The sequence below is a fragment of the Wolffia australiana genome, chromosome 9 (assembly GCF_029677425.1).
Source record: "Wolffia australiana isolate 7733 chromosome 9, ASM2967742v1".
NCBI lineage: Eukaryota > Viridiplantae > Streptophyta > Magnoliopsida > Alismatales > Araceae > Wolffia > Wolffia australiana.
In genome coordinates, this window is record NC_135843.1 from 17,939,194 (window position 1) to 18,011,282 (window position 72,089).

The 72,089-nt window shown below is 38.7% G+C and overlaps 2 protein-coding genes across 5 annotated transcripts; one reads left to right on the forward strand and one right to left on the reverse strand.

Moving 5' to 3' along the window:
* Positions 1-2,570: 2,570 nt before the first annotated feature.
* Positions 2,571-34,876, forward strand: LOC144707564 (zinc ion binding protein). 4 transcript variants are annotated; one of them, XR_013582487.1, is made up of 26 exons: positions 2,571-2,727; positions 3,206-3,389; positions 8,500-8,712; positions 8,811-8,950; positions 8,995-9,111; positions 10,633-10,700; positions 12,337-12,438; positions 12,525-12,669; positions 12,834-12,977; positions 13,048-13,167; positions 13,243-13,299; positions 13,534-13,593; positions 13,705-13,812; positions 15,624-15,784; positions 21,731-21,809; positions 21,914-21,976; positions 22,071-22,201; positions 22,699-22,804; positions 29,010-29,198; positions 29,420-29,647; positions 30,143-30,298; positions 30,434-30,595; positions 32,331-32,447; positions 33,292-33,480; positions 34,637-34,692; positions 34,805-34,876. XR_013582487.1 is itself a non-coding variant. In XM_078580742.1 (25 exons), exons 2-24 carry the CDS (start codon positions 3,227-3,229, stop codon positions 33,466-33,468), a joined length of 3,006 nt encoding a protein of 1,001 aa, XP_078436868.1. In that variant the 5' UTR covers positions 2,571-2,727; positions 3,206-3,226; the 3' UTR covers positions 33,469-33,480; positions 34,637-34,876. The 4 variants fall into 4 exon arrangements, 3 of the variants coding, with proteins under 3 accessions (XP_078436868.1, XP_078436870.1, XP_078436869.1); XM_078580742.1 differs by having other exon boundaries at positions 34,637-34,876; XM_078580744.1 differs by having other exon boundaries at positions 9,016-9,111; positions 34,637-34,876.
* Positions 34,877-47,995: 13,119 nt separating this feature from the next.
* On the reverse strand, positions 47,996-53,676 carry LOC144707730 (peroxisomal membrane protein 11C-like). The gene is made up of 8 exons (XM_078580963.1): positions 53,539-53,676; positions 51,529-51,738; positions 51,373-51,447; positions 50,491-50,565; positions 50,303-50,383; positions 49,241-49,315; positions 48,408-48,581; positions 47,996-48,242 (listed from the first exon to the last, which is right to left on the reverse strand). The coding sequence occupies exons 2-8, from the start codon at positions 51,718-51,720 to the stop codon at positions 48,207-48,209; spliced, it is 708 nt and encodes a 235-aa protein (XP_078437089.1). The 5' UTR covers positions 51,721-51,738; positions 53,539-53,676; the 3' UTR covers positions 47,996-48,206.
* Between the last annotated feature and the right edge of the window lie 18,413 nt (positions 53,677-72,089).

The window sequence follows — 72,089 nt, forward strand, 5'->3', positions numbered from 1 at the left end:
CTAAGTGAATCTCTCTTGAGGTAAAAATGATCATATTTTTAATTCTTAAGCACAGAATCACCTTTCCTTGAACCACCTTGAAATACCCTTTTGAAACCTATATGTGTATCATCTTCACCTACTTTTCCTAGCTTACCCCTTACCATTAACCATATTTCTCTCATTCTTATAGGTGCCCATCTATTCCCCGCTTGTCCTAGATGCTTATGATATGCTATCTCCCAAGTTTCTTCTCCTCTTAGCTTTTTGATATCACCCTATGATGATATCTTTTACTTTGTATATCTCTCTATGTTAATGTCTATGCCCTCTCATCTGAGTTCATCTTCCTTGTACAAGCATGGGATGCATATAATGATGTGCATTTTATCAATCATTATCTATTATCATATTAAGCTTACATTTATGTTCACCCCTGTTGAAAAAAATGAAAATAAAAAAAAGAAGAAAATAAAAAATAAAAAAATAAAAAATAAAATAAAAAAAGAAAAAAATAATATGTGGGGTTTCTTATGATTATGGAAGCATTTATTTTTGCTCTTTATAAACGTTGATCAATTTAGTCGATGTATTCCATCTCCACTTATTTTTGTTATTATTTTGTGGGGTTTCTTATTATTTTGCTTAGTCGATGTATTCCATCTCCACTTATTTTTCTTATTATTTTGCGGGGTTTCTTATTATTTTGCTTAGTCGATGTATTCCATCTCCACTTATTTTCTCATACCATTGAGGTGTCATCTACTCTTTTCGTCTATCATGTGAGTAAGCTATCCAGGTATTCTAAGCCCACCATTCATCCTTAACATACCTTTCACCCATTCTTTTGAGCCATCCCTCATTCTATTATCTCTTTACACATAATTAGATAGGAGCCTCGTCACACGTTATTACTTGATACACAATTGATATTCTGTGTTTATATGAGAAGTGAATAATGACTATCTCATACTCTTAGCAGGGAGCAAACTTAGTGGGGAGCCATCATATGTGAGTGAGTGATGAGAGAAAGTGAGGGAAAGTATTACCTAGACTATAATATCATATCCGGCGAGAAGTAGGCTTCACTCCTCATGGCCACCAGCACTTTCCAAAATCACAAGGGAGTCTCTCATATGCATTCTAGCATTACATGGGTATAATCATACTTCGAGGTGTGGTTGATATCATAATTACTTCAAGCTCATGTTGTTAAGACTATAAGGTGAATGGATCAACCAAGAGATTTTAAATGCCATTGCTACAGAACTAGCAATGATTTAGGTTGGAGGTTCTGATAACATGCATGTTTAGTGCTTTAATATGATCACATTTACATGTATATTTGCATTAAATCACTCATATTTTCATGTTAATCAAGCTTAAAATGATTAAATCTATTTTTAGAGTGTTTTTATGAATTTTCTGCATTTTTGGAATTTTTCTAAAGATAGATTCTAAAAGAATATATTTTTCGAGACATAATATGATTTTTCTGAAATTTTTTGATGTTTCCTTCAATTTCTATGCCAATCTCTCTGTGTGTAAGTTACTAGCTGAGATACTGAATCAAAGTTTGAAATATGTAAGTTTCACCCTTTTCTGTTTAATTTGTGCATTGGTGTGGCTTTGTTGAATTCAGCCTGCATTTGGCTGAGATATATTTGTTTTATTTTTTGTGAGTTGTGTAAGTTTTATCCTTTGCTTTGTCAACTCCCAAATTTTCAATTAAATAAGAGAGTCAAAAATTAAAAAACAAGAATATCTTGAACTAATGAGTCAGAACAAACAAGACATAAAACAAATGCCAAATCAAAGTGATATTGGATCAGATACACAACAAGGCATATAAAAATAAAACAACAGGTGTTGAAAATAATTACATAGAACAACCATTATAAATTTTCAAAATAAAAATTATAAAAGTCACAGAATTTACTACATTTACTACATCATCAATTAAAACATGAGAGATGCATTGTCATGTCCAAGGTAATGATGGGGCATTGTATAACATCTATAGTTCCGGATCATTCGGGACATGGATGATGGATGGGACAGGACAAAGATAGTCCCGTCCGACATCCGGAATCAGTGCAGGGACGCGGATGGGACAATTTTTTCGTCCCACGACGAAAAAATCGTCCCGTTGGTGTCCCCAGTTTACCAGTTTCTTCCCGTTCCGAGAAAAACCGTACCATCCCTGTCTCAGATGAAATATCCAATAAAAATAGTTCCAAGGTCTGATTGAATTAATATGGATTTTTCTAAGTTTTTTTAGGGAAATATGGAGAGAGAAAGCAGAGGGACATATGTACAATTATTTTTGGGCCGGGTCAGTTTATGCGCAAAAATAAAGCAGGGACTTTGATGCAAAATATCAAGAAATCGATATAGTGATGCCACGTGGCAAGATCTCAACCGTCGGAAGCAAATCCGACGGATTTTCGCCCATCCCTTATTGTCCATAGTTGAATTATTGTAACATCAACCCGTCATCCAATTCGTCCCGTCATCCGTCAAAAGGTAGCTTATTGGGCCTAAAAGTCTAAGATATCTGGTCAGTGTCTAGTAATTTACATAGCCGAAGATTTCTGTTCAAATTATAGACAAAGTTCATCAATTTTTCCGAAGTTGGGAATTTAAGACTCGACAGAAGAACTCGTTCCGGCGAACGATGGATTCTAGAAAGTAGGTGGAAATCGGGCGTCTACGGTCATTGAGGCCTCATTTGGACGAGACTGAGCGGTGATTTTCGTTATTCTTGTCCTCTTTGTAGTGATTGAACCTCACGTTTTCGTTTTGTCTTGTTTCCTCTCTGAATAATCTTCAATTTCCTACTTTTATTTTCTGATCGATGATAGAATTCTGCTTTGGGGCCGCATCTGATTTCCCTTCTCCTAAAATTTCGTTTTCTGATGATTGAACCTCTCTTAGCTGCATTTTTTCGCTTTGTCTTGTATTCTCTCCGAATAATCCTACATTTTCTTGTTTTTCTTCTGATTTGATGATTGAAGTCTGTTTCGGAGTTGCATCTGATTTCCCTTGTTCCAAAAATCTCTTTATGATGATTGAACCTCACCCTGCCCGCCTTTTTCGTTTAGTCTTGTTTTCTCTCCAAATAGACTTAAATTTCCTAGTTCTTTTTCTGATTTGATGATTGAATTCTGTTTTAGAATTTCATCAGATTTCCCTTGTTCAAACGGATTCATATGTTCTTGAGCAGCCCAAAACTCCGGAGAGTGTAATGGATTCTGGAGGACACATCTTCACTGTCGATCCCCTCGAGAGGAACGCGGCGAGGGGACATGGTGTTATCACCTGCATGAGTTCAGGGAATGACGTCATTGTTCTTGGCACCAGCAAGGGTTGGATCATCCGGCATGACTTCGGTGTTGGGGAATCATCCGGTAATACTGCAAACCCCTCTTTTATGCGTCTGTTCATCAGAATTTCTCATCAGTTGCCATTCGATCTAACCTTGAGGTTTTAATAATTATACTCTTTTCTTTCATTTAATATGGCGTATTTCACTTCATTACAATTATAAGGAGTCCCATCAGAGTCAAACTATCCTAGGATAATCAATTATTGTCGTTTGTTGGGTTAAAATTCAAGTTTTGATGCAGTATGTGATTGATTAGTTTACACAGTTTGATCCGGGGAATCATCCGTTAATACTGTTAACCCTTCTATATGTCTATACCTCGAAATTTCTCATCATTGGCTATTTGATTGAAGCTTTAGGCTGCAATACTCTCATCTTTCCATGAAGATGGAGTATTTCACTTTGTAATAGTTATGTGATAATCCCAAGAAAATCAAATTATCCTCAGAGAATCCATTGTTAGGGTTTAGTGGTTAGAATTCCACGTTGTGTCCCTTGTAATTGGTGTAAGGCTTTCCAAAATGAACTGATAAACACGCTGCCTCTGTCTGAAATAATGGAGCGTGGAATTCCATGCAGTCTGACTATTTCTTTCATAAAAATGGTGGCGATATCTTTTGCTGAAAAAGGGTGTTTAACGGCTATAAAATGTGCATACTTACTGAGGCGATCAATAACGACCAACACTGTAGTGTAACCAGTAGAATTTGGTAGCCCTTCAATGAAATCTAAAGAAATATCTTCCCACATTTTTTCCGGAATGGGGAGTGGCTGTAGAAGACCCGCAGGAGATAGTGTTGACGATTTGTGAGTCTGACAAATATGACAAGCTGAGACGTGTTTTTTTATGTCTTGCTTCATGCCCTGCTAGTGGAACTGTTGTGATATTCGTTTGTATGTTTTGAGGAAACCCCCATGGCCACCCACCTTGGCATCATGTAGTTCCCTTAAGAGCAGTTGAACTAAAAGTGAATATCTTGGTAGGACCAATCTCCCCTTATAAAATAATAAATATTGATGGAGAGAATATGAGGGGTGCTGACCATCTTGTGAGGCAACAGATTTATGAAGAGCAGTCAATTTGGCGTCATTGGCAAGTTCATGTTCTAGTTGAAATCTGTCCTGCAGTGCATTACGGAGATTTGGTGCAGAGTGATATCATTCAAAGTTCTTGAACGAGCGTCGGCAACCGCATTGGTTTTACCAGCCTTGTATTTGATTTCAAAATCAAAACCCAATTGCTTTGATATCCATTTGTGAAACTGTTGAGGTATTTATTTTTGATTGTTGAGAAATTTCAGAGTAACTTGGTCCGTATGGACATATAATTTTTTGAAAAGCAGGTAATGTTTCCATTTATGTACGGCCCATATCACAGCCATAAGTTCACGTTCATAAGCAGATTTGGACTGAGGTGTAGGAGAGTGAGCCTTGCTGAAGTATGCGATGGGATGCGATTTTTGAATGAGTATGGGATCCACACCATAACCAGATGCATCTGTCTTGACTATAAAAGGCTTGAGAAATCTGGAAGACTGAGGACTGGTGTTGAAACCATAGCAAGTTTGAGGATCTGAAAAGCTGATTCGGCTTCTGGTGACCATAGGAATGAATTCTTCTTAAGAGTTTAGTCAGCGGCTGAGCTTTGGAAGCATAATGCAGTACGAAATGCCTGTAATAGATGGTGAGACCAAGAAGTCCATTCAACTGCTTCAAATTTTTAGGAGATGGCCAATTCTGTGTACCATTAATTTGTTCTGCATCAGTAGAGACCCCCTGTGTGGATACCCGGTGCCCCAGAAATTATATTTACTTTTGGAGGAAATGACACGTGTTGATGTTGATTTTCAACTGGTTCTTTCGAAGTAGATCCAGAACAAGTTCTAGGTGCTGCTCGTGGACTTTGTGAGTTTTGCTGAATATTAATTTACCATCAAAGAAACCAAAGACGAACTTACGAAGAAATGGACTGAAAATAGAATTCATCAAGGCCTGAAAAAGTAGCTGGTGCAGTTGAAAGTCCGAATGGCATGACTGTAAATTCATAATGTCCCAAATGAGTTCTAAAGGCTGTTTTGTGAATGTCTTCTTCATACATGTGGATTTGGTTGTAACCAAATTTTAGGTCCAATTTGGTGAAAATACTGGCTCCATGTAGTTCCTCTAACAATTCATCAACAACAGGAATTGGGAATCTATTAGGGACAGTAATCTGATTCAGGGCACGGTAGTCAATACATATGCGCCAACCACGTCCCTTTTCTTTATCAATAATGCTGGACTGGAGTTGGGGCTAGAGGAATGCCGGATAACTTTAGAATCCAGGAGTTCCTTTTTCAGCAGTTCTTTTTATGCAAGTGAGAGTATCGATAGGGTCGGATATTGACAGGTTCAGAACCAGGAATTAGATGTATTTATTCTACGATCACATGAACGTCTGGGTGGATAACATAGTGACTCATCATATATTTTTGGGTACGAATTCTTAAGGTTATCAGCATCAGAGGATAGTTCAAGAGATAGTACCGAGGTTTTGTATGGATCACATTTTGCATGAAGCCGCCAAAATTGCCGTTTATTTCTCAAAGCAGCTTGGGCATTTTGGGATGATGGAAAGTCAACTGGCCTGAGTTCTTCATCGGTTTGGAGAGTATATATGCACTCATTCCATAGTATTTTTAGAGTCAGCAGATTATATTTGGAAATAAACCAGTTGAGTGATTTTAGCCACTGGACTCATAGGATCACACCCGCTTCACCAATGGGTAGTGGTTGGAAGTCCTGTTCAATATTCAGCCCTTGTATATAGATCAGAATACTGAAACAGATTCCCTGCGATGACCTGACGTAGTCGTCTCCCAACATTACATCAAATCTTGGTCCTTCAAATATGGGAATGTCCAATACAGACAGAATGGTAGGATTAATAAAGTTGTGGGTGGCTCTGTTACGACCTCAGCAATTGATGTCAATCCGAGCCCGATCTTCCCAGAATACCGAAGCAATACACGGAAAAAGGAAGAGTACCAAATGGAAATATGCTGATCCAAACAAGGAAGAAGTTCACAATACAATGCACTTCCAGTTGAAGGGAATAATAGGCAAGAACGAAAGATCCAAAGAGGGAAGAGAACGGAATCGCGACGAGGTGGTTCGCTCTCGTCGCTCCCTGATGTCGCTAACTGACTTCTTGCTTTTTGAACTTCTTCTCCTTCGTATTTATCGGCGGGGTCCCCCGTCTATGGGGTTGCTTGGGAATGATCCGACGTGGCAGCCCCGCTTCTTCTTTTCTTTCTTCTTTTTTCCAGATATGTACGAGGGGTACTCGTATCCGGCTCCTCCATCGATGTGAATTAATACTTGAAGTCCACAAATGCTCCCCCATATTTTAAGTGAACCTGAAGAAGAAGATCTATTAGCTGGTCTGATGTTGACCCTTGCTAGAAATATTCCCTTTCAGTGATGGGCTCTTCATCTGTCTGCATGGGATCATCCAGTTCTTCCGAGTCACCATATTGCACATCTCCTTCTTGGACTAGAACCAGATTCAAAGTTTTTTTACATCAGTGGCCTGCGGTAAAGCGATCATTGCAGTAATATAATAGGCCCTTGTCTTTTCTTTGTTGTAGTTCTGTGTCAGTAATTCTTAAATTCGGTCTTCGTGCACTTGCACTTCAGTCATATTGTTGTTGAAATGTTGGGACGTGTACAGCATTAGAAGAACTGACGCCTCCCTCCCGTCTGATATGTTGCCTATGAGCTGTGTTAATCGACGTACGAGTAGCCTGTACAGTGTGGTTTAGATACGTGTGACGCTTGAATCTGTAAGTCAGCATAAGGGGGTGGGGTCTTCCAGGCTCGATATAATACCCCTAGATCCGCATCGGCTCTTATAGATAAGTCCATCATCTCCTTGAGATTGTAAGGTCTACCCGTCAGAACTTCGTGCCTAATCTCAGGTAGGAGGCCCCTGAGATATGTACTCTCTTTTATCTGGGAGCAACTAATGGTGATTGAGAGACGATGGTCTCTAATTCTGTTCGATACTCGCTGACGGCAGCAGTTTGTTTGACTTCGAATAAGCTTTGATGTAGAGAGTGAGTAGACATACTATATCTTTCGATGAATTGAGCCTTGAAATCTGACCATGTAATCATGGCGAACTCCACCTCTGCATAAAGAAACCAAGTCAATGCGGGCTCGTCCAAGTTGAGTGCTATGAGATTCATTTTACCCTTGTCCGATAGTGAATGGAGGCGAAAGAAGCATTCAACACTCGTCAGCCAAGAAAAAAAAACACTCATCAGCCAAGATTCTGGTTGATATCCTTCGAATATTGGCAGATCACCACGTTTGAAATGGTGTTCAACCCCAAACCTTCTGTCTTGAACTGCTTGTGGTATTAGCTGCCTTGGAACGTCCAGATCAGCATCATTGGTACCCTGATTGGCTGACACAGATGCCTTGTTCTTCATACTAGCGGAGATCGCCGCCACTTCTTGCATCAAATGATCCAGTTTATTTATCACTCACTTTTGATCTGCAGTAACTCGATTTGCAAGATCTTCGATTCTCATTTCTAGATCAGACATGGTAATCCGATGATTGACTCACTCTAATACCAAAATGATAAGGCACCGATGTACGATGAAAGAAAAAGTCTTAAACCACAGAATAATGCTAGACTTTACAAGTTGTTGTCCACATTTTCAATGTACAAACTGAGAGAATACTGAGGTCTCTTATCCAGTGAGACAAGTAGTAGGAATGATAGAGGGGATATAGAGAGCAACTGTTGAAAGAAAGAAAGAAAGATCCGCGGAAGATTGTCCGTATCAGGCGCAGCTCCTTCCCCTTGAGCAGGAGGATCTCTGCTCCCGCCGCAGCGTCAACACTTGAAATCTTCTTCGTGTTTCCCAGTGATCGGCTGCTGCTTTATTTAAAGAAACCCCACAGAAGATGTTAGTATGGCGACGCACGAACGACTTCCGCGACACGTGTGGCGTCATTAGACCAACAGATTCTCTTCATCCATTGATAGGTCCGCATGGGGACCCTATCAGTTTGTAGGATTAAAATTGAAGTTTTGATGCAGTATGGTTATTTCACTTTGTGATTGGTTTTTTCTGCAGAGTATGATCTCACTGGTGGTCGAAGTGGGGATCAACCTGTGCACAGAGTTGCTGTTGACCCTGGGGGGAGTCACTGCATAGCCACTGTTCTTTGCAATAATGGTGCTGAAACGTATTATTTGCATGCAAAGTGGGCTAGGCCACGTGTTTTGAGCAGATTAAAAGGCATTGTTATCAACGCCATTTCTTGGAATAGACAGCATATAACTGAAGGTACACTTTGGTGGACGAGTTAAAATGATTCTTTTTGTGTTGATCCGTATAAAAGTCTATTCTAGCTTTGTTAATGGCTTATTTGTTTCTTATTCTAGTCTCAACAAAGGACATCATCCTGGGAACTGATACTGGCCAGCTTTATGAGCTTTATATTGACGAAAAGGATAAAAAAGAGAAGTATTTGAAACTGCTATTTGAATTGAAGGAACTCCCTGAGGCTATCACGGGTCTGCAGGTACATCTTTGTTGTTCATTTCTTGACTCTCTGGTGTTGAAAAGTGTTTCTCTTCATTAATTCAGATGGAAACTGTAAACGCCGGCAGTACGATGCGGTACTATGTGATGGCTGTTACCCCTACTCGGCTATATTCTTTCTGCGGCGTTGGATCGTTAGAAGTAAGTTGACTTGATTTTTTATTTTTTTCATTTTTTTTGGTTACTCTGTGATTAAGAAAAAATTCGTTTCAAGGCTTAGTAGATTCATTTTTGTATCCAGATTTCCATGTCTTCTTTATCTTTCCAGGGGTTTTTTAGGGTTAGTCAGTTTTTATCGTATACTCTGACAAATGAGCTACAGAAAGGATGTTGATGAAATGGAAGTAAACTTTTATCAAATTTTTATGTTTAAAAGGATACAGAGGAGCGAACCATCCTATAGGAAAACTATTCATATCTTTTCTAGTAGGGAGAACCCTTGTTGAAAAGAACCTCTGCAGCCCAATCTAGAGCATAGTTACATACTTGGCTTGGACTTTTGAACAGTAACCATTATGCATGCTAATATGATCCTATACCCTCAGGCTAGCATTGCCGATTAATCATATTGGAAGCATTTAATCATTTATATCTTAGGGTAATTTCCTTCAAATAAATGTAGTGAAGAAGTGTTATTCACTCGACCTCTTGTCTGTCCAAGTCTCACAATCCCTTCTCTTCCCCCTACGATCACTTGTCATACTGATCATCTCTAGTCCACCAAATCTTTAGTTCGCTCAGTTCTGGTCGATCCCTGCCTCTTTCCATTAACTCCTCATCTCCCTTCCCCAATACAAGCGAAAACAAGGCTCCTATCATTGGTATATCTGGTCCTATCTTTCTTTCTTTGAGGTATCTCTATTGTCTCTTTTCCTTTCCCTGGATGTTTTACCTCAAATGACTCTCTATTCACACTTCCCTCATTTTTGTTGATTGGGTTGAAAGGTTGATGGAAGACCTGTAATCTTCAATGGATGAGATGTAATTCTAAATCCATTTCAGTTGCAGTTCAGGTAGCAAGTCCAATGGAGATCAACTAGAAAATTTAGAGATTCGGAAGGCAATTGATGGATGTATCAAAGGAAGAAAGAGCTGTGGTACAATTAACTGCAGGTTTTTCTGCTGCATGGTGTAAATCCCAGGGCCAAGGCCCCGGTCGGCCTTTTAGGGCGTATGTGTTCTTAACAATCTTATATTTTTATCTCATCAGGAGGGTCACCGACTTTGTGTGATCTCACCCATCTTTAGTTCCGAAAAAATCAAAGGAAGAAAGAGGAGAATAGAAGGCAAGCAACCGCCTAGGCTACAGAGAAGTTCCCTAGCAGCTGTGGTAATCTGAGGGAGAGAGATATTGGTGATGGTGGGAAGAGGAAGAGAATAAGGATAATATAGAGAGGGAGATAATTCAGTTCTTGGTGAAGTGGTGTGCCTCCGCTACTCCATGGTGAGGCCCTAAATACCAATGTCAGTAGCTGGAATCGGCCTGGTGGATGGGGATTTTGGGCCTATGCAGATGGATGTAGATAGGAAGTTCATCAGCGACTTGGTAGTGTGCAGACCTTCATGGAGATTCAGCAGAAATAGACAGCTTTCTAATCCAGCAATTTAAATTCCAGATGATAGAACAATTATTAATTATCCACCTCCATTTTGTTCATCCAGGCCACGTTTACAAGTTATGCTGATCGGGAAGCACACTTTATGGAACTTCCAGGAGAAATACCCAACAGGTAACACAATACAGCACACTCTTACCTGGACATACAAAACATGAGTATTCACTGGTCGTTGACTTCGAGATTTCTCAGTTCCTGACCATTCCCTCATCATTCAATATGGTCGCTTTCCCTCAGTTTTGGTGTAGCAACCTAAATCAATTATATTTTCTTGTTGTTGTACTTTATATAAAAGAGATGGTTTTGCACATCCTCCAAGGAACTCTTTTCATGACATTATGTGTATTTACTTCTGGTTTGGTTCTGATTAACAAATTACCCTTTCCAATTGGATGTTTTATTTGTTGGGTGTTACTACATTCGCCTCTATAAGTGCCCTTTTAGAGGCTATAATCAGACATTCTTTCAAAGATCCGTGTGCAAGTTTAGGCAGGAGTCATTGAACTGATGAAATGTTGTAGAAATTCTGTAGCAACGAGTTTTGTTCTTTCTTGTAATTATCCTCAATAATATTCACCTTAGAACTGATGTACTTCTGGTCATAGTTGGGTACCTGTTTCTGCACTTGAGTGGTGAGAAAGTTAGTAAGTCCACCTAAAGATTACTAAGAGTCTACAAATAATATCGAGGAAACTGATATGATTCCTGATACAATACCCTAATCTCCTCTTAGGGGCAATCGTGTCTTTTCCCTTGTGTATGTTTCCCTTTTTTTGAACAAAATACATGCTTCCTTTTGAATAGGGCAGCCAGAGAACTATCTAATTATCAGAAGCTCTTGCCCTGCTCTCTTCTACATCTGAACCTCATCTCTTCCTCTGGGATCCCTGTCCCCTCGTGATTGTTTCCTCTTCATTGTATTGTCAGGCCGCTTGTCCCTGGTCAATCCCTTTCCCTGTTGCTCTCCCTTCACCATTCCTGTTCTTTCCTCTCCACCCCGGGAACTTCTCCCTCGTCTTTCCGTCTCTCATCTCTCTGTGAACAACATTTGACGCATCTTTGGTCATTGGAATATCATTTTTGTTGGAAACTCGTTACAAGGGCGGATCGATCACGTTCCGGAGTTGGGAACATATCAATCCCGTTCTCTCCTTGGCATGGTCCATTCCTCCAAGTCCATTCTGTCTCCCTTATCTTGGCGGCAATCTTACAGAGGCTAGAAAACTGGGAATGGTCAATTGTCACTCCTTTCTTTCAAAAAATAGATAGTCACATCCTACTTTGAGGGGAGGGGGTGGAATGAATGTAGAACATTCTTCGTTCCCTTTAATTTAGTCATATCCTTTCAATCAGTGGGGGATGATTAGTGGGCTTAATCCTATATTATAGATGTAATCCGACATTAGCTATGATAATTATAAGGGGGATTTAGACTCCAATGGGATTTATGATTCTTTTTCTTCTTACATCTAAGATTTAAACTTCTGCACTCCTGCCATTGCAAGGCGACGACCCTCATCTGCGCCCATCAGACTTGTTCAGTCAGTGATTTCCACGTTTTATGAAACTTTTTAGATCTAAAGACTGTTTTATTTAAAGTCGCTTTGTGTGATGAATTCATATTTTAATGCCGTATATTTTATGTTTTAGCATTTAATATTGCCGTTGAGTTTCTTCTTGGAAAGACGGAGTCAGAATTTCATAGAAAGTATGGTTTTTACACCTTTATATTTATCTTGATTTCTTTCAGTGAACTTCACTTCTTCATCAAGCAGAAGAAAGCTGTTCATTTTTCCTGGCTTTCTGGGTCTGGAATTTATCATGGTGAACTTAACTTTGGGGCGCAGCATAGGTAATCTTTCTTTTTTGTATTTCTTTTGGTTCTGAGAATGAGCTTAAATTCCTCATTAATTCTGGCGCTTACCTTCCATATGATAGTTCTACAAATGGAGATGAAAACTTCGTTGAGAACAAAGGTCTACTGGACTACTCAAATTTGAATGGGCTAGGCGAGGCAGTCAAACCATCTTCGCTTTCTCTCTCCGATTTTCATTTTTTACTCCTCATTGACGATAAGGTTAAGGTATGCAAATTCCAAGTGATGTTCTGTTTATGCTAATGGAGTAGGATGGCTTAAACTAATTTTCTTGTTAAAAACCATATTTATGCTTAAAGATAACCTTTATTCAAATACTGCTCATGATGAATCATTGGTTTCATCCCCAATATCTTATTTCTTCTTGCTAGGTTGTCAACAGGGTTAGCCAAAAAATTGTTGAGGAGTTGAAGTTTGACTACTCGCCAGAATCAGCTTTGAAACGGATTATTGGGTTATGCACTGATGCCGCTGCAGGACTGTTCTATGCGTATGATGAGAACTCCATTTTCCAGGTTAGTGTGGTTGACGGTCGCTTTGACATTTAATTATACCCGATTGATCCATTCTTGAAGAGTGCTGCAGGTGTCTACGAGTGATGAAGGCCAGGACATGTGGAAAGTTTATCTAGAGAAAAAGGATTATGCTACTGCATTAGCTATTTCCCGTAATTCCTTTCAGCGGGATCAAATATATCAATCTGAGGTGAGCAGATATTTACGTACTTAATATTAGATCATTCAAAACTCCAGTATGTTTCTTCATTTCTCTTTTTATTAGGCGGATTCTGCCTTCTCTGTCAAAGATTATTTCAGGGCAGCTTCGTTTTATGCTAAGGTGAGTTTTAGTGTTCCTTTTTTTCTGTTGCATTTATAATTATATTTTATTTGTGGAATTTTTTTGTGAAATAGTAGAAACAATTCCAATTGGATGAAAACTGTCTGCAAGGTACAAGAATTGTGTGTTGAATATCAAACTGAATTGTGCACTTAAAGATCGAACTGAATTGTGCATATACTTTATATTCAAATTCATTTATGTTTGAATAATGTAATGCATGTCTTTCATCAGATAAACCATATTCTATCGTTCGAGGAGATCAGTCTGAAATTTATAGCCATCGGTGAGCAGGTACTGTATATGCGATTTGCACTTTCTTCTGTGTGTTAACGTTTGTTTTGGTTTTCGGTTGATATTTATTCAGAATGATTGCTTCCTTGATTTGTTTGTCATGTGGCAAAGGACGCCCTGCGGATTTTCCTGTTGCGGAGACTTGATTGCCTTTCAAAGGATGATAAGTGCCAGATAACTATGATTTCAACTTGGATTACGGAGCTTTATTTAGATAAGGTTGCCGAAAGCATGACTCATATTTTTTGCAAATCTTCTTTTAATATTTTGCTTTTATGGCCATGATGTCATATATTTGTTTGGAAACAAAGATTTGATATTTCACTTACATGAAAAAGTCGTCAGTTTAATCTTTTCCCTCTGTTTCTCAGTTATGTCCTGTTAGAATAACGACGAATTTCCTTGAGTATCGTGTAGCGACCAGACTAGAGAAATGTAATTCGTTCCAATATAGCATTCAAACTGAGAATATCCACATATAGTCTCTAGATCTCCAATACAAGAATACGGTTGAAAGGGTTCCCGATCGTAGGTATGAATAACCTCGGCCGTATAACAGTGTAAGAAAACAAGGAACGAAGGGAAAAACTGAGGGAGAGGTGATAGATCTCCCGTGACGAGATGGATTGTGCTGACCGGATCGGCTCAGCACCCGCGCGATGGAGAATCTCCGTCGACGAAGTCCGGTACCAATTTCTTGATATCTTGAGCTTGAATGCTCGGCCTCTTTATAGCCTTGTGACCTCCTCTTTTGAGTTGCCCATCTTCCCGCCTTATTTCAAACCATCCCGCACGTGGGATTAGTTCGCACGTGCTAGAGTCACGACCTTTCTCTTCTTTTGGTAGGTTTTCAATGAACGTTTATCATGTCCATGTAGATTTGTAAAATAGAGCTCAAACGCATTTTCTCCAGTGATTCAAATATCGCCGAAAGATATAAACGTAGTTGTTTATGAAATGGAAGGATATTTTTTATGAAAATTTTTTCTGCTAGTTCTATGTTATGTATGAGAGCTAGACATGGATTCCCACGCGCATTTTGTTTCATATATATCTATTTCTGTTTCATTAAACTTAAAGAACACTGGCATATGAGTATGAAAGTAGTTGTTTCCATCATGTTTGGCTAGTGTAGTAAAAGATTCTGAAGGATCTCGTCGTTTTGTTTTGAGTTCTTGACTTTTGTGTTCCCAATTAAACTGATATTAACCACAAGCTTCTATCAAGAAAATGAAGATGGTCAAGCAAATGAATGAGAGAGAGAGAGAGAGAGAGAGAGAGAGAGAGAGAGAGAGAGAGAGAGAGAGAGAGAGAGAGAGAGAGAGAGAGAGAGAGAGAGAGAGAGAGAGAGAGAGAGAGAGAGAGAGAGAGAGAGAGAGAGAGAGAGAGAGAGAGAGAGAGAGAAACTTAACTATGCGATACTCCAACATATGCCAGCATACTTTTACATCATTTGCTGCCCTCCTTAAGGGATGGCTGCTCTAGTCAGAAAACGACGTATGTGTGAAATGGACATAATTCCCTGACTGGCCTTACAGAGCCGATGGGTTATAGAATTGCATGGAAACAGTCTTGTAAATTTCCATCTTTATTTATGATCTTTTAGTTACATTGACAATGAATCATAACTTTATGTTGAAGTACATCAAATTTCTTACTTTTACGTTCTTGCCGTCAGTATCTTTTTAATGATTTATCGTACGGATTTAGAAATATTAGTATGTCAGGTTTTCGGCACAGACTGCTGCATTCTAGTACACAAATTTCCAACGTCGCCCTCAACCTTTTGCTGTTGATACTTTGCCGAGTCAAATATCTCTTGCGGAGACAACAGTTTTTTTGGTCATATATATATTTTTGGAAAATATTAGGCACTTCAGGAACTAGGACAAGTACTTTACCCGTGTTTCACGAAAAAATTTGTGGCTCATTGATGTGGTTTTCCCTGATCTCCTCTTTCTCTGTTCTGTTAAACTCATTGATTATCTTCTTGAATTATTCCTGAAGAATTCCGGTATTTATGTTTCCAGATTAACAGACTATTATTGGACGAAGATGTTGAGAGAGCTAATCATACACCTGTAGAAAAATATAGTCCGCAGTACTTTGAGATTATACAAGAATTTCGCACCTTTCTTTTGGACTGTAAAGATGTACTTGATGAGATGACAACGCTGAAGCTGTTAGAGAGGTATCCTAAGTTGATGATTTTGCTTGCCTGTTTTCTTATGTTGTAGGTTCGGCTGTTTAAGATTTGTAGAATCTTCTCTTTACGCAATACCTTTAACCCTCTACTCTTGCAATGCTCTGCGTGCTTCTGTTTGAAGTAGGGTTCGGATAATTCCAACGAGATTGGCGTGACATTGACATTGGTTGATGATTTGCCGATGGCATGGTCAAAGTCAGCCCATGTCATCATCCTCGTTACTGTCAACTGTCCATCTTTGAAGAAAAAAATTCATCTATGTCATTATTGTTGACAACTACATCTGTTGACAATGGCTCAGATGATGATGTTAGTTGGGTTTGATATTATTTAACTAGAATTTGGCTTAGTTGACAGCCAGTGTTGATTGACTGCGTCAATGTCAACAGTGACCATAATTTTAGTCAATGTCCATGAGTGTCGGGGGCACTGATGAGTACTAAATCCTAGTTTAAAGCATAGTTGAATTATAGTTTGTTGAAATATTATTGTGTAATGGGCTCATTAAGGTTCCACTGTCTCATAGGCCCTTATTCTGACCCATTAGACATGTCTCCTTTCTCTCCCCTCTATAAGAAGTGTTGAACCAAGAAAGAGGTTTGAAAAAGAGAAAACCAACTTGATTAAAAAGATAAGAGGGAATTAGAAGTGTTTATATAGGGGAGCCCTAATGGGCTAGTTAAGAATGTCCCATATGGGACTATTAGTTACAAAAGAGCTTAAGTGTCAACACTCCCCCTCAAGCTGGAGTGTGGATGTTTTCCACACCCAGCTTGCCAAAAGCTCCTCAAACCTAGGGGCATGGAGCCCTTTGGTGAAGATGTCTGCGATCTGATCTGCTGAAGGCACATACGGCAGGCAGAATTTTCCCGACTCCAGTTTCTCTTTAATGAAGTGTCGATCAATCTCTATGTGCTTCGTGCGGTCATGCTGGACTGGATCATGGGCAATGCTGATGGCCGACTTGTTGACGCAGTACAGTTGGACAGGAGAGGAAACCGGACAACGTAGCTAACGTAGGATCTTTGTGATCCAAAATGCCTCACAGAGACCATGTGCAAGCGCACGAAACTCCGCTTCGGCACTGGATCGAGACACCACCTTCTGCTTCTTACTCCCACGTAATAAGATTGCCACCCAAGAATGTGCAATATCCTGAGGTAGACCGACGATCAACAATGGACCCTGCATAATCCGCATCGGTATATACCTCTAGGTGAAGACCACTGTGGCGGCGGAACAAAAGTCCACGACCAACTGTGCCCTTTAAGAACCAAAGAAGTCGATGAGCAGCGTGAAGATGACTCATGCGAGGAGTCTGCATGAACTGACTGAGGACCCCCACGGAATATGCAATATCAGGTCGCGTGTGGGTGAGGTAGATTAGCTTGCCCACAAGTTGTCGGTACTGTCCAGGCTCTGCAGGATCTTCATTCTTGTCGGCGCCAAGGCGGTGATTAGCGTCAATAGGTGTAGTAATGGGCCTGGAATCCTCCTTTCCAAGCTCATGAAGAAGATCCACTGTGTACTTCTGCTGACAAATGAAAATCCCGACAGAAGAGTATGCAACTTTAATGCCAAGGAAATACCTCAACGGGCCAAGGTGGCGAATAGCAAATTCCGACGATAGATAGGCTGCCAGTTGTGTAATAGCCTCCGTAGCATCACCCGTAATAATGATGTCATCCACGTAGACCAGAAGGATAGCAACTCCCCCTGACGTGGAATGATGGTAGAAGAGGGTGTGGTCCCCATTGCACTGGCGATATCGAAGATGCTTCATGGCCGTAGTGAAACGGCCAAACCAAGCGCGAGGAGATTGTTTCAAGCCATATAGTGCCTTCTTCAAGTGGCAAACAACCGAGGAAGGAGTAGAGGGGACCAAGGAGGCATACCCAGGAGGAAGAGCCATATAAATTTCCTCAGTCAAGTCGCCATGAAGAAATGCATTCTTGACGTCATATTGCTGCAGTACCCAGCCACGGTCTGCAGCAAGAGCTAGGAGAATGCGGACAGTGTTCAACTTGGCCACTGGAGCAAATGTCTCCTGATAATCGACGCCATATTTTTGCGTAAAGCCTTTTGCAACAACGCGTGCCTTATGCCTCTCAATCGTGCCATCGGAGTTTTGCTTTTCAGTATAGACCCAACGGCTATCAACCAAGTGCTTGCCCAGTGGGAGAGGAACAAGATCCCACGTATCATTTAGGGCAAGAGCTTGAAGCTCCTCCTCCATAGTCCGACGCCAATGAGGCAAGGATAAGGCAACGTCCACCGTCTTCGGAAGGGAGATGGAGTCAATGGAGGTAAGCAGTGCATGGTATGGTTTGGAGAGACGATGGGAGGAAACGTAATTATTTAAAGGATATAAAGGAGGAGAGCGGGAAGGAGGCATAAGGGCCAAGGAAGATTCTGGTGGAGTGTCTTGGGAGGTAGAGGATGAGGCATCCAAAGGAGGAGAAGAGGAGGGGGTGCGGCGAGAGATATAGGTGAGGCCATAGCGTTTTTCCGGAGGGCAGCGTGGTAGATTCGTAGGAACACCCGGAGGAGCAAGAGGAGGAAGTGGATGAGGAGCAGAAGAAGGTGGTTGGGGAGAAGAGGGTTGTGGAGAAAGATCCACGGTTGTTGCATGAGAATCCGGAGAAGATTCGGATGGCTCTCCAATGGGAATCGACGCGGTGCTGGGGAAGGCGGAGACGATGGTGCGGCTGGAGGTGAAGGGGCTGGGGAGGATGACGGGACTGTCGTAGAAGTGACTGAGGAGGAAAGAGGAGGGAGGATAAGGAACTCGAGCGGGTCCGGCTGAGGAGGGAAAGAAGGTGGTACCGTGGAGGAGGGATAGTAAGGAGTAAACTCATCAAAGGTAGCATCTTTGGTGACAAAGAAGCGACGGGAAGGCGGATGGTAGCACCGATAACCCTTTTGGGTAACGGAATATCCAATGAAAATGTACTGAATGGCGCGAGGGTCAAGCTTGTCCCGACCAAGCTGATTGTTGGGGACAAAGCAGACACACCCAAAGACACGTGGAGTGAGGTTTGTTTTGAGGGAAGTGGTGGGAAAGAAGCGCTGGAGACAGTCAATAGGAGGGGAATGGTGGAGGGCACGAGAGGGAAGGCGGTTGAGAAGATGGATGGCGGTGAGAACGGCTTCACCCCAGAAATACTAGGGAACATGCATATGGAATAGGAGGCTCCGGGTCGTATCAAAGATGGAGCGAAATTTCTATTCTGCAACACCATTCTGCTGAGGCATGTAGGGACAAGATGTTTAGTGAACAATGCCGTTTTGTTGGAAGAAATGGGTGAGGGTAGAATTGACATAGTCTTTGGCGTTGTCAGAGCGGAAGCGACGGATGGGGGTGGAGAATTGGGTTTGGATAAGGGAGTAAAACTGGGGAATGATGGTGGAAAGTTGGGATTTGTGTTTTAAAAGGTAAGCCCACGTGAAACGGGTAGCGTCGTCAACGAAAATAACAAGCCATCGAGCGCCAGAAGTGCTGTGAAGGGGGGCCGGACCCCAAACATCGGTATGAACAAGAGAAAAAGGCGTGGATGCACTGGATGAAGATAAAGGATATGTAGTGTGATGATGTTTAGCATTCGACATGCGTCACAAACAAAATGGTCAACAGCATGACCCTGGAAAAGTTTAGGAAATAGACGATAAAAGGGTATCAAAAGAGGGATGTCCGAGGCGTCGATGAAGAAGCCACAATTGGTCATGAGACGCCGAGAGGGAAGCAGCAGCAGCAACAGCAAGAGAAGAAGAAGAAAGTCGAACAAGATAGAGCCCCTCACGTTCCTCAGCAAGTGAAATCGTCTCCCCCGACTCCTTGTCACGATAAAAACAGGAATTTGGGGAAAAAGGGAGATCATGGTTTAAATCACGAACAAGTCGGGATAGAGATAGGAGATGATGAGCAAGACGAGGAACATGAAGAACGCGCGAAAGTTTCATAGAAGGGGAAAGAATAACATGGCCAACACCCGCGACGGTGAGAAGATCTCCAGAGGCGGTTTTGACTTTGGAATGACTAGAAACGGGTTCATAGGTTGAAAAAGCTCGAGGATTAGGAGTCATATGAGCGGTGGCACCAGAATCAAGAAGCCAAGTGGAAGATGGCGAAGGAAAATTTCCGGAAGTCAAGGTTGGAGAGGCAAGAGCGGTGGACGTACCTGCGTGGGCTAAAGAACACGAGCTCACGACGGGAGGATCAAGTAGACGTCGAAGACGCTCCATTTCCTCAGGAGTGAAGCTAGGAGATGAGGAGGCATTGGCCGGAAGCGGAGTATACGGCATAGGCACTTGTCCTGGACTCGGCACGCTCGGTGAGCTGGCAGGAGGGGCGGCGGCAGCAAGGTGACTCTGTTGAGTCCGCTTCCGTTGGAGCTTGAAGCAGGTTTCCTTTGAGTGACCCCTCTTCTTGCAATAATTGCAGAAGAGTGTGGGATCGCCCTTGGGAGACTCCTCCGAGCGAGATGAAGTCCCTCGGGCGGAAGAATTCGGCGATGAAGCACGAGTAGCCGCGGCCGGTGTAGCCGCAAACGCCGAGGTGAGGGAAGGTGCCTGCTGAAACTGAGACTCCTCAATCCGTACACTCCGGAGTGCATCTTGGTAGGTGAGCATCTTCTCCCGATGAATAAGCTGGCCACGTAGTGGTTCATATTCCGGGTTGAGACCCATCAGGAATTGAAACACACGAAGCTGTAGCACATACCCCACTCCACCGAATTCACTTGCGGTGGCATGTAATGGTCGATCTCATTCCACAAAGAGGTGAGTTCGTTACTGTACTCCAATACCGTCCGATCCCCTTGACGAAGATTAGCGGCCCGATGCACTAATTCGTACAAAATGGCAATGTTGTTCCTCTTGGAGTGGCTGTTGAGGGCGGCTTCCCAGACGGCTCGAGCACTCGCCAAAGACAGAAACTCCCCCTTAATATTAGGGGCGATACCGTCAAGTAGCCAGCGCTGAACGACTCCTTCAACGTCGAGCCAATCATAGTATGCTGGGTTCGTCACCGGTGGTCCGTCTCCCGTTAAATGACGCATTAGTCGTCCTTCTAGAGTGATCTGCACGTACTGTCGCCATTGAAGGAGGTTGAAGCCGGTGAAAATTCCATTGGGCGGCATCTAGGGCAAAGTAAATGGTGCTGGACCGGTGAGGCGAGTTGATGCAGCCGCTGTCGGGGCCACAGGAGAATGCACCGGAGTCATTCCAGATGTCTGAGAGGCAGAGGTCTGTTCTTCAGACATCGGACAGCACGGATCGAGGTGCAGGAGAACCCGGATGAAGCAGGTCACCCGCGGGACGCGCACAGGGAACCCGGATGGAGCAGGTCACCTGCGGATGCGCGCAGAGAGGCAACCGTGCGAGGAGAGGCGGCTGTGCGCAGAGCGGAGACGGCCACGCGCAGAGAGGCTACTCCGCACGAAGAAAGACGGCCGCGCGAAGGAGAGGGTCCGTGCGTGGAGAGAGAGAGAGCCGGTCGGTTGGTCAATCGCGGTCGGTCAATCGCGGTCGGTCGGTCGATTGAGCAGAGGACGCACGACGACGGCAGGAGCCGGTGAGTCGGAGCGATGATGAGTCCGAAATTTAGGGTTTCGGCTCTGATACCATGTTGAACCAAGAAAGAGGTTTGAGAAAGAGAAAACCAACTTGATTAAAAAGATAAGAGGGGATTACAAGTGTTTATATAGGGGAGCCCTAATGGGCTAGTTAAGAATGTCCCATATGGGACTATTAGTTACAAAAGAGCTTTAGTGTCAACAAGAAGATTTATCAAACCCTAAGTGGGGGGACATGTTTCCATTTTTCAACTCTTATTTTCTTTGTACGATTTCCACATAGTCAATGGGAATATCCACTCCCTTTAAGTTTTGAATGTTACAGGAACCTTAATTTTTTACAGTTTTACTCATGCAGCTATGGAAGAATCGATGAGCTAGTATATTTTGCAGCTATGAAGGAACAATACGAGATCGTTGTCCTTCACTACGTTCAGGTATGGATTCTAATACCTTCGTGTCACAATTTTTGGAAAATGATTAATTAATTGTTTGTGTCTGAAGGATAGACAGTACATAAATTTTCATTTATCGCTTTCAGCAAAGTGAAACAAAGAAAGCACTAGAGGTGCTTAAGAAGCCCAACGTTCCTGTTGATCTCCAGGTATGGCATTGAGGTATTTATTGACCATATTTTTGCATAAAATAGCTTTCAACTGAATGGGATGAATGATCTAAGGAAGATGCTTCTATCTCAGTATAAATTTGCTCCAGACCTTATCATGTTGGATGCTTATGAGACAATTGAAGCATGGATGACAACTGCCAATCTTAACCCTCGGAGGCTGATTCCTGCAATGATGCGATACTCAAACGAGCCGCATGCAAAGTAAAATATTTTAAACTCTATTATAATATTCCATTCAGCATGTTAACTCCCATTTTCACTCATCTTCATATTGAATTGCTGCTGTGATGTCAGCCAATTGATCCACTTTACGTTCTGACAAATTAAGGGCAGCAATCTTAGAAAAATTGAGATAGGCAGTGAATATTTAAAACTGGTATTGGCTGAAACGAATATAATCGCAAATTTTTGAAGCAGTCTTTGTATTGACACCTTACTGATTATTTGAAAAGTTTTTACAAGGCATCTTTTATCATGAGTAATTCATTGTGCCCTCTTTTATTTAATATCTTTGCCTAACTCTTCCTTTTTTATTTACCTAACTCTTCCTTTTTTATTTGCCTAACTCTTCTCTTTTTATTTGATATCTTTTTAGTTTCTTTTTTTTGATAAAGATATCTTTTAAGTTTACATACCATAAAGCATGCTAGGCTTAGCTACACGCCTAACAAATGAGAACTCTCTCATGTCGGCTACAGGAACGAAACACACGAAGTGATTAAGTACCTAGAATTTTGTGTGCATCGATTACATGAGGAAGATCCGGGTATTCACAACCTATTACTTTCTCTGTATGCAAAGCAGGTATTACCTTTCCTCTCTTTCAGTGTGGAAAAATTTTCATTTCTCTTTTTATTTATTTATGGCATGACCAAATATGAATCTGGATGAGTGATTGGGTTTTGGTAATATTTTCTACTAGTTGTCTCATTAAATGATTTGGGCTTCCGACAGGGAAAACGATAGAATGTTTCATTCAAGAAGAAGAATGTGTCTGGAAGGAGCCAACAGCAAAACTCAGACTCAGGGCCAGGACAGAAAGGAGTCCCAGATCTTAGCTGTGTAGGCTGATCCTTGCTACTTCTTTCCTTTCCGCTCCTTACCCTTTCCCTTCCTTTTTCCGTGCCATTTCCCCCTGTGCAGATTAGTATTGGGTCATCATTTGGTTTGAGAGCTGGGCATTGTGACTTTAAACCAAAACCAGATCAGGGTTATGATACGATTCCTTTGAGAGTTTACGAAAGAAGAAAGAAGAAAGGAATATTGAGCAGTGAGCCAGCTGGCACTAATGTGCCAAAATAACTATCTATCTTTCAAGATAGTTAGTTAGGAAATAAAGGCGAGGATATAAATAAAAGGGAGAAGGGGACAGAAGGGGGAGGTCTTCGAGGTTTCTTGGAGCGGGATTTCCGAGAGGAGCAGGGGCTGCATTCAGCTGAAGACTCGTCGGGACTTCTCGGTTGCTGAGGAGCACGGAGTATACTTCTAAGGGAGCGGAGAGACGGGAGCTACGGAGGAAGTAAGATCCAAGCTGTAAGTCGGCCACCTACATTGATTTTACGTTTTCTTTTACCAATTCGATACCAGTAGCGTATCAGGTTAGTAGAAGATGACGATTTCATCAGGATCATACTCATCTTCACCATCATACTCAACATAGTAGCTGAAGACGATGGGTAGACAAGTGAAGAAAGGGATACGTCCAGGGAAAGAATTCTGTATAAGTTATATTTGTCATCCATCATCATACTTTGCTCATTCTTCTATGGCCTAGACGACGAGTGACTTATCACTTGGATCAAGAGCTAGGCTAAGTAACCTCCAATGATTTTTTTTTTTGAAATAAGGGTGGGGGAGATCACACAAAGTTGGTGGCTTTCCCAGTGAGATGAAAATATAAACGATAAGTACATGAAGGGCCTAAAAGGCCGCCCAGGGCCTTGGCCTTGGGATTTTACACCATTCAACCGTAAAACCCGCAGCTGCTTGTATCACCGCATCCGTCGATGCTTCCCGTTTGTTGAAGATGACTTCGTTCTTGTGCAGCCATAGTGCCCATAGCACTGCAAAGGGCCGAACCTGTCCCTCTCACCCCCTAGGTGCTCCATTTTGTATTGACTCCCAAAATGCCACCTCTGATGAGATATCCACCCCCTTGAGTGGCTCACAGGTCCATATCGTTCGGGCAAAGGAACAATCAAAACAGAGGTGAGCGCAATCCTCATCACTGTTTGTACACATAGCACACAATGCCGAAGCTTCTGGGAGCCATTTCCTCTGAAAAACCTTCGTCACTATTCGTTGGAGGAGCAGCCAACATAATATTTTCACCTTAAGGGGAAACTTTTGTCTCCATTTGGTGTGACACGCGTAAAGGATCCTCGGTTCCTTCCCTGTCTGTCCGCGGCTAAGCTTTGCATAGGTATCTCGAACAGAAAAGGATGCGCCTATCCACTTCCACCCATCCTGTGTCCCTCCTCGCGGGTGTAGGTGGATTAGTGTTTGCTGCAACCTTGTATAGTCTTCTTCCAGTCTTTGGTTGGATAAGGTGTCGCCTAGGCATGGGGTTCATGTGCCATCCTAACACTCGCTCACTATGGCATGGGGGGTCCTTGCAAGGGCATACAAGCGTGGGAATTTTGTCTTCAATGTGCCCCGGGGGGAGCCATGTGTCTAGCCAAAACCGGAATAACGTGCCATCTCCTAGCTTGGCTTCGAAGAAATCACCGACTTGAGGAAACACATACCTCAACCCTTGCCAGAATGCAGAGGCTGCTCACTGGATATCCACGAACTTCCCAGTTCAAACTCGAGCCATACGTGTCTTTCAAAACTAGTGTAGCCATCGATGTATCCTGTCCCATAAGTCTGTACACCCACTTGGCCAGTAGTGCTAGGTTGTGATCTTGCAATTTAAGAACTCCTAGTCCCCCCCAAGCGAACTGGTCTGCACACTATATCCCACGATACGAGGGATATCCCCCTCCCTTCATCTGATCCTGAACTTTTCCATAGAAATCTTCGTATCATACTTTCTAGACGCTTCTTGGTCCCCATTGGTAGTTTCAACACTGAGAGGTAGAAAATAGGTATCGCTGACAGCACGTGGCATAGAAGCACCAATCGTCCCCCCCTCGATAACACTCTGCTTTGACATCCCTCCAACTTCCGCTCTATCTTCTCCAATACTGGATGCCAGTCTATAGATTTGATACGACCCCCTGTCATGGGAAGTGTACCACTAGGTGTCCCCAAGGCTCTAGAACAGAGAGCTTCCTCCTCTTGCGATAATCCGAACCCAACAAAGGCTGATTTGGCACGTTTAATGTGTAGTCCCGAACAGTCTGCGAAAAGGTCAAGTAGGATGGATACGTTTTTGGCCTCCTCCTCAGCACCCTCCATGAAAAAGGTGGTATCGTCCGCATATTGTAGAAGAGGAATACCTGCCGGGAAACTTGGTGTCCGAAAACCATTTAGCAGACCATTGGAGCAAGCCTCCATTGTGTTTATGGAAAGGGCATCCACGGCCAAGACAAAAAGTAGCGGGGCTAGAGGGCATCCTTGTCTAACCCCTCGTTGCGGTTAAATCCAACCTCCGGGGCGTCCATTCACCAGCACCGCGAAAGAGTGGGATGTAATACATCTTTTCATCCACCCTACCCATTCGGCTGGAAAACCACGACGCCTTAGAGAGGCCCATAAGAATTCCCAGTCACGGCAGTCGTATGCCTTTGCAAAATCCTCTTTCCACATGAACCCTCTAACTTTCAATCTTTTCCATGCGGTCAAGATTTCTGATGCAACGACTGCGCCATCAATCAGTTGTCTCCCAGGAATAAAGGCAGATTGAAAAGGACCTACCAGGTCGCCAATCACTTCCCTGAGCCGATTGGCCAAGACCTTGGCTATGATAAGATATATGGAATTGGATAGCACTATAGGTCGAAAATCTCCCACTCTAGTAGCTCCTTGACATTTTGGGAGGAGAACCAAATAAGCACGGTTGATTTTTTCCAACAATTCTTCCACCGTAGCCATTACCTCTGCCTTGATTGTCTCCCAAAAGACATTATTAAAGAAGACTGGGAGGCCATCAGGCCGCGGAGCTCCTTCCCCATTTAGTCCCTTGATTGCGGTTAGGACTTCTGTTTCTGAGAAAGGATGCACCAGGTCTCTCTGTTGTGTCGCATTTAGTCTAGTTGTTCCTCTTCCACTCCACCTCCATTGGTGTCTAGGCCCTCGTCTTGAGAAGCTCCTAAAGTGATCTGTTAGTGCTCTGCCAACAGCTCGGGCACCGACGTACTCTTGGTTTCCTGCTTGCACCCTTAATATCTCATGTGGCTTTTTGAGCCATGTTGTTGATCATATGTTCTTTAATCATGAGGAGACGCTCTTGTGTTATCTTATGTGGCTTACTCAGCAGGAGACACCATTCATTCTTATGTCATTTATCTTATCCAATGCTCATGTGGCATTTTGAGTCATGTTGAACTGATCTTTCCAACAGTCTCTAGCAAATATTGTGGTAAGCGTCACACCTTTGGTGGTGCATGATCAAGAAAGAGAGGCTCACGATTGTCATTGTCTCCTCCTTAAAAGATCATTGACATGACATTCTGTTACGCCCCTCATGTACTCAAAAGAACCTTGCTGAACTTGTAACAATGTCTTGACGTTGCAACACGAGGGAGAGTGAAGAGAGAGAGAGAGAGGGAGAGAGAGAGAGAGAGAGAGAGAGAGAGAGAGAGAGAGAGAGAGAGAGAGAGAGAGAGAGAGAGAGAGAGAGAGAGAGAGAGGTTGGATTGACCACCAAGTTCAGGTGGACTTCCCTCTTTTCATTCAAAAAGAGAGAGAGAGATAGGTAGAGAAGGGAAGTAGAGAGGAGAGGAGGAAGGTTCGGCGGCCTGGACGACGCCGTTGAGTAGGCGGGATGGACAACACCTGAGCTTGGGGTGCTCCGAGCTCTGTCACAGGTCTGGATGTCTGCGAAGGTAATCAGTTAGGAGAGGAAGGGATTATGATAGGATCCTTGAGAGGATCCTAAACCTATCTAGGGGCACTTTCATCATTTAGCCCTTAGGGGGTATTTTAGTCATTTCATGTTATGTATTTCCCTTTAAATAGGGATTCCCTCCCTTTAGGAGGGCAACGAAGAAGAAAGAACCAGTTCCTTGTCTCCCCTCTCCTCCCCTACCTCCCTCTCTGGGTTTTCTCATCCTCTCCTCGTCCTCTACCCTCATCCCGGTACGAACCTAGATCAAGGTTCCTATCAGATTAATACAAGAAGTGTCCAAGCACTTTCTAGGTCAAAAGTCAGCTTCTCTATTCTGATAGCCGGCTTAAGTAAGCCAGGCTATTGGGCCTTCGTCTTGGGCTGGGGGCATTGCGCATAGATGCGATGATGGATCGCATCACATTCCTGAAAGACAACTCAAGAACAAGTAACCAGTTGTGAAAGAACAGGAAACTGAATCAGGATCTCATTCCTCTTAAAATTTAACTGATGGACTGGTGGGACCATCCTTTTAGTTAAACCAAGCACATGTGCTTTGCCTGTGACTTATTCTCTGTTACATTTAACTCAACTGCAAAATCAAACGAACTGCTTCAGCGGAGGATTGAACAATTATGGACGGATATTATTCAAACTGTACTAGTTTGTAAGTGAATCCATGAACAAGAATGAGACCAAAGGTAGAGAACAGGAAATAGAGTTTGAAGGATGGGGTACAAACACCAGGAGGAGTTGGCATACTCTTCCCCTTCTGGTTTCTGCACTCTCCCCCTTCCCAGCCTTGAGCCTCTTGTGGTTTGCGAGGTCCAGTAACAACTCCTTGAAAATGATTTGATGATCTGGCGCTTATGGGTCCCCCTTTATTTAAATAAAGCATGCACACATGCTATCTTCTCAGCATGTGCTTCAAACTGATGGGCTCTTTCTTTCATGCTTCTTCGTTATTCTCTTTTTAGGGCTTGATCTATTTTTGTGTTTTCTCATCTCTCTTTTCCCTTCGGTTTTTCCATTGGCGTCTCTCTCCTCTAAGGCGACTGGGCTCCTGTTGCCCTATCTTCATCTCTGTTCTTCCTCTACTCGTGCTTTGACATGGTTCCTCACACTAAGCACCTAAATTGAATGTGAAGCTGCGGCCGTCGTACCTATGGAGGAACTGCAGAATATGTTGTGGGTCTACTCTCTGCACTGTATTTTCCATGTCTTCCATGTTGTCCCCATCCTTGGACCTCTTAGGTGTCCACTGTAATTAGTTTACCTTTCTATCAATGTGCAGAAGTTGGGATACTCCCGTTATGGACTAAAAGTCTGTAATAGATTTCCAGTAGGTCTCCATGGAAAATGATAGTTGAAGGACATAGAGATAGAGAGAAAGATGGACAAAACCAAATGACTGAAGGCCTATAACACTGCATGTTTCCCCTTGGGAAGAATCTCTCAGTCGATATGATACCCAACTTATTAACTGTTCTCCTGAGGAGAGGGCTACAATGTATTTAAAAGGACCTACAGTATGCGAATATTCCAGAAGTACCCCTGATAGTGGTTGGGGGTCCTAACAAAGTCACTTACGGCTACTTTGCAAAAGTATGCTGGGAAACCTGACTGCTTGAAGTCAAGATAAATCTTTTGGTGTTATGGAGGTTTTATTTTCTCCTGAAGCAGAAAATAAACTGAGCATTCTAGGCGCCTCTTAACAGAAGAAGAGACAGCAGAGACAACAGGCCCATGATGATGGGAAATGGCGTTTGCTGAAATTTCAAGGTCAGACAGCCAAAGTAGGGAGAATCTGCATTTCTCTGATCTTCAGGTTCCTAAACAGAATTTAAAGTAATTTGGATAGTTCTCTTTCTAAAATTGGATTTGCAATAAAATGTTTATTTTGTTTTAACCTGCCAAGATTGAAAGGCAATTCCACATGCCAGTAATTTTTTACTACCTTGAAGTCTCCGCTGTTCAAATCTGTTGATTTATTGGGTTGTGACCTATTATAACCAGGAGGATGACAGTGCGCTTATTCGCTTTCTCCAACACAAGTTCGGCAAAGGACGATACAATGACAATGGATATTTTTATGATCCTAAATATGCATTAAGACTTTGTCTCAAAGAAAAAAGAATGCGTGCATGTGTCCATATCTACAGTATGTTGTCAATGCATGAAGAAGCTGTAGCTCTTGCCTTACAGGTAACGGTCATTAAACTCACTTCATGTTGGAAAGAAAGATTTAAACATCTTAATCATCATCATTTTTGTTCTAAAAATAGTATTTTGATTTATGAAAAAGGCTTAAATTTTGTCTAAAAAAAAGACTTAAAATTTGTATTTGGATAGTCAGAGTTTATTTTCCTTAATCGATGTTCCCTGTAAATAAAAATGGTTTCTCAGGTTTTTGTTTATTGTGCCAGGTTGATCCAGAGCTTGCCATGGCTGAAGCAGACAAAGTTGAAGATGATGAAGATCTGAAGAAGAAGCTCTGGCTGATGGTGGCAAGGCACGTTGTCAAACAGGAGAAGGGAGTGAAGAGAGAGAACATTCGGAGGGCAATAGCGTTTCTTAAGGAGACTGACGGTCTCCTTAAGATAGAGGATATTCTCCCATTCTTTCCCGATTTTGCCCTTATTGATGATTTTAAGGTAAAATTTTAAATGATTTCTTTTTGTTTAGAAATTAAAGAAGATCACTAAAAATTGGTGACCCTCTTATTTAAATCATTTCTTAAGAATGTTTTCCCATCCTTTGCCGATTTTAAGTTTCTGGAGAAGGTCTTAATTCAAGGTATAATGGGCGTATCTTGAATTAGAATGACAACTCCTGAATGGGGAGGACTTCAAAGTTACAGCTTTAGTACTTTCCCGTCGAGTTCCATTTGGAGTTGAAGGAGATTCTTGAGTTGAAACACAATCTAAGGTTTTTTAGAAACTTTTTAATGGTTTTTTCCCTTTATTTTAAGAGTCCTCTAATGGACAGAGTCTCCTTAATACAGTAAGTTGTCTTTCTTTCCCCTCTCTCTCTTGCCTTTTATTTATTGCCTCTCATAGTTTCCCAATAACTACCTTTAAATTTAATTTTTTAGTATCTTTTCTACCATGTCAATATATTCTCTATTAAATTCAAAAATTTCCGTGCAGGAAGCCATTTGTTCATCTTTGGAAGATTACAACAAGCAGATTGAGCGGCTGAAAGAAGAGATGAATGATGCCACCTCTGGGGCAGAAAACATTAGAAATGACATCAATGCCCTTGTTCAGAGATATGCAGTCATAGACAGAGATGAAGAATGTGGCGTAAGTATTTTTTTGTAACATTTTATCACTTTAATTGAGATTCGTTTATTTCTCTCTACAAATTCTTTCATGATGCAATCTTTCTTGCAACATTAGTCTAACTCATTTCTGATTCTGTATGTTACAAATGAGTAGAGTTGTCGGCGCAAAATTTTGGGGGCTGGTGGAGTCCCGAGGATGGCTGCTGGCTATTTTTCAACGAGTGCTATGGCACCTTTCTATATATTTCCTTGTGGGCACGCCTTCCACGTTGAGTGTTTAATTGCTCACATCACTCAGCGTACCACCACAGTGCAAGTATGATGATATCCTAATTTTATCTCTTAGTTGGCTGCAGTATTCAATCATTGACGTGGTGATATTTATTTTTTTCTTAAATCATTTTTGGTAATGTTGCAGTGTAATTGCTTGGTCTTATTTTTCTTCATCTTATTATGCAAATGTTTTTTTTTTAATATTAGTCATAAATTTCTTTTTCCACTATTTTCATCTTTCTCATGAATAATGGTTGCACTTTCACCCTTTTTATTCTGTGGATGATCATCTGAAGACTTTGTTTCACATCATCTGAAGACTTTTGATTCGAGGATTCAGTTTTTATTTATTTCCTGTTTCCTTGTTTATGGTCGCATTTTATATTATCCTTTTAATTTTCTTTCTTGATTGTTCTGTTATCATACGATACTCTCATCTAAAGATATCTCCATTCCATAGATTTCTCTGTTATTGGTCGAACGTGTTATGAACCACATTCCACTGCAATTGGGAGTTCTTTATCCTTGGATTTTGGTCGTCTCTATGAGGGAAAGGTTTTTTAGGAAAGAGAGAGAAAATAGATGATCGATTAAGATTAGGGTAGAGAGAAAGAGCAGTGCAGTGGCAACCGGTGCTTGTTGTTGATTCAAAATCCTCGCCGTCTGCAGCCTGTGTGGTGGGAATGATTTTGAATCATCATCATGCTGGCTGCAGGCGAATGATTTGTGTCAACTTAGTCATTGTCTGTCGCCATCTGAGCGAGGTTAAGAGGGACAGTGACAAGAGGCGATGACAAGCTGATGCTATCATCTTAATCATTATCCTACCTGCCGATTAGAAACTATGATGATGATGATAATGATGATGATTTTTTGATTTTTTCCTTGTCATCCTGGAGAGAATGAATGATGGAGATGATTTTGACTTGTAATCGTCCTCTTGTCATCATCTTCATCAGTAATAGCCAACACTAGCGACAGGTAAAAGTCACAGATCAACGCATGTGTCTCCTATGGAAAATCTTTTACCCCGAGTTGGGCCTTCTTGCAACTAAAATGACATCATCATGAATGACCATAAATGTAAGAGAGAGAGATTGATGAGAGAAATTAAAAATAGATTGGTTGATAGAGAGAGACTCTTATGATCCCAACGTAGATCTAACAAAATCAAGAAATGGGACGAGAGAGAAAGAAGAATGGGGGAGATTCAAGAGGTAAGAGCGAAGGAGAGAGAGCGATAGGTGAACAAACCCTCTAGACCTTCCAAATAGGGAGTTCTTGCCCTCTAGACAGCCTGATACAGCTACTTGTACCAAGAAACCACAAAATGATCATTCATCAAAAGGTGTCTCAAATGACCTCACATGGGTGTATTTATAACCCTTAGTTTTCATGAATGAGTTAGTTTCTCATCTAAGACCCAGTTGTTGACTGAGCCTTGTTGACCAGCTCTTCTGTGATGGGTCCTTACCAGGCGTCTAACAGAGACAAACACATAACAATGAAGAAGAAACAGTAGTCTCTCGATTCTTCTTTGTTGAATCGCCTGATTGTCTATAATTTCTTGTCTGCTCTCCTTATGTTAAACGACCAAAATGTCCGAAGGGGGCTGAAATAACAGAAACACCCTAACGATGGTAGAAATCTTCTCACAATATTTTAGCACTATTTAAAATGGGTGAATTTGTTTTATTTTTTGGATTTAGTAAGTGGCATTTTATTATTGATGTTTTAATTATCCATTTGCTTTGTTTTCATCAATCTTTTGGTAACAGGCCGAGTTGATCCTAGACCTGCAGAAGCAGCTCAGTCTTGTCAGTAGAGGCTCAACGACCCAGTCAAATGGGTCTTCCGAGGATCGACCCATCGCATCAGTTACACCTATCGACAAGGTTATCTGATGATTTCTGATTTTCTTTTATTGGGTGATCCAGATTATATGTTGGAAAATCATTGCCTTTTATGTTCGTCTTATTTTTTAATACTTTTTGTCATACTGTGGAAAACCAATGTATATAGCATCAACGGCGTATGTTCATCTTTGCAAAATTTATGCATATCAGTAACTTGCTCCGACAAGGTCATCCAATAACTTCTTATTGTTTTTCTTGGATCATCAGTTAGCACTGTGAAAAATTACTGCCATTTATATTCATCTTAGTTTAGAAAGCCAAAGAATATGTGCATCAATGTTTATGATCATCTTAGTCCACCAATTATGTCATCCGATTTTCCTTGGAAATATTTTTCCTGATTATGCAATTCGAGTTTGGTAAATTAATATCAATCCAAGAGTTGATCAAGAATTATGATTGATATCTGTCCACAATACTGCGAAATCTTGCAATATCAATCGATTAAAATGTTGGTAGCCTCTCAGACCACAATTCGGAAAGAAGAAATGTAGATGGATAGAAAGAACAACTATAAGAATGAAGATAGAATTTGTTGAGGACTCCTCGAGTGCTCCACTCGGGTTGGCAGCCCTCTGCCTGCTTTGGAAACAGAATTCTTGAAAAAAAGCATGTTCTCTCTTATTTCCCGCTTCTCTTTATTTTAACTCAAACCCGCACATGTTTAGTCAACGGGGGGTCTTCTCACACGTGCCTCCTTTTCCTCCTCTGGGACTTCTTGGAGAAGAATCGTTGTGTGTCATAAATTAATGACATGTATGCTAGTTTTATTGTAGAAGAGTAAATTAACAATTTTTATTTTTGAAATTTGGGTCTGCTGCAGTTAAGGTCCCAGTTGGATGATGCGATAGCAAGCGAGTGCCCATTCTGCGGAGATCTGATGATCAGGGAGATATCTCTACCGTTTATCTCACCGGAAGAATCAGAGTATGCTGCTTCATGGGATATCCTCCCACAACTGGCAGCGCCCCAAAGAACGCGCCCTTCTATCATCCTATGATCATCTTACTTGGTACATCTCTCTCTCTCTCTCTGTTCATTTCTTCCTGACTCAAAGCCAATCTCTCTTTCTCTCTTTCACTTTCATGGTCATCCTATGATCATTCTTAATTGGTCTATCTCTCTCTATTCATTTCTTCTTAACTCAGAGCTAATCTCTAACTCTCTCTCTCACTCTCTCGTTCACTTTCATGATCACCCTATGATTATCTTAATTAGTATCTCTCTCTATTCAACTCTTCTTATCTCAGAGCCACTCTCTCTCTACTCATCTCTTCTTAACTCAGAGCCACTCACTCTCTTTCTCTATTCATCTCTTCTTAACTCAGAACCTCTCTCTCTCTATTTATCTCTTCTTAACACAGCCTCTCTCTCTCTCTCTTACTCTCTCTTTCTCATTCTCTTTCATGGTCATCCTATGATCATCTGAATTGGTCTCTCTTTCTCTATCAATCTCTCTCATCAATATCTCATAACTCAGAGCTACTGTCTCTCTCTCACTCGCTTTCTCATTCTCTTTCATGGTCATCCTATGATCATCTGAATTGATCTCTCTTTCTCTATCAATCTCTCTCATCAATATCTCATAACTCAGAGCTACTATCTCTCTCTCACTCCCGTTCTCGTTCTCTTTCATGTTCATCCTATGATCATCTAAATTGGTCTCTCTTTCTCTATCTATCTCTCCCATCAATATCTCATAACTCAGAGCTACTATCTCTCTCTAACTCACGTTCTCATTCTCTTTCATGATCATCCTATGATCATCTAAATGGGTCTCTCTTTCTCTATCTATATCTCTCATCAATATCTCATAACTCAGAGCTACTATCTCTCTCTCACTCGCGTTCTCATTCTCTTTCATGATCACACTATGCTCATCTAAATTGGTCTCTCTTTCTCTATCTATCTCTCTCATCAATATCTCATAACTCAGAGCTTCTATCTCTCTCTCACTCGCGTTCTCATTCTTTTTCATGATCATCCTATGATCATCTGAATTGATCTCTCTTTCTCTATCAAACTCTCTCTCTCTTTCATACACATTCAGGGTCGTCATCTAAGATCATGGCATTTCAGTCACTGGATATTTCTGAGTTAGTGTTCTATTTCTCTCTCAATCTATCATTCTCTCTTTTCTCTCTCATCAATTTCTCACTATCAAGCAGATCTCTCTTGCGTGCTTCTGGGGGCATCATCTATGGCAACGACATTTCTGTCTCAGGTTCTTTGTGAGATTGTCACTATATTTTTCTCTCTCAGGCTATCCATCTCTCTTTTTGTTTCTCTCTCATCAATTTCTCGTTAACCAGCTGATGTCTCTCTCTTGCTTCCAGAATCATCTTTGATGCTGGCACTATGCTGTCATGATCTTCTTGAGTTTGTGCATCTCTCTCTCTGTCTCTGTATATCTATATCCATTTTGCATTTTTTTCACTTAATCACACCCGTATCATGTTTATTATCTATGATAGACATAGGTACTTTCTAAGAAAGGTGTAGGGAGGTGGGCATACCGTCCATCAACCTGAGAGAGAGATGGACAGATAGAGAGAGATATAGATAGACATAGAGACACTCAGGCATGGTTTACATAGCTATCAAGCTGAAAGAGAGGGATGCATGGAGAGAGATATGAACATAAAAATAGATATAGAGAGATGGGCCTCGAAAGATGGGTATGGGCATAGAAACTTTGAAAGAGAGATAGAGAGATGTGCCAAAAGAGTAGGATGCACATACAAAGAGATTGAAGAGATTGGGCCTTTAGAAAGAGGGAAAGGTATGGGTGTAGAACCTGAGAATGTGATGATGAGAATGGCCAAAAGAAAGAGGTATATATATATAGAGAGAGATATAGAGTTGGACCAAGAGAGAGATACACATTGGGAGAGAGATAGAGAGATGGGCCAAGGTAGAGAGATAGATAGAGAGAGAGAGGGGGGGGGGAGATAGAGCTACGCACATAAAAACTGATGAAGATATACAGAGAGATGGGCAAAGAGAATGGTATAAGCTTATTTTAGAAATACATGGAGATGTACTAAGTAGGTAGTCGGAGCAATGGCCATGGTAGGCCTGACATTGATGAATAGGACTTAACATAACAGTAGATTAGTAATAAATAAACATTAGTAGTAGTCATGTGGACCATATACCTTGATGTCCCACAAACTTTCAATTTCTTCCATGCATCATAGTTCAAATAAACCACTTCAAATAATTCACTTTGATTTGTGCGGGCCATCTCCCACATTATTGCATCCTGAGTTCTCATCTTATGTAGTTTATTTTGTGCCGGCCATCTCCATTGCTGGTGTTTATCCTCTTAAAATAAAAAAATAATATTTTGCCCACGTTTCTTGAGTTTCAAATACGAGTAGAAAAGTAATTTTCTACAAAGATAAAGAGTTTTCAGGCTGATTAGCATGTGGAGTACCAATCATGTCAGTCATTATTTAAAACTCAGGGAATTACTCAAGGTGTATTTCCCTCCATAACAAAAGGGAACAACATTTGTTATTAATATAATATCAACGCATGTCCGTATTATATTAACAAAAAAGTTTTCTTTCACAATATAATATCAGCAAAATCCCTAAAAAAATATATTTTTAAATCGAAACATCATTCTAAAAATATATTTAATCATTTTAGGCCTGATAACATGCATATATGATCAATTTATTTTGAATCAACATGTAAAAAAATGTGATATCACCCAGTTGTGTTGTATCCTTTGTGACAAGGGGGAGTCAAAGTTTAGAGAAGGCCTATGGGGTTTATTGGGAAGCAAAGTAAGACAAAAATACTTAGGTATTTTTTAACAAGGAAAGGGATCAATACCCCCATGGGAGTGAAGGATCAGTTCTAGGTCATTGACTTAGAATAGCAAGATTGATGATTTTGATGAGTCTTAAAAGTTGGACATCATTTCCTAATTAAAAGAAAATGGTCAAACACTGGTAAATGAATAATGACCAAGTTCAATTATGGATATCCCACTATTGGAAATCATTTAGAGATGAGAGGAATCATTTAGGAGTTGAGTCAATATAGTCAATGAAATCTTTCCAATGCCAAACTTAAAAGTCAAGAGCCTAATTAAGTTTAAATTCACAGAAAACAGGGCCACTTAGCGTACTTTAAATGATGGTACTTTCATCCAGAGAATGTGAGAGAGGGTCTTATAGCTTATTAGGCTTATAAGCCTTAGGGGCTCATTTCTTCTCTCTTTCTTTTCCCTGAAACAGTCATCTGTGAGTTTTTTTTAACAGTTCACTTAGTCTCATTTGTCTAGTCCAAAATATTTTGGTTGTTCTCTCTCCTGAGATGTGCATTGAAATGTTTCTTCAAGATAGATACATAAAAATATCATGAAGCATGTCATCAAATATAAATTTTAACTAAATTGTATGGTTTTAAAGCATGAGTATAGATAGATGTATGGGTTGATGTTAGGCCCCTAACTAGGTGGCATTTCCTGCTCCGGGGCCTGTGTGATTATTGGGAGGGCATGTTCGCATAGGACTCATGATCTGTAACGATTAAGTTCTAATTAGTGCTACGACACACTAAGGGTGATGACACCCAACCTGATCTTTCAGGCCATCGCCCCAAGTAGTGGTGATACGCTTCAGATGGTGTGCATGCCTGTCCACGCTTAGGCGGGACGAATCAGGCAAGGTCCGCCCGTGCTGGGCGCGTGGGCTGACAGGAGCGCACGCGCCATGGCGCCAAGCGCCATACGCGCGCACCAAGCGTGTGCGTGGGAAGTGCAGGCGAGGCAGCGTGCCGCAGATGCAGCGCGCAGAGCTGTGCGGGAAGCCACATAGCAGCCGCGAGGGCAGCGCACGCATTGCATGTGCGGGGCGCGGGGCGGGAGACATCCCGCTAGGAGACTAAGGCTATTGGTGCACAGTGAGCGTCAAGACACCTTGGGGGCGCGTGACGTCCCCGCGGGTAGCGCTGGGCGCGTGGCGCCCAGCTTGGGGAGCCGGGCACGGCGGCGTTTGAGCAGACCGAGCGAAAGGTCAGCGTGGGTGTTGTGGCGTGTGTGATCGCCTAGAGGACGGGGTAGCGTGTGTGATCGCCAGTCCTACGGGCGCGGGGCACCCGGCCTGGGGTTACGCGTGTAGCGGCGGTGCCGGCGGGCGTGCGCACGGGGCTGCAGGCCTCAAGGTGCGATGGCGCACCTACCAAGGCGCGAGGCGCCTCATCTCGTTACTTCGGTATCAACCCTGGTCTTCCCCCATGTAATGTGCCCATGACTACGATGTAACACTTTTATGATATCAATGCAATGACCATATTCCTCGATGGAGCTGCGTTCCCACCCTTTCCTCTAACCCCTTCTATGCAATCTTAAGCTATTGCAAGGACGTCTGCTGGGAGAGATCGAGGCTGCTCAATGTTTTGCTCCAAGCACTAAGGCCGACACGCGTCCGATTCGAGCCATTGTCCTAGCTCAGGATTTGACTGCGTGACAGTTGATTATAAAATTCGATGATATCGGATCAAAATTTTTCATCACAAGAACATCCTTGGTCATGAATGGATTCATCTGATTCAATAAATTAGATGAAAATTGTTTTAAAGCAACCAATCCAATCAACGGTGAAATTTGACAATCTACATATCAACATGATTGGGTAGTTTGATATCTTTGATACACTTCAATATACTTGCTACACTTATTGGGGGCCAATGCCTCTCATATCAAAAATGGTATGTACCTTGATTTCCAATCAAAATTTTATCTGGGTTTTAAATGTCAATCCTGATTGGAAATATCAGAAATTGATTCCCTTATCACTAAGTTGGATGTAGCAATATCTCCTCAATGAATCTGGTTATTTACCCCTGTTTTTCAGTTAAATTTGATGAATTCTTGCAGGAATTTTTAAAATCCGAAATTCATGTTGGATCTTGGCCTTTGCTGCGTATGCATACCTCTACAATGCTTTCTACGTCCCTGGTAGCTACATGAAGACCTACAATCAAGGGGAGGAGATATATGCCAAAGTCAACTCATTGCTATGTTAGTTCAACATGATCCACATGGATTGTGATGCCTCAATACACTTCGAAATTATAAGTGTAATTGATATTCAGAAAATGGAGTTATTTTTCTTTTAGAATGATGTACCTGGCGAGTAGAGGAAAAAAACTTCGCATGCATTCTTCAACAATGGAAATGCCATAAACTCATACCCTTATAGAGGAGATGACAAAGTTCACTATATGTTTTGTGTGAAATATAGTTCTTGCAAATTTACAGAGGAGCCTTAGGAAGCATGAAGTAGAAAGTCAACTACATAAGAGAAACATAAGAGAGGAAGACAAAGCATACCAAAATAAGAGGTAATAAATCACCAAGGAGCATAAGCTTTGTCACAAAAGCATCATCAGGCTAGGCCTTGGTAGCCAAAGAAATCAGATTGCAGAAGCTTAGACATCAAAAAGAATTAACCAGCCTTATAGTAAAAGTGGGAAATTCCCGCCTCATGTTTACGAATGGTTTGTCCATTTGTGAACACTTTTCACTTCTACTTTTTTGGATTTCTATTCATGTTTTTTTGAAATTTTCATGTGTTTTCAAATGAATGATACATAAATGAAACAATATTTTAAGACCTTCACTAGTTTTTTGGATTTTTAGTTTTTTTCTAAAGAGCAAATCAACTAAATGATAAAAAAGAAATCAAAATTATTTTCAATTAATAAAATAGATATTTATGTTTTTTATAGTATTTTATAATAAATTAAATGATATTGAAGAATTTTTTTAGGGCAAGAAATAAACTTTAAAGACAAACAGAACCTTAGACTGCACTTCCCGTCGTGAAATTGCGACAGAAACGAGTAGATGAAAATCGTTGTAGCTTACGGTACAGGAGGAATTTTTGAGTGCTGTTTGATGCGTTAGAAAGCTTGAAGTCTATGCTATCCTATGGAATTTCAACTAGATAAAATGGTGAGAAAAATAAAATCAAACATTCAGGAGATCACACGAACCTTGTTGTCACTTCCCCCAAGAGCCAAGTGGTGCTCTTTCTCCAAGAATGTCAATCACCCTTGAACTCTCTCTCCCACACTCTTTTATAACAAGAATAGATCAAAGAAATATGATGAACTAGGCCTCTACCAACTAGTTGGGAGCAGAAATCCAAGATGAGAAACAAAGAGGGGAGAAGAGAATAAACAGAAGTGCCCTAACTCTTCCAGCCGTTGGATTTAATTCCAAGGGATTGGAAGGATAGGATTTCTTGATTTACAGCCTGGACCCACGTGCCCCTCCTTCTCAGATTTGAAAATAGACCATTCAAATTCAAATTGTGGGTTATTTCCAGAATTCTTGCCTTTAATTTACCTGGCCTTTGAGGAGGTTTGAATAGGCTTCTAAAATGGTCTTCTTGTGTATTAGGCGTTCTCTTATTATCTATTAGATTTCAAATTTCCTCCCATTTGTATCTCAAATTAACCATTGTATTTACCTATGTCATGTTTATCAAATAAAACTACAAGAAGATGTGAGAAATCCACTTGACTCTAAAGAGTCAAGTGGTGTTAGTGTAAAAATCAATAAAAAAATAAAAATGAATCTTAGGAAAATAGATCATAATCTCATTTTATACTTAAATGAAGAATAATTCTAGTGAAAATATAAAAATATGTGGTAAAAAATAAGTATAAAAACATAATTTTACTGATCTAATTTGATGTTATCACTGAAAATAGGAAATATAATATTTAGAGCATTTTTCAACATTTAATCCATTAACATCATTCACAAATTTACTATTAAATATTTTTAAAATTTATTTTGATTTTATCGAACCCATATCAAGTGAAGGAATATGTCTAGAAAACCTTTATGAAGAACACATCATTTTAGATCAATATTCATGGAGATCATACAGATTATGATCTTTATTATGAAAATGGTTTAATTTTTACTGAATATTCAAAATGTTTGAATTCAAAGTTATATATTTTATGATAATAATATGTTTCAGAAGTAATTTTCTTATAAATCAACCAAACGTGAATTCATGAATCAAGTTGATGGGTCATTTCTCATATGTATGATATGGACAACATTGAGTGATTTATTTAATTATTTACTCGTGAGACATTTTGGAATTTTTTTCCTGATTCATTTTAATTTTTTGGATCCATAAATGTTGAATTTAGTGTTTTCCACATTATTTTTAGTCAAATTATTTAAAATTTCTCACAGTATCTCATAAATTTGAGATTCTAAATTCAGTGAGGTGATAAAGTTATTTATAAAATTTATAAGGTCACCAAATTTTATGTATAGATATCAAATGAATTTAAACCAATCTTCCCTTTTGCATGAAAGACTGAAATATAATTTAAAAAATATCAATAATACATTTAAAATGTGGACCACACTTCTCTACGATTCTGAAAATTATTTGTTGACATGTATTAACGGAAAGATGGCTAAGTAAAGTAAATGCATGGATTTATTGGCATCAAAAGATTAATTACTATTCATTTAGATAATAGTTTTGTGACAAACATTACGTTTTATTGATGATATAATTTATATCTGGTACATCATATATTTAACTGAAAAAGAGAATGGGGAAAAAATTAGAAATAAATAATAACTAGAGAGAAAACTAGAATATAGTTTTGTAAGAATTTCAGGCTATCTAATTTTAATGGAATTACAACCATTTTATTTAACACTGGTATTCATGAAAGTAACCTGACTTATGATTACAAATAACATAGAATGAGTGAATGAATAACCCTATATGACCAATAAACAAAGGAAAATTCCAATAAATGGGACAATAAAAGGAAAATTGGAGGAATTTTTAGAGTTTGAGATCCACTGAGCGGTAAATATTTGCCATCAATGTATTTTTAGATGACTTCAGAAGAAAGATATACTATCAGGGAACATCAATTTAGTATAACTGATAAACCCAAAATGCGTCATGTAATTATACATATTTAAAAGTCATTTTGGGATCATTTCATATGTATTTTCTCCAATTTTATAAGAATTTTACATTTCATACACTAAATAGAGAAAATAATAAAATAATGCATTTTAATGTCATTTTTATGCATGTTTTACAACTTTAAATATTTCTTAGTAAAAATATAGTTAAAACATTTTTAATTTTCTAATGTTCTAATAGTATGTATCTATACTGTTGTAGGGAAGAAAACGAATTTGGAGAAAGTAATAGACAGAGAAAAAGAGAAAGAGATGGAATGAAATGAAGAAGAGAGAAAAAGAGAAGTATAGACATATAAAAATAAAAAAATTGTTGTCTACCCGGTTGGCAAGGAGCCGACCAGGCGCACCAGCGCCCAAGCCAGCCACAAGCAGGCGAGCGCGCATGGCACTCAAGCAACCCCTGCGGCCGGCAAGGGGCAGCGGGCCCAGCAGGCAAGCCCAAGCCGACCACATAAGGTGCACAGAGGCCCACTCAGGCCCACAAGGAGAAGCAAGGACGAGTTCAAAAGATAGGTATGGCATTTCAATTTGGAAGATAATATATTGCCAAAATTTATACAGCGCTTCATTTTTCTGAAACTTTCAATATGGGATTTCATCCCATGTTGAATTTTAGAAGCGTAGAGGACCGGGCCATCAAGTGGCCATGCGATCGCAGCCCAACAGGCCGTGCTACGACCATATTTTGAAGAGAAAAAAACAATGACGGGGCTTTGAGCCGACGCAGCCCGAAGCGCGTGTCATTTTGGGCTCATTTTAAATAGGTGGATATGATGTCATCTGTTCGATCTTCTGAAAGAAGATCAGACGGATGAGCTCTATCCTCCATATTTAACATATTTTTATTTCTCTTCTTCAGGCCTTTTGATTGATCCGCGGTGACTGACGCGGATTGCGGGACCCTTTAGCAGATGAATCAGAAGACAGGGAAGCTGACGAGGCGATGATGCAGCATGCCGACGTGGAAGGGAAGGGGTACACCAATCTTAACGGGTCCATGGTTGCAATTTAATCACAGCTGTTGACCCAAACTAAAAAAGGATCAGACTACTGAGGGCCAATCTTGTCATTCTTTGCCCCCGGCCATCCTCCTCATTGGCCAGCTGGTAGAGGCCACCGGCGAGGGGACCCCAGGCTGGTCCAACAGCCCCTACATGGCCGTTAGACAAAGCCGACCCCTCTAAGGGGTTGAGAGAACCTCTCTAGACCCTTTAAAATGGGAATTTCAAGCTCATTTGAACCATCTTTTGACCAGAAGTTTAAGGAGGGCAGGGATCACATCCGGCGGTGGCGAGAGCAAGAGGAGGGCCGTGACACCCCTCCGACTGCTCTTGGAGCTCTGGACGATGCCAGAGAAGGCTGAAGATGACCAGGATTTGTTCCAGGAGGGGGAAGAAGAGCTTAGGGGACTGCATACCGAGGTTAGGCGGCGACAACTGGCGCCGCCAAGCTTGCGCAACGACTCAGGACGAATCAGGTCTGCTTCTTGCTTAATCTGGTAGAATTTCACGTTATCTACACTCGTGCATTGGCGGATTTCATTTTGTATCTACGAGAAAATCAATCGTATCCGATATTTGTTTTCATCTTCATTTTCATCTTGGTTTGGGAATTTCATTGAGCACCTGGAGTCCAATTCACGATATAAATCAACCTACCTAAGTTCTTACACATTTCCTCTTTATTAAAATTATATATCAAGGTATAAATTACACCTCCTCTCTCCTCCTCTTAGAGGCATTCCATCTAACACCTCTCGGGTGTTGATGTGATTACCTCTATTCCTTAATATTTTTACTTCTAAAAAAATTTATTAAAATATAAATCTATTCTACCCCAATTTCTGTTGGGCATCTATCGAACACCCACTGGGCGTTCGACAGAACTGCCTCTTCTAACCCAACTTTCTGCTATAAAACCTATCTAAAATACTTAAGAAAATCATACTATAAGCAATTAGACTATACATCTGTTTTCGACCTTCTATCAGGAATTTGGTCGAACACCTCTTGGGTGTTCGACTAAATCAGCCTATATTTCATCGAATTTACTATAAAAAATATAAATCATATAAAAAACATATAAATTACCTACACTAATTCTAAGGAGTATTCTATACCTAGAGGTCTTTTTATATGACTATAAATACTTATTAATTTCTATTACTCCCTCTTTACTCCTTAATATTTCTCTATACTTATCTAACCTCTTACTTAGTATCTTACAGTTCAATAATTACTTAATACTCTCTCCTTATATAGATTCTTAGTATATATGTATATCAATACTTCTCTAACCCCTCTTGTTCTCTCTAAATATATATACCTATCTAGCTTCTGCTTCTTCTTATTCGTTACTCTTATTAAACTACTTAGTCTTATTAATTACTCTAATACTTCTTCACTATTTATATCATTATCAATCATCTTTAACTATAATAAGTAATCTCTTAGTTCTTTATTATTCTTAGTACCTATAATATATATATGATATTCGATATTCTATCTTCTCTAATTATCTTATTAAGTTAATATTCCGTATACTTACTACTTATCTCTTCTTATGATTATTATCTTTAGTATTATTACTGTATCTTATTAACTATCAAATTAATTATCGAATACATCCCTAAAGGCCAGTCCCTGTGGAGACGACCTTACTCCAACTATACAGTTGAGTAAGTTTCTATACTTTATCAAATTTATTTGATTGTAGGCAAATTAAATTACAACAACATTTAAAATTCAGTACACAATTTGCCTTCGTCAATAACATGTCTTTTGAATTGTGTAGCTTGTCTGAATTGATATGGTTAAGGCCTCAGTGGCCTAGACTCTTGATAGACACATATTGCTCCACAAAGTAGTATTCCTGAGACTGTACAATAAATTATCATGAACCTATATGAAAACAAAGCATAATATTCCTTATCTAATACCTCATATATTTTAAAATAAATATTTACCTTTATGCCCCATTTATATATTATTTTAATACTATCTATCTATTTGTAATTAGGCCCCTCTTATGTCTACAATATGCGTTAAAAATCACCATCACTACACCCTAATAATACTCAATGTTACTATATCATAATGCCAGTTTAAAATAGTTCTACACATCAAACTGGAAATTAAAAAATAACATTTTTTTTAACAGTAGAGTGATTTCCGTCCTTTATTTCCAGCCAGGCTCCCACGAACCAGTGTATATCTCCCTCTTATTAATCCCATAATTATTTCTTTGGATGATTTTCAATCCTAGAAATTATCATTTAATGCTGTCACATGGAGCTGTTTCTTCAATCATCATCAATGTGTCCCTCAATCTATTTAAATACATGGATCAAGATAAATAATGCATTTTATTACTTAAATTGTCTTATATTATTTTCTTCACCTACAAATTATTTTATTAGAAACAGTGTATACCAATTAGGAACATAAATAACCCTTAAATATGACAAAAACCACGACAACATCCAAATAATCATTATTCTCTGTTAATGTTCCTCATTTTCCAATTCCAAATATTCCCGTGTTCAAAAATCATTTTCTTCAGTATAATTAAATCAAATTATGTTTCCTTTATTTTTTATCCTTTTTCTTCTTACATAATTTCAGTATCTATATTATTAGGTGATGTTATAAAAAATTATTAAATATTCTACCCATAATTATATTTTATTTTTGAATCAACTATGATATCATATGGATACTTAATAGTTATACTAGTTACATATTGGGTGATAAAAAAGTTTATCAACCTTATAATATAACCAATTAATTCCAAAAGGCTTATATTTATTTTGAAACAATGATTGAATAAAATATAATTCAAATTATTATGCATTATATACCTAATGATTTTCATCACCAGAAAGGTCCACCAAAAATATGCCTAAATATTTGCTGAAAGAATGTCGACAAAGAAAAACACTTCACCATCCCATTGATGACTAGTACTATATTACCTTTGTAATTCAAAATAGTTTTCAAAGAATAAGTTCAAATATGATTAAAGGAGATAAGTATACATCTCTGCATCATTCTCACGGTAGAAAAGTTTATGGACACCAGAATATGATGGATTTGGCACATGGACTTGGATCCAAATCTCATACTTTGATGCATTCTCAATTCTCTTCAATGCCCACAGCTCAACATATTCTCATATTATTGATATAATCTACAATGAAATATTGTATATTTTTAAAACAATAAGATAACATAAAGTTCCCCTTTTGACATCATCCCAGCTTAAAATCAACTGGACAGATTTATAGGCAAAGCATTCTCATTAGACACAAGGTAGTCATAAGCTTTCACATTTAAATCTAAAAATTTTGAATAATTATTCATTAAGTTATTGTGTAACATAGAAGACTAGCAACTAATTTTTCAAAAAAAAACTAAGTTATCAATATAAAAAATAACAGTAGTTTCCTCTCAAAATGAATCTCTAAAAAATAGGCAAGAAAATTTTGCCAACTATATTGGATGGATTCCAAGGATAAATCCCAAGTGAACTGCTTAGATAACAAGAAGTTTATTATTTGGATCAATGCGATAAGAACACCCCAGAGGGTTTTATTGTTGTCTTGATATGCACTAGTGGAAGGGCATACCCGATTGATGGGGGAAAACCAATGAAAATAAGTTGAGAAATGTGAGAAATATGATAATGAACAAACATGGCATTAGCCCATGAGATTAACACTTACAAGTTATTCGAGGGCCAATCAAAAAAAGTTGGAGACGAAACGTAGGACCCCTAAAATTAGAAAAAAAACATGCTGAGAGTTTACCCAAGATCGAGGTCCAATATTCCAAAATTCTCTTTCAGATCGGCTTGAAAAGAAGAGGGAAGGCTAGAATGGAAACATAGGTCCAATTACTCTCAATTTATCCAGGCCGTTAGTACCTGCCTTGGAAACGTTCAGTTTTTAACTCACTGATTTTTCAAGTCAGTGATCAGCTTAATTGTTCCCATGAAGAGAATATACAATAATTATCTTTGATGGATTTGATGTGCTCACAATTTATATGTGCTTCATAGTGTTTTGACTTTTATCTGGACTCTTCACCGATATCAAAAAGTTCAATTTTTTCATAAATCATGTCTGGAGCACAGATGTAGGGCTCAGATTGATGTCTTACAAGGAGGGAACGGCAGCCGTCATCCGTCACGTCACACATTACGGTGACAGCAATGTGACGGATGACGTGACAGTGACAAATATAGGGGTAAATGATGGTGACGGTGACGGATGACGAACTGGGCGTGATGGTGACGTGACGGTCACTGCGGCCTTGAATGAGTGGCGTGACAGGACGGCCGTCACGATGACGGCCGCGATGGATTTTTAAAAATGACCAAAAAAAACTTGAAAATCGTTAGATTTAAGCTTTTCGACGGTCGAGATTTTGCCACGTGGTGACGGAGGGCCTTGGACGAGTGACGTGAAAGGACTGCCGTCACGATGACGGCCGTGACGGATTTTTAAAAATGACCAAAAAAGCTTAAAAATTGTTAGATTTAAGCTTTTCGACGGCTGAGATTTCGCCACATGATTTCTTGGCATTTTGTAGAAAAGTCCCTGCATAAATTCGTGTGCTCAAAAGGATGCCGTCCAAAGATAATTGGAGATATGCCCCTCCAATTCTCTCTCTCCTCCGCATGGTTGTTTTTCCAGTCAAATGTGATGATAACGCTGTCCGGTGATTGGGGAGGTGACGGGGACGCTGCAGACCATGACGGTGACGCGAACGTGACGGATTTTTCCAAATCTCTCTCATCCATCCTGTCACGTCTGGGGCGTCACGTCTTGGACGTGTTGTCCCTACTTACAAGTCCAATCTAGTGATGCCCTCTGAGCCATTTTTGACTCATTTCCCAGAAGACTGGAGGAAAAACTCAATTTCAAATTGTTTATAGTTGCCAAGGATCAGTGAGACTTCAGGACTTTATATCAAGCATTAGTTTTTTGTAGTGGTCTGTGTAATTAAAGCTTGTTTAGCCAAAAATATTACAATTGAGAGAACTTGTGTTTTGTCAACTCTTCTGACTCAATTATTACCCTTTCATTTTTTCATCTTGCACCAATGTATATTATATGCACAAACATAAAATTTTTAACTTTATTGATCTTCCACAATAAATAATCAATATTCATTGATTATCTTGGAATCATATAGAGTCCAGAAATATAACACATTTTAATAAATATCTTATATTAATTATCACATCATAGTGAATTTTTTTTTGAAAAGTAGGCACTTCATCTTCATGAGAAAAACTTGGGTCACCGGCTTTTTCACTAATTTTACTGAATTTAAATCAGACCCATTCCATAATTACACTTTTTCTCAAACTATCATTAAAAAATTATTCTTCCCTTGGCTCTCACCTGATTCATTATAACTTAAATAACAAATAGAGTATAAAGTCTATGTTTTCATATTTCTTTCGAAAGGTGATATTTATGTCCTATATTTATGAGGCAGTCTAAGCATGAATGTGAAAAAGAGAGCATCAACATAACCAGCGACCCGTCCAGATATAATAAATGGTCGGATTCCCATGACCTTTAATGCCGATAATGATGATGACGACGATGATGATGATGATGACGATGATAATGATGATGATGTTGAGAGTTGTCATCAGGAGATTTTACATGAGATTATGGCCATATTACCTGGAGACATGCCAAGGCCTGAGTTCACGCTTTAGGCAGACTTCCCCTTGGGATGTGCAGGCAAGAGCTGGATGAATAAAAAATAATCAAAATAAGAGATTTTATATAAAGAATGGGAACCCGATAGCATGATAATAAAAATTAATCAAAATAAGAGTATTACATGAGAATAAAAATTAATCAATATAAGAGCATGATAATAAAAATTAATATCAGGGGAAAAAATGGGAACCTGATAGCACGATATCAGCGAGGTGACGAATCCCAGAGCCCCCGTGACGCGAGGGTTGACCTTCTTTGGAGAAAGCTGAAGAAGCCCGATGGCAACGATGATGTCCAGGGATGCCTTCACCAGCGAGAGGACCCTCTCATTGGACTGCTTAACTTTGCCAACGTACTGCTCGTTCTGTTCATTATCCAGATAATTTTTAAAAAATTATGATGACTTTCCAGAGAATAAAATAATATATATATATATATAAAATACTAAATATAGAATATTATCTAAGGAGAGATCATGCGTGATGAAACATCTATATATAATGTTTAAATTTTTAAAAGAGATTATGAAGGATGAAATAATTTTTTACTTCAAATTGATGTATAAATTTAGAAAATATTTTTGGCCGATGGAAAAATACTGCTTAATAAATTGAAATTCGAAAATAAATAAAAGTTAAGCGGGGTCCAAATATACATTTTGTCGACTTTAAAGAGATTATGGGGGGATGAAATAGTAAAAAGTTAAATTGTTGACTTCATATAGATTTTTATTTTTGAATAAATTATGGACGATGAAATAATATTGATGTTGAAAAAGGTTTCTTAGAATAAAATTTTGAAGTTACAAGAGATTATGGAGGATGAAAAATAAAAATTTAAACATTTTCAACAGATATATTTTTTTAAGATATCATGGAGGATGAAATAATATAGAATTCAAAAACTTTATGTAAATTTTGTTAAAGGAACGAAAAACGTTTTTAAAAGAGTTTTCCAAACACAATCTTTTATTTCTGAAGAGATTATAGAGGTTATAAAAAATTTGATATTATGTGAACTTACTTGGTCTCTTTCGCCCCTCTTGAGGTCCCTCTCCAATCTCTTTATGGACCTTGACAGCCTCTGGATCTCAGCTAACTGGGAATAGAATCTTAATTAAAGAGAATAAAAAAATACTGACAGACACGTTGCGATAGGCTTTTTACATATAACTATGACAAACATTAAAATAACTTTTCTTAATCACATTATGCAAACTTAAAAAAAATTACAGAGCAACAAAAAAAGACAGACGGAGATGTTGTGTCCTGCATTACATTAAAATAAACTTTTTAAGGAAAAAAATTATTCCAGTTAAAGAAGATAAAATGGAAGACAATAGAAATACACAAAATAAATAACAAAGTTTTCTTGATCACATTGCACAACCTTGAAAACTCTGAATGGGAATACTAGGGCATCTGAAATAAAATTATGCTAGAGAAAATTAAAATCCAAGACAAAAAAGTTGTATCCTATTACATTAACCTCGAGAATTTTTACAGAGTTTCATCACATAAATTCTACAAATTTTAAATGCGTTTTCTAGATCATATAACAGAAATATCCATAATTAGATTGCAAATACACGCTGGCCACGGAGAAAAAAGAAAATTTTATTTTTGAAAGGGTTTGCAATTAGAATTTTTCAGATTCGGATAATGAAATTTATCCTCAACTTTTGGAATCAATCTTCGAGAGAGTTTCATCACCTCAATAGTACGAGCTTATAAAAGTTGTTCTTAATCACACTACACACTTGAGGCTTTAGATGGACATACTTCACATGCCGGAATATAATAAAAGGATTTTACTAAGCCAGAAGGATTAGTTGTTTTTAACGAAACAAACTTTGAGACTCTGACAGATGCTCATCACAGAAATAATTACATGAAATTACACAAACTTAGAGAAATTGGATGTAAATACTAGACGGCAGGAATTAAAAATTAAATTTAGCACGCAAAAAGGATAAGTAGTTTTGTCTTGCAACAATCTAGGAGTTTTTTTTATAAAATCCAGATTAAACAATTTTATAAAATCATATGCCCCTATTTTAAGGCATTTGAGAAGTTGGGCCCAGACCTCAATTAAAGTGGTGCAAGCTGATGATCCCATCCAGCAGAAGAGTGAGATCCTACCTAACAGCTCCGCACGCTCCTTATTCTGCTCATCAACCCCCACAAAAAATGGAAAATCAATAAAACTGCTCACAAAAATCCTCAAATCTAAGGAAACTTATAAAAAGAAACTAAGTGGGAAGATGATTCCACCTTGTAGATTCCTGATCTTCCTGCCCAGACCACCTGGTCGAGGAGCAGAAAAGTGGACAGCAGGGCGTTTTTGGACTGAAATGGGTTCATCACAAGTTTAGAAACAAACAACCCATCAAAGAGAGAATTACTTCATGCCCATCAAATTGATCACTTTTTCTAAGATGCTCGCGTGTCTTTATTTTTTTAAAAGGTGGGTAGTTCTGACAATGTATCGTGAGAGAGGATACTCCCCTCTCTCAGGCGTGTAAGACTGGTGGGCCCACGATGAATAAAGAGTAGAAACCAGCCCCAGTGAAAAGAGAAACCATTGAAACCTGTGCCTCTATGGCGATTCATGTCTACATAGGATGATCTGAATTACTTGTTGTGGGCCACAATGGTTGTTCTGTTCTGTTCGTTTGAAACGAACACAAAATTTGCACAGAAGAACCGCACAGGACCTTGTTCTTTGTTCTGTTCTTTTTTTTTCCCAAAAACGAACAAAATTCGCAGATTCACACAAATTTGCAGATTGGCACAAAACTAGAACAAAATTTGCACAAAACGAACAAAAGAACCGCACACAGGTCTGTTTGATGTTCTGTTCGCATTCGTTTTTGTTCTGTTCCGAAAACCAAACAGGACGAACAACTCGCACAAATTCGCACAAAAAGAACAGAACGACCATGTCTACTTGTGGCTAATTCGATGTGCAAGTTACGTCTATGAAATATCTCTTCATTGTTTTACTTTTTTCTTGCTCTTAAAAATCACCTGCCAACTCCTCTTTCTTCATAGTTCACTTCTCTTTCGACATTCTATAAATCCACTTCCTTGTGATCAGGGTTTTTATGCAAATGCATCAACTATTCATGAGAGGCCGGTTCAAACCACCCTTACCTTTCCAAGGAGAATAAGGGGAAGGGGCGTCCCCGGAGCCGGAGGGCTGATAAGAGCGTGAAGATCATTCACAAACTGTATTGAAAGTTTGAAGTCAACTCAATCCTAACCTTAAAATAAGGGTTCAATAATAGCGAAGATGAAAAGAGTTCTGACCTTCAGCAGCCGGAAGACTTTCCTGGCTAAGCTGGTTGACTTTTCGACGTTTTGGGCAGTCCCGGGCTCCCCTTTACTTACAAATTTTGACCCATACTGGATGGCACGGCAGATTTTGTCTCGGGCTTCAGCCTTGTTCAAATACAGAACCAAAAGCCCGAGCTCTGTTCTCGCCACATCCAGGCTGCTCATTTTTTCCGAGCCTCCCCACTGAAATCTCAGAAAATGCTCGCAGTTCAGAATACCATACAGCAATAATTGAAGAACAGAACAAGTGACAAGGATTTCAAATTTTATTTAACTCAATTATGATGAACTATGGAAAACCATTGAATTTTGATTGATTATGATACAAACCACAACCTCTCCAGAGCTACTGAGCTGAGATCTAAATCAACTTCCGAATTGCAAATGAGGAATAGAATCTTATATTAAATCTACAGATGGAACTATCGATTTATTCTTAGTCCATACAAATATATATATTGCCTAATAATAAAATAAGATACAATGAAGTTAAACTTCAGAAGAACAGATTCCAGTGCTCGGATTTCAAGAATAATTCTATTCGCCTGCATCATTTCATTACACCTTCCCCAGTTTTTTGGAAGTCACAACAAATTGCGATCAAGCTTTCTCCTTCAAAATTCAAGACTCTACGAAAGACTAATTTTATCCATGACTCTGCTAAAACTCACCGTCCACACGAGGAATTACGATACAGGAAAAAGAAATCCTCGCAGGGATACGATAGAAAAACATAACGCTTAATTGCTGCTGGAAAATATTCAAACAAACCGAATTTGACATACCAACACAAGTGTGCACAATAAAACGAAAAAAAGGACGAAAACGATCCATTCTTAGCTTGAGGTCATCAAGAACACAATTCGAACTTCGATTCCAAGAGTTATCCGCCAGTAAGTCACACAAACAGAGGCATCGATCGACAAATATAAGGAAATTGACGAGAGAGAAATTGAAGGAAACAGAGAGAGAGATATTTCCAAAAAAACAATATCGTAATCAAACAAACCGAATTCAACAAATCAAAATAAATGCGCAAAATATGAAACTTACACAATAAGTTACACAAACAGAGAGATCGGTTCAGATATTGAAGAAAACAGAGATATAGAGATAGAGAGAAAGAGAGAGATAATACCAAAAAAAACAATACATCATTAAAAAAAAACGAATTAAAAAAAAGCAACACAAATGCGCATAATAAACCAAAAAAAGGATCAAAACTGCACAATTAGAACTTTGATTCCAAGTCTAAGCCAGTAACTTACACACATAGAGATCAGCGCAGAAATTGAAGAAGAGTGAGATAAAGAGATAGATAAACAGATAGAGACATGGATAGAGAGATAGAGAGAGACAGAGAGAGAGAGAGTACCAAAAAACCAATACATCACTGAAACAAACCGAATTCAAAAAAAACAACACAAATGCGCAAAATAAATAAAAAAAGGATGAAAATTGCACAATTCGAACTCCACCAGTAACTTACACACACAGAGATCAGCGCAGAAATTGAAGAAGACTGAGATAGAGAGATAGATAGATAGATAGATAGAGATGAGATTGCCAAAAAAAATACAGAAATCAAACAAACCGAATTCAAAAAAAGCAACATAAATGCGCAAAATAAACCAAAAAAAATTGCACAATTCGAAATCAGCCATTAATTTATACACACAAAGAGATCAGCGCAGAAATTGAAGACGACAGAGATAAAGAGATAGACAGTGAGAGATAGATAAACAGATAGATAGATAGATAGATAGAGAGAGAAATTGTCAAACATACAATACATCAATCAAACATATCGAATTCAAAAAAAGCAACACTAATGCGCAAAATAAACCAAAAAAAGGATGAAAATTGCGCAATTCGAGCTCGGCCAGTAACTTACACACACACACACACAGAGATCAGCGCAGAAATTGAAGAAGAGAGAGATAGAGAGATAGATTGGGAGAGAGAGATAGAGAGAGAGATTACCTGAAGCTTCTATGAAACAGATGAGGTGCCGCTCCGCCTTCGAATCCACCTCAGTTTTTGTAGGGTGGAGAAGATCGATAGAACAGATTACCAAAGAACAGACATTTTGCAACGACTAAACCCCACCCACCCGTTTCAATTTTCCTCCCCCCATACGTCAACCAATCAAACCCCTCCACGTCTTTTGTCCTACGCAGAACGCACCGACAACGTGTACTCAATACGTATTAGCATTGTCTGAGGATTAGCCTCGAAAAGAGCATCGGTTAACTCGGTGTCGACTCGGAGCCGAGTCGCGAGTTGGATGCCTCCGATTCGATCGTGGTTACGTCATCTCGGACGGTCGAGAACGTCGGCGAGCGATGTTGGGGGGTCCATTGAAACGACGATCGATGTTCTAGGGTGCATCGGTCCGGCGGCTGAGATCATTCGAAACGATCATCGTGGGCCGTGGAAGATGAGATAATAGATGGCCAGTACAATCACGTCTCTTTATATTTTTGTTTGCTATTATCCTTATCTAAATGTGCCCATATTTCTCTCTCTCTGCCCATCTCCCTCTTTCTTCCTCTCTATGCCCATCTCTCTCTTTCTTCCTCTCTCTGCCCATCTCCCTCTTTCTTCCTCTCTATGCCCATCTCTCTCTTTCTTCCTCTCTCTTTCTTTCTCTCTCTTTCGTTCTATTTCTCCGCCCATCTCTCTCTTTCTTCCTCTCTCTGCCCATCTCTCTCTTTCTTCCTCTGTGCCCATCTCTCTCTTTCTTTCTCTTTCACCGCCCATCTCTCTCTTTCTTCCTCTCTCTGTCCATTTCTCTCTTTCTTTCTCTGTCTCCGCCCATCTCTCTCTTTCTTCCTCTCTCTGCCCGTTTCTCTCTTTCTTTATTTTCTCTGCCCATCTCTCTCTTTCTTCCTCTCTCTGCCCATCTCTCTCTTTCTTCCTCTCTGCCCATTTCTCTCTTTCTTCCTCTCTCTGCCCATCTCTCTCTTTCTTCCTCTCTCTGACCATTTCTCTCTTTCTTCCTCTCTGTCCATTTCTCTCTCTCTCTCTCTCTCTCTTTCTCTTCCTCTGCCCATCTCTTTCTTTCTTCCTCTCTAATCCCATATCTCTCTCTCTCTCTTTCTCTTCCTCTGCCCATCTCTTTCTTTCTTCCTCTCTCTTCCCATCTCTCTCTCTCTCTCTCTCTCTCTCTCTCTTTCTCTTCCTCTGCCCATCTTTTTATTTCTTCTTCTCTCTTCCCATCTCTCTCTCTCTTTCTCTTCCTCTGCCCATCTCTTTCTTTCTTCCTCTCTAATCCCATATCTCTCTCTCTCTCTCTTTCTCTTCCTCTGCCCATCTTTTTATTTCTTCTTCTCTCTTCCCATCTCTCTCTCTCTCTATTTCTCTTCCTCTGCCCATCTCTCTCTTTCTTCCTCTCTCTTCCCATCTCTCTCTCTCTCTCTCTCTCTCTCTTCCTCTGCCCATCTTTTTATTTCTTTTTCTCTCTTCCCCTCTCTCTCTTTCTCTCCCTCTGCCCATCTCTTTCTTTCTTCCTCTCTAATCCCATATCTCTCTCTCTCTCTCTTTCTCTTCCTCTGCCCATCTTTTTATTTCTTCTTCTCTCTTCCCATCTCTCTCTCTCTATTTCTCTTCCTCTGCCCATCTCTCTCTTTCTTCCTCTCTCTTCCCATCTCTCTCTCTCTCTCTCTCTCTCTCTCTCTCTCTCTCTCCCTCTCCCCCTCTCTCTCTCTCTCTCTCTCTCTCTCTCTCTCTCTCTCTCTCTCTCTCTCTCTCTCTCTCTTTCTCTTCCTCTACCCATCTCTATTTCTTCCTCTCTCTTCCCATCTCTCTCTCTCTCTCTCTTTCTCTTCCTCTACCCATCTCTATTTCTTCCTCTCTCTTCCCATCTCTCTCTCTCTCTCTTTCTCTTCCTCTCCCCCTCTCTCTCTTTCTTCCTCTCTCTTCCCCTCTCTCTCTCTCTCTCTCTCTCTCTCTCTCTCTCTCTTTCTTTCTCTTCCTCTACCCATCTCTCTCTTTCTTCCTCTCTCTTCCCATCTCTCTCTCTCTCTGTGTCTCTCTGTCTCTCTCTCTGCCCATCTCTCTCTTTCTTCCTCTCTCTGCCCATTTTTCTCTTTCTTTCTCTCTCTGCCCATTTTTCTCTCTCTTTCTCTTTCTCTGCCCATCTCTCTCTTTCTTCCTCTCTCTGCCCATTTTTCTCTTTCTTTTTCTTTCTCTTCCAGTCTCTCTCTTTCTTCCTCTCTCTGCCCATTTCTCTCTTTCTTCCTCTATCTGCCCATTTCTCCCTTTCTTTCTCTCTCTCTGCCCATCTCTCTCTGCCGTTCTATTCCTCTCTTACTCTCGTTTCTCTCTCTATTGAAGAGATAACTCGATGGAAGAAATCCAAACCCAAGATGCTATGCCAAAAATGCGGAATATGTCAACTGGGACAAGATAAATATATTGGCGTATAGAAATAAATAAATTTTAAATTCCTTACGTCACTGTCGTGACGTCAATGTCATGACGTCAATGTCCCAAGCTCTCCGTGCAGGGCACTAGCTTGGGCCATCGAGGTACTCGGTATTTTCTGATATTTGTTGATGATTTTTTTGGGAAGTTCGGGTTTATTTCTTAAAATAAGTTTAGGTTTATTTCATAAAATACAAGCAAATGTCTTCTTGCGGTTCAAGACTTGGTGCGCAAGAGTTGAGAACCAAACGGGAAGGAAGATCAAGGTCTTGCAAACTGACAACGGTTTGGAATTTAAAATTCTGAATTTGATCAGTTTTGAGCAGATCATGGTATTCAGCGTCATATGTCATCATTCATCCTAAGTCCATTGCACCCATTAACTACGATTCCACGAATTGAAGTGTCCATGACTTTTCATTTAATAAAATACCCTCTATGCCCAGCCTCCAGTCAAATAAGATTCTCAAAGGTATACAACCTGGAAGAGAAGTATACATATATGTCAAATTCTGAGGGTAAAACATTGAAATAGAGAATCACATTGACATTTAAACAAGGGGAAGGCATAATCTTTACCACTGCAAGTCTGAAACTAAGGATATTGTTTTCACCCCCTTCGATACCCTAACAGAGAGAAAGAGAGACTTTTACAATAGGGTTTGACATTTTGGAACGGGGACCGGTCGGCCCTGACCGAACCGGGACCGCCGGTCCACCATTTTAGGGTGGACCTCTCTCTCTCTCCCGTTCTCTCTCTCTCTCTCTCTCTCTCGTTATCTCTCTCACACTCTTGTTCTCCGGTTCTCTCTCTCTCTCTCACTCTCGCTCTCCCGTTCTCTCTCTCGCACGCTCTCTCTCTCTCACGCATTCTCTCTCTTTCGCACGCCCTCTCTCTCTCTCCTGTTCTCTCTCTCTCTCACATGTTCTCTCTCTTTCCCATTCTCTCTTGCTCTGCCGTTCTCTCTCTCTCACAGCTCTCTCTCTCCCATTCTCCCTCTCTCTCTCTCTCTCCTGTTCTCTCTCTCCCGTGTTCTCTCTCTCTCTCCTGTTCTCTCTCTCTCTCTCTCTTGCACGCTCTCTTTTCTCTCTCCCATTCTCTCTCTTGCGCTCACTCGCTCGCTCTCCCTCTCACGTTCTCTCTTTCTCTCCCACTCTTTGAGTCGATCTTTCTTGCTCTCAATCTTGAGAATGTTTATTTTATCCTTGTTTTTTTTCTCTTCTCCAACTCTGTCATGTTTGTTTCATTGTATTTAAAGCTATGCTAGGTTTCTCCACTCTACACTCTACTCTGTCAAGTTTTCTTCATTTCTTTTAGGCTTCTTTCTTTTTATTTTATTCTTCTTTTCTTCATTGGTTCTTCTTTTACTTTCTTTTTCTCCTTTTTAATTATTATTCATTTCTTCTTATTTTATTCTTCTTTATTCTTCTTTCCATATTCTTTTCTTCTTATTTTATTATTCTTCTTCTTTTTCTCATTGTAAAATCTTCTTTTACTTTTTCTTCTTCGTTATCATTTTTCTACTATTTTCCTTCTTCTTCTTTCTCCTGATTTTCCTATTTCTCAGTATGTTTCTTTACCTTCTTCCTTTTCATCTTCCTTTCTTCTTCTTTAATTCTTCTTTAATTCTTCTTTTATTTTTCAATTATTCTTCTTTCAATCTTCTTTTCTTCTTCTTCTCTCTTTATTTTATTCTTCTTTTCATTTTTCAAGATGGGCTTCATAAGTGACTTTGAAACAAATGTTGCATTTGATGATAAGTCCATACCATTTTTTTATCTTGACTTTTTGTTATTTGACTTTGACTAGTCAACATGACTGGACCGGGACTGGACTGGAACCGGACCGATCCTTAGGTAACGTTTAGGTCCTTGCTAAAAGTACGGACCGGACCGGGACCGTCAAACCCTAGTTGAGAAATCGGTACCTATTTCAGACGAGGGAGAGAGAGATGACGAGAGAGATGGAGCGAGAAGAAAAGAGAGATGGAGAGAGAAGGAGAGAGAGAGATGGAAAGAGAAGGAGAGAGAGATAGAGAAAGAAAGATGGAGAGAGAAGGAGAGATGGAGAGAGAGATGAAGAAGAGATGATGAGAGAGATGGAGAGAGAGATGAAGAAGAGATGAAGAGAGAGATGGAGAGAGAAGGAGAGATAGAGAGAAAGATTGAGAGAGAGATGTAGAGGAGAGAGAGACTTCACGTGCTTCTTCAAGGCGACGATCCCCACTTTGTTGTTGCGGAGAGCAAGAGCTTCTAGAATGCTGCTTTTGGAAAGCCCAACGAGCTAACATCGATTCTTGTTTTTCCAAAAGAAGGAATACGCTTCTTCCAAGTTTTCTCCCATGCTTCCCTCTTTCCTTGGTTTTGAATGTCTTGGTTACATGCCCGATTTTCATCCATAGAGGAAATTATCATCCCGTCTGCGTCCCTACATTATACGCACAATGCAGCGCCATGACTATTCTATGTAAAAGACAATGACAAGTCAACTGTTCACTTAACTACGAAGAGTCAATTAAAACTTCATTTAGTCTTTGTGGTTTCTAAATTGTAGCCTATTTCTTAGACTTCTCTACAACCTAGTAAAAGAGATATTTGGTTTATCTACTCTTATTTGGAAATTATAATGGTTCTTTAATTTTATTTTACTATTTTATAAAATATAATATAAAATATTTATTTTAATATCCAAAAAAACTCCTCTTAAAAACGAACAAAAAATTTATAATGTTTAGTAAATTTACTTAAAGCTAGAGAGAGAAAGTAATGTAGCGAGAGAGAGAACGTAAATTTAATGTTAAGTGTTTAGGAACTTTATCTTGAGTCTTAAAAGGGAAGCTCCTAAAAAAACTAGTGTTAATACCTATTCCCCTCCATGTTAGAAAATAGAAACTAATTAACAAAACACCACAATTATTAGTATATAAGGAAATAAAAACATAAAAAAACTACATCTCATCATTAGAAATGTTGAATGAAAGATCGTTCTCTTCATATAAACAAGGCTATGCTGAAGGAAAGTTTTGAAGAAATAAAATATATGTAGTGATATTTAGTACTTTTTACATACTTTTATTAAGCTATATTTATTTTAGTTATTACTAATATAATTTAGCAGTTTAATTTTTATTTTTTCCAATTTACCTGATGTAAGGGTAGTTTAGTTTCATTTTTAACTTACCCATTATGCCCGTTATGATTGGAAAACTTGATAAGAAGACTAAAAGGACATTTCTTTGCCATAAACGAGAGCCAAATAAACCAATCATATGTTTTTTTTTAGTTCAGGTGTTTGTTTTAAAAAAAAACCAATTATACGCACTATTTAGTTTACTTATTTTCATTTTTCTAGTTTATAGTTTCCGGGTTCATTTAAAAACAAAGCAGAAAATAGTAAAAATATTCAAGAAACTTACCTTGAGTCTTTAAAGGGACGCTCACAAATCAAACCAATTAACTAAGTCTTAACCTGCACAAATGATGAATGAAAGGGCTCTCACTTCATAAAAAAATAAGCAATGCATAAGGGAAAGTTTGAAAAATAAACTACAGTTTACTGTAATTTTTTTCTATTTATAAGTTAATAAAATTTTATAAAGCCTTATTTATTTATCTTTAGGGTAGATAATTTTGGATATTTCATTTATCTACTTCTATGTCTAGGTATATTATTTCAATCTCCACTCACTTCAAAGCAAAGATCTGGAGAATTAAAAAATAAGAGATTGTGAATATGACAAAGACATAAGAGAGAGATAGAGAGAGAGAGAGGGAGATGGAGAGAGAGAGGGATATGGGGACTGGGACTTTAAGAGAGAGAGAGTGACCGTGATAGATATAGAGAGAAATACTCGATTAAAATAATATTTTCCCTAAGGAGAGCCACTTTCGAAGGATAGAGACAGAAAAATTCTGGTAGAAGAAATCAAAAAACAATTTCCAGCTTAATATCTAACTATATGAACTTATCTATTTATTTTTAAATTTGCTATATATTTTTGGTTTGATAAATTTTTAAAAAAAATTAATAGCAAGTTTGAAACAGGATAATATTTATACTTAGATCAATATTTTCACTATGTTATGAAAACTAAAATAATAAATATATTTCAAATGTCTTTTTGAATCATAGACTTTGATTATTCTTGAAGTATTTAAAAAATAAAGTATCATGAGGAACATATTTTTAATCTCATCAAATATTCTTGAATATCTTATTTAATATGAAGTGAAGTTTATTTTAATCGTCACTTTCGAAATCAATTTCAAATAATCTTTTTAAATTATAAATACAGCCATGAGGAGAGCTTATTTAGAGGGGGGGTGGGTGGAAGGGAGCCTATCAAAATAAACTTTTAACTTATGAGAGAGAAGTAAAAGGTTTTTTCTATAGAAGAAAATGAATTTTTTGTCTGGTCAGGGTCCGTTCCGTCTGACCTCAGTCAAGCTTCAAATCTTGTGGTGGACTCAATCCACAAACACAAAGGTCTTTTGTCCTGTATTTCATTATTATGAATACATATTCTATACGGTAAACTATTCCCCCCAAATTTATTATCTTATCAATTTCAAGAAGAGAGAAAGAGGGAGAGAGAGAGAGTTTTTGAAAGAGAGAGGTAGATAGAGAGAGAGGGAGGGAGAGACAGTCTATGAGAGAGAGTATATGAGAGAGAGTGTGAGAGAGAGAGGGAGAGAGAGTATATGAGAGAGTGTGTGAGAGAGAGGGAGAGGGAGAGAGATTATGAGAGAGAGTGTGTGAGAGAGTGAGAGAGAGAGGGAGAGAGAATATACGATACAGAGTGTGTGAGAGAGAGGGAGAGGGAGAGAGACTATGAAAGAGAAAGGGGGAGAGAGACTCTATGAGAGAGAGTATCTATGAGAGAAAGAGGGAGAGAGAGAGTCTATGAGAGAGAGTAAGAGAAAGAGAGGGAGAGAGAGTCTATGAGAGAGAGAGAGTAAGAGAAAGAGAGGGTGAGAGAGTCTATGAGAGAGAGAGTAAGAGAAAGAGAGGGAGAGAGAGTTTATGAGAGAGAGAGTAAGAGAAAGAGAGGGAGAGAGAGAGGGGGGTAGAGAGAGGGAGAGAGAGAGTCTAAGAGAAAGAGAGAGGGAGAGAGGGAGAGAGAGTCTATGAGAGATATGGAGAGAGAAAAGAGAGAGAGTCTATGAGAGAGAGATCTTTTCATTGATTAAAAAAACTCAAGTCTCAGAATAGGTTTGACAATCAAAAAATCCATGGGATAACTTTTTTTGGGTCGGACGGTTATGCAACTAATATCCTGAAAAAAATAATCAACACGCCAAAATATCTCATCCCATGGTATAGTCTTTGCCAAACGAAGTCATATTTTCCCAGCTAGCAAATCACCGTCTGTCATCGCCACTACTATTTGCTTATGCCGTCTGATATTGGAGACCAAATCGTATGGAAGACAACATAGGAGAGTGACAGACAGATATTTCAAAGGTAGGTTCCTTATTGGCATTGATTTGTTGCTGGATTTCAGAAGAACCTCTCTATCTCTCTCTAATGCATTGTGAAGAATTTGGGCCTATAGAAATATTACTTAGAAATTGAACTATGTGTTTATCAAAAGAGAATTGGAAATAATTAGTCTACATTATATGTCATTCAATTAATGAATAACTTTTTACATGATAAGAAGAGGGCTGATACTCTTCTGCTTCCAAAGGTCAACAGGGTTGACCAGGCAGAGCGTCAACCAAAACCAAATGCCAAACAAAGTGTCATTGTTACTTTGACTTCAAAAACCCATCTCTATCTGCAAACACCCTTTCCTCTAAATCACATAGATTCAGAGATAATTAGTGAAAGTCTTTACCCATTGAATCATGTCTAGATCTCTTGCTTTTGTAATTTAATTTTTGAAAATTTGGCCTTCTTCTATGTCTACGTATATTATTTCAAACTCCCACTAATTTCAAAGCGAGGAGCCAGATACATAAAATCTTAGGGATTTTGAATATGACAAAGATATATATATATATGTAGGGTTAATAGCATAAAATGTCCCAAACTTTTTCAAAAATCTGAGATACATCCCAAACTATTTTTTTGGCACGGTGTATCCCCAAACTCTCTAAGTAGACTCCGACATATCCCAAATATGACGTGGAATCCATTGTGGCTGCCAGGTGGATTTCCGACCAGATTTTGACCTGGATGGAATCCACCTGGCAGGTTTGATGGATTCCACGTCATTACTGGAATTAACCCTTTTCTCTCTCTATCCTCGATCAAACTTAGTTGGGAGAGAGAGCGAGAGAACGAGAGAGAGAGGCATTCTAGAGAGAGAGTGAGAGAGAGAGAGTGAGAGAGAGAGAGAGAGAGAACCATTCTAGAGAGAGATGTTCTAAAGAGAGAGAGGCATTCAATGTTGATATTTGTTTTTGATATGAGAGAGAGAGGCATTCTAGAGAGAGAGAGGCATTCAATATCAATATTTATTTTTTGATAAGAGAGAGAGAGGCATTCTAGAGAGAGAGAAAGAAAGAGAGATGCATTCTAGAGAGAGCGAGGCATTCAGTATCGATATTTGTTTTTTGATAAGAGAGAGGAGGCGTTCTAGAGAGAGAGAGCGTTCTAGAGAGACCCGGCCGAATCGAATCGCCCGGGATAGAGAGGAGGCACAGAAACAGAGACATATACAGAGAGAGAGGGGAAGGTGGAGAGAGAGAAAGAGAGTGAGAGGGGGGAGAGAGAGAGAAAGAGAGTGAGAGAGGAGGGAGAGAGAGAGAGGGAGGGGAGAGATTTTCTGCTTGGGGGAGGTTATTGGCGATCGTCTTAGATATTCTTTAGGCTTTCAAAAGTTCGAACCAAACCGAGCATTCTGACCAAAGGTAGGGTTGCCTATCAATTTCCGTTTGGTATTTGATATCATTATGTCAGTACTCGATACCCAATTGTTGATATTTGATCTGAATGTGAGATATCAAATGTATGGAGAGGAAGAAATCAATATCCCATTCGACAGATTGAGCTACAATTGTGATACTGAATATCGCTATCTGTACCAATATATCTATATAAATGTTCAATAGCAAATATCGGATCCATTCATATCAGATGTTTATCGAAACCTATAGCAAATATAAAATAAAGCGAAATCGAATAATATGTAGTAGATAATGTTTTCAACCAGAATATCGATATTTTGGAACGGATAACAACAGCAAATAGCACTATCGGTATTGAAATATCGACATAGATATTGAATAGCAAGTGCTGTCCATATATGTTGGTTATCATCCCAATGCGATATCGATATCAAAACTCGATATTCAGACCCATGGTTCATTATCTGATACCCGAACAGAGATTAGATAATGAATTCCCAATTACTCAGTATCATCGCCAGTCGATATCCATATTGTACATAACAATAGTCGATAACCCATATTCAGTTCTTGTTATTGGTTATTGTCACAGTAACGAATATCAAATATGGGCTTAATACCAATTTCAATCTGAATACCCATTTTGTGGATCCAATAGCAATAATGAATATCGTGATCTTATTGAAGTATAGATAGCATTATAGAATATCCTATCCATTCGGATCCGGTACTAATTATGATCTAATTGCAATATCAATAATGAATATGGCTTTTTTCTGTCGAAATATCGCATATTGGATCTGTTCATACTGATCGTAATCCAATTATGATATTGATAGCAAAACTAGATATTGAATATTTGGATCCATGTTTGGTTCTGATTATGATAGTGATGCTGACTGAATAAGGTCCTAGTGCAGACCAATAGAGCACTGTAGATGTCCTTTATCAACCTAAAATACCAGAAAAAAGAGATCAACAATGCTGTGGAAATGAACATCAATACCCCACAATCAAACCTGTAACTTGCTTATGCTCTTCCGCAAATTTTTTTTTTTATCTGAGGAAGACGGTCCCATTTCAGTGGAGTGGGTGTAGGAAATGGTTGGGATGGCTGTGTATAATTTCAGAAATTTGACTATACATGTCAATCATTGGCTGATATGCATCATCTATTTCAACACGTGGAGGTTCTGTAGCTCCCTGGGATCCTGACATGATTGATCAATACATGTTCATTCTTTTACGTTGAATAAAATTCAAAGCCTGTAAACGAAGTTAAATAAAAAATTCAATCTGTACTTGGCCTGCAGCTTGTATCCTTGTTTGGGTGCATGTCTTCCGATTATGGCCAACTTGGTGCCAGAGAGAGCACTTCATCTGCACGCCTTTCTTGGATAATCTTTGACCATTAAGTTCTTTCTCACTGATGTCAATTCTTCTCTTTTGCTTGGGCCTTCTAGGTTGTTTCTTCACGAAAGGAGGGAATACATAGTTCCCTTCAACTTCGTTCCATAAGTTTTTTCCATTCATTGGTGGGATACCATGACTATAAGCTAGCTGGTATACATCTTTCTTCAACGAGTCAGTGAAAAAATTGATAGGGTCATGCTTGATCCACTGAATGCAAGTAATAGCTCGGGAGCATGGAATGCCCCTTATATCCCAATATCTGCAACTACAAGCTCTGGCAAGTTAAAAAATCAAAAATATGTTTCCCAAGTTTGTAACTTCAAATTGATACTGGCCTGCATGTCTAAGAGTGCATGTCCTAGACTTCAACTTGTTATCTTCAAGCAACTCTCTTATCCGATGGCATAATTGATCAGTTCTATCAGAAAATAACTCCTTTTTCTTAAATATCCTCTGCATGATTGCACTTCTAATATCTTCTAGCATGTCTATAATAGGTTTAGACCTAGACTGTATGATATAATTATTGAAGCACTCACAAATATAGTTATCAATCACTTCACATTTTTGCCACTCACTAATGTAAGCCCTGCAAAACTTCTTTATGCCTATATCTCCAAAGTCATGCGTGGCTTGTGATTTCAATGTGCTCATCTGTCTCATGATCTGTTGGAAATCTTCATGAGTTGTGCACTTCACATTTTTTCAAAATAAGTTCTTCAGTATCTCAGTGGAATGTCCCTTCTTCTTTCAATTTCCATAAATATGTCTAGCACAATTCCTATGCTCCACATGTTGTAACACATATGCCACTGCATTTTCTAGTCCCTGCAAAATGTAAGAGAGTATCAAGCTATTAATGCAATAAATTAGTTCCACATTAAGGAATAAGACTTCAAACAATTATAATATTATGAAGGAGTTAGTTAAGTACCTTCTGTTGATCGCTTATGATCGTCCAACCATGACCATCAGAAATTCCTATATCTTCCATTAGTAGTTGAATAAACCGAGTCTAAGAAGCTTGATTTTCCCCTTCAACCACTGCCTAGGCAATAGGGAACATTTGATTATTCCCATCCTTGCCACAACACTCAACAATTGGCCTTTCATTTTGGTCTTCAAAAAACATCCATCCAAACCAATGAATCTTCTGCAACCTTCAAGAAAACCTCTTACTAGTGAATCAATGCATATATAGAGTCTCTTAAACCTAATCAAAGAATCAAGAGTGCCTCTATCAAGCACCAACTCAAAAGTACTACTCCTATTAACCTTCTTTAACTCAGCAACATAAGAAGGAAGCAAGTGATAATGGTCATTCAAATATCCTTGAAGCTTCTTGCGCGCCGCAGATCTAGCTCTATAACAGGTATGCTTTGAAGCTGTGATTCTAAACTGTTCGTTTATTTCCCGCATCATATCTACCACCTTCCAATTCATATTCATTTGAATTTTCTCTAAGAAGTGGTTTCCAATCCAATGATAATCGGCTTGTCTATTCCTCGCAGCCCTACTGCACCTATGATTATCATTTAGTGTCTTCACAACAAAAGCCTCCTTCATACCATCCCAACTAGCATATATCCTCCATGTGCAATCTTTCGTGCAAACAACTTCAACTTTTTGCTCACCAGACTTTAAAAAACCTGATGTTCAACCCATTCCATATAGCATGGTTCTTCACAGCTGTCCTAAATTGAGAAGACGATTCAAATTTCATGCCTACTTGAAATTTAATCTTCTCAATGGGCATCTAGGATCATACCTTTTGCCCCTGTGTATGTTCCTTCTATTTTCACCCTCATCATCAGTATCATTGGGAGTTAATATCTCATCATCCGAATCAGCATACTCACTATGATATCCATCAACAGATACTTGTCGTTGAACTTGTTCTTTTCTATTTCTCTGGCTGTCAACAAATTCATCATTCCATTCTTCACTTGAATATCCATCGGGATCACTTGTATACACATCACTTTCCTCATTTTCTTCACATGGACTATATTCAGAATCAGCATCACTATCATAATCAGAACCAAACACTTTTCTCTTGTTATCAGCCCTATTTAAGAAACAAATGGAAAATAGTAACTGCTGATGCGTATGATATATTTTAATTATCAAGGGAAAACTTACATTTTTTTACACTTTGACTTGTGAGACAATCTAATAGGAGCATGGTGGGGAGAGCACCACTGCACGATGAAGAACCAGACCTTAAATTCATTCAGACCTTAAATTTGGTCCATTTTTAGGCACTCCTTACGGTCTGAACCTTAAATTCGGTCCGGTTGGGTCACGGTCCAGCTCGGTCTGGTTTGGTCAGACCTTAATTTCTGAATGTGAAGATGATTTGGAATGTGAAAAACTATAAAGAAACATAAAAAATAAGTAAATTTAATTATCTAAGTTTGAATTACAATGTAAAAGAAGAAAAACTGAAATACATTTTAAAGAATGATAAAAAAAAGAAATAGAATAAAACGAAATCAAGAAGTAGAATAAAAATATTTAGAATAAAAAGGAGAAATTTAGTTTTCCAGATAGAGGGGTAAATTTAAGAGAGAGAGAGAGTTTTGAAGAGATGGATAAATTTTAGAGAGAGAAATAGAGAGTTTGATTTTTAGATGAATCATTATCATTATTGAGATTTTGAGGTCAGCTAGAGGTGTTGAGTAGTGCTATTGGTATTGAGATATCGATAAAAATTTCAAACATCAAAAATCGGATCCGCTCAAATCAGACACTGAGCAGGATCCGATCACCATATCAATATCTAACTTCGATAACTGATATTTTATATTCATTCTCCTTTTTTATATCCAATATTCAATTCGACATCGGACAACAAGTATCCAATCTTATCAGTCCATCGATGTAGGTATCACATCAATATTGTTTATTGAATACATGGTATTGACTATTGATATCTGGATAATGAATGTTGTCCCAGATACCAATAGATGAACCCTACCATGATCTGATTATTATGGTTGTTGATCAATCTGTTATCATGAACAATGCCAATTAACGAATATCAAATATCCGAAGAGGACAATGCCAACATCGATCACAAGATATGGAAAACCAATAACAATATCGAATATTTTCATTTAATACAAGATGAAAAGCTGTAAAAAACGTAAAAATAAGTAAATTTCATAATCTAAGTTTCAATTAGAATGTAAAAGAAGAAAAAAAGAATTACATTTTAAAGAATTAAAACAAAAAGAAATAGAATATAAAAAAATCGAGATGCATAATAAGAAGATTTAGAGGGAAAGAGAGAAAGAGAGTGGGGGATAGAAAAAGAGAAATTTAGTTCTTCGAAGAGTGGGGTAAATTTAAGAGAGAGAGAGTTTTTTTAGAGTTTTCCTTTCCATACATTTGATATCTCACATTCAGATCAAATATCAACAATTGGGTATCGATTACTGACATAATGATATCACATACCAAACGGATATCGATAGACAACCCTACCTTTTGGTCAGAATGCTCGGTTTGGTTTGGGCTTTTGAAAGCCTAAAGAATATATAAGACAATTGCTGATAACCTCCCCCAAGCAGAAAGTCTTTCCCTCCCCTCACCTCTCTCTCTCTCTCTCTCCCCTCTCTCACTCTCTTTCTCTCTCCCCCCCCTCTCACTCTCTTTCTCTCTCTCCACCTTCCCCTCTCTCTCTGTCTATGTCTCTGTTTCTGTGCCTCCTCTCTCTCCCGGCCAATTCGATTCGGTCGGGTCTCTCTAGAATGCCTCCCTCTCTCTCTCTATTTCTCTCTCTCTCTAGAACACCTCTCTCTCTCTTATCAAAAAACAAATATCGATACTGAATGCCTCTCACTCTCTCTAAAATGCCTCTCTCTCTCTTATCGAAAAACAAATATCGACATTGAACTCCTCTCTCTCTATAGAATGTCTCTCTCTCTCTCTAGAATACCTCCCTCTCTCTCTCATTGTCTCTCTCTCTCTCTCTAGAATGCCTCGCTCTCTCTCTCGCTCTCGCTCTCTCTCTCTCTCTCGTTGCCTCTCTCGCTCTCGCTCTCTCTCGCTCTCTCTCTCTCTCAACTAGGTTTGATCAAGGATAGAGAAAAGGGTTAATCCCGGTTATGACGTGGAATCCATCGTGCCTGCCAGGTGGATTCTGCCCAGGTCAAAATCTGGCCAGAAATCCACCTGGCAGCCATGATGGATTCCACGTCATATCCGGGATATGTCGGAGCCTACTTAGAGAGTTTGGGATATACCGTGCCAAAAAAATAGTTTGAGATATATCTCAGATTTTTTAAAAAGTTTGGGACATTTCGTGCTATTAACCCATATATATATGTGAGAGAGAGAGAGTGAAATGGAGAGAGAGAGAGAGAGACGGAGATTGGGAATCTATGTCTTGTATCTGTTTTAGAAAATCTTGCAAAATCCACTATGTAGTTTCCCATTTATAATTATCCCTCTCTCTATCTCTTCACGTCCACCTGTTGCTCTCTGCCGCACTCTTATACTCACTCACTCTCCCATTATCTTTTCTCTCTCAATTTGTAAAACTGAACCTAAATTTTCTAACTTTTTTAAAAATGTGTCACCAGCACAGGAGTTTCTCAGCTCTATCCACTTCTCTTTTTCCTCTTAATCTTTTATTCCTCCTATGCTCTTTTCTAGATATCTTTTGGCCAACAATTCTCTCTAGCTCACATTGCCCATCCCTTTTTTTAACTCTCTTCTCATATCAGATTAAGTTTTTAATCTGGTTTGAATTGGTAATATGATTAATTTACTACTGAATTTTCTCCCAATTTCAAAATGTTCAACTAACCAAACACTAAATTCATATTGATATTCAAATCACCAAACTAACCGGGCACTGAATTCAAATTAATTTTTTCTCATTCTCTCTCATGTTATCTTGACCAAGTAATCACTCTCTATCAATCGTGCTATCTCTATATCTCTCAAATCCCATTGGTTCTCTCACCTGCGCTCGATTTCTCTCATCGCTCTCTCTTGATCCCTTCCTCTCTCTCTGTCTCTCTCCTCTTCCCATGTCTTCACAGTGGCTCACAAATCAGAATATTGTTAATACATATTGTTATTATGACCAACTAATTAAGAAAACACAGCACATACTATTATATCATGCAATAATAAATCAATCAGCCACATCTCAAGGTTCACAAATGATGAAGAAAAGAGGTTTATCTTGAAATAATCTCGAATATTCTGAAGGAATACTTGAAAAAAATAAAATAAAGAAATTAATATTTAGTTATTCTTACTTATCTGTAGTATGGATTAATTTACTTTATGTTTTAGATTACCCAAAACGCCCATTATATTTGGAAAACTAGTTAAAAAGACTAGAAGTGCTTTTATTTGTCAAATTGAGAAATAAAATAGATGTATCATATTAGTTTATATTTTCATCGATTGTATGAGCTACTTAACTTCATCTCTTTTTATTTTTCTACTTTATAGTTATCAAATATTTATCATTATTTATCCACTGACTACTAGAGTTATTTAATTATTTATATATATTTAATTATAATTTTTATTTACGTATGATACATGTTATTTAATTTTGAAGTTTTTTTTGTTATAAAAAGGGATATTAACTTTAGTTATTTTTTTTACTATGAAGAAATGTTGCTTGAGTTAAGTAACTTAAAAAATATCACAAAAATTAATTTGATTATCAAATAAAAAATCCCAATAAAATAAAAAAGTCATAGGAAGAAACATACCTTAATGAAAGAAAATACAAAACGAGTCAAAATGTTCAAGAAACTTACTTTGAGTCCTTAAAGGGACGATAATAGTTCAAAGTAATACTCATACCTCTTCCTCTTTATTACCATGGACCAACTAATGATGAATGAATGGGCTTTCACATCATGAAAATTCATAAATGCATAAGAAGATAACCTTTTTTCCTATTTCATATTTCATAAATCAAATAAGGCTCTATTCATTTATTATTTTGAGGGCTATTTATTTTGCAGACATTGTGTGTTTTATTGCTTCCTCTTTTTTTTTAATTGTATGATTATTATATTTAAGTTTTTCTTATTTCCATATGGTAAGGGTTAATTATTATATGAGTTTTTATTTACCTAATGTACATTCTATTTATTTTCATTTATCTATTATGAGTGTTATTTCACACTAGCTTGTTTTCCTATTACATGGTATTTTAATTAAGTTATTCTTACTTACCTATTCTATGGCTTATTTAATTTTACTTATTTTTCATTTCCTAATATAAGTTCTATTTCTCACCTATAAAATGGATATTTCTACTTGTATTTACTGATAAGAAGGGTTATTTAATTATCTATATTTTTTAAAAGAACACATGTTAAATGGCTTAGTGGATTCTGAAAACAAAAACTCATAAAAATATAGTAAAATATAGATAATAATAAAACCTAAAATATATGAATATAGTAAGAAAATTCAGGAGAATTTACCTTGAGTCTTCAAAAGAAGCTGGAAATTAAACTATTATTCATAAATATTACTATGGATAACAGCAACGCCAAATAATTCAAAAACATAAGTACTTGTGGATCAGCGAATCAACCTATCAAACCAATACATCTTAAAAATCGTAAATAATGAATGAAAGATCTGTCTACTTATATAAACTTAACACTGTTGAAGTGAAGAGATTCAAGAAAAAAATATAATAAATGATATTTAATTATATGACACAATATAGTAAGTGAAATTAGTTATTCTACAGTACAACATTTTTCATTTAAATTATTCATATTTATCCAATTTAGGGATGTTTCATTTCATATATTTATATTAAAATAATTTAATGTTTTTTATTTCAATTTTTACTTGCCAAAAATTTACATTATGTTTGAAAACCCGATTAAAACATTCAATGGTTTTAAAAATGAGAAGAATACATTATAAGGTTGTTAAGCTTTAGAATTCATTATTTAAAGGTGAAAACTAGTTGATATAAAAAAGTTCTTCCAATAAAAAATATTCAGTATGAAATTAGGTCTTGTATGAATCTAATATTTAAATATATATATATATATATTTATTTCATTCACATAGTCTTTTTAGATACTTAAATTTTTTTTGATATCTCTTTATAAGAGTAATATTTCAACTTTTTTTGAAACAAAATGTCAATATTGAATTTGAAATGGGAAGTAATTTAAACTTGGAATTGTATGAGATAGAGAGAGATCTGTTTGAATGATATAAAATCATTTATATGATTCCCCTTACCATAATTCTTAAAGGATTTTGCTTTAAGTGCTCGATATTCTTCTAGGCTTGGTGATTCATAATATTCCTTACTCTTTGTACGCAGGGTATCTCTATGAGAAGCTGATGAATATGTTGAATAATTGGAATATCTAGTGGACTCCATCATTTCCCCAATTGTTGTACGATGCATACCTTGTCCATCATTTGTGTTGCTTCTTGGAGTTTTATATTGATCCATTTTATTCGTCTAAGATGGTCTTGATTTTCTATTATAATAGAGCTAGAATCATATTTGAAAGAAAACTTAACGAGATCGACATCTAGTAATCCCGGATGCGATAATTTCATCCTCAACACAATCGCACAAGAACAAGGTTAATTCCTGGTAGTTATAAAATAGTAAAAAAATTAATTCTCTGGATAATTTATTTTAAAAATTCAATCTCAGTGCTATTGCCCTTCGGTGGCAAGGGCGCCAATTAATGAGTCAAGTTTTTGTTGATTAACCTAGTCAATTGTGAAATTCTGAGACTAATGCATTAAATTTATATTATACCCTAAATTCACTCATTACTAGTGTGAATGGTGAGCAAGGGGTCAAA

Excerpts from the sequence above, each read along its gene's own strand:
- LOC144707730 (XM_078580963.1), bottom strand. The coding sequence starts at position 51,720 with ATGAGCAGCCTGGATGTGGCGAGAACAGAGCTCGGGCTTTTGGTTCTG. Across the intron at positions 49,316-50,302 it reads CTTGCACCACTTTAATTGAG|TTAGCTGAGATCCAGAGGCT; the intron begins GTCTGGGCCCAA and ends TTCTATTCCCAG. Across the intron at positions 48,582-49,240 it reads AGAGGGGCGAAAGAGACCAA|AACGAGCAGTACGTTGGCAA; the intron begins GTAAGTTCACAT and ends GATAATGAACAG.
- LOC144707564 (XM_078580742.1), top strand. The coding sequence starts at position 3,227 with ATGGATTCTGGAGGACACATCTTCACTGTCGATCCCCTCGAGAGGAAC. Across the intron at positions 9,112-10,632 it reads GCGGCGTTGGATCGTTAGAA|GCCACGTTTACAAGTTATGC; the intron begins GTAAGTTGACTT and ends TTGTTCATCCAG. Across the intron at positions 30,299-30,433 it reads ACAGAGATGAAGAATGTGGC|AGTTGTCGGCGCAAAATTTT; the intron begins GTAAGTATTTTT and ends ACAAATGAGTAG.